Source organism: Hemitrygon akajei, unplaced genomic scaffold, assembly GCF_048418815.1.
Source record: "Hemitrygon akajei unplaced genomic scaffold, sHemAka1.3 Scf000046, whole genome shotgun sequence".
Taxonomy (NCBI): domain Eukaryota; kingdom Metazoa; phylum Chordata; class Chondrichthyes; order Myliobatiformes; family Dasyatidae; genus Hemitrygon; species Hemitrygon akajei.
This window is the reverse complement of record NW_027331932.1, coordinates 4,275,227-4,339,580: the sequence shown is the minus strand read 5'-3', so window position 1 is coordinate 4,339,580 and position 64,354 is coordinate 4,275,227. Positions and strand designations below refer to the sequence as shown.

The window sequence follows — 64,354 nt, the reverse complement described above, 5'->3', positions numbered from 1 at the left end:
TTGCATTTAAACCCAAAACATCATCTGCCACATCAAATACAGCTATAAGCGAGCAAGGTCTCAGTGTCACCCCAAAACCTCACTGATAATTTTAAAATCCAGTGCCCAGTAGCCATCAAGCCGTGGGCAAGACCAAAATGCATGAACTAAACCAGCCGGAGAGAAGGAACATAGAACATAGAATATTACAGCACATTACAAACCTTTAGGCCCAAAATGTTGTGTCGACCCTCAAGCCCATCCTCCCATATCTACCCACACCTTAAATTCTTCCATATACCTGCCTTGTATCTGCCTCTACCACTGACTCAGGCAGTGCATTCCACCCATCAACCACTCTCTGTGTGAAGAACCTTCCTCTAATATCCCCCTTGAACTTCCCTCCCCTTATCTTAAAATCATGTCCTCTTGTACTGAGCAGTGGTGCCCTGGGAAGGAGGCGTTGGCTGTCCACTCTGTCTATTCCTCTTAATATTTTGTACACCTCTATCATGTCTCCTTTCATCCTCCTTCTCCCAAAGAGTAAAGCCCCAGTTCCCTTAATCTCTGATTATAATCCATACACTTTAAACCAGGCAGCATCCTGGTAAATCTCCTCTGTACAATTTCCAATACTTCCACATCCTTCCTATACTGAGGCGAACAGAACTGGACACAGTACTCCACGTGTGGTCTAACCTGAGTTTTATACAGCTGCACCATTACATCTTGTCTCTTAAACTCTATCCCTCGACTTATGAAAGCCGACACTCCATAAGCTTTCTTAACCACCCTATCTACCTATCTACCCTATTCAGTGCTTTTGCCCAATATTCTTCGGCCAGATCCACACCAAGGTCATCCTCCCAGCTGGTCGTAGTTTTTTTTTTAGATCTTGAACTCCCAAAGACATCAGCTGAGAGTATAGTACAGAGATCAGCCCTTTATTATTAAAGCTAAGAGTGAGTTTGTCCCACAACATAGTAGGTGGTAGATCAGGAAAAGAGGGATATTTTTCCTTGACAAAGTGGAGAATCTGCAGGTATTGAAAAAAATTATTATACGGAAGGCCAGATTTACTGCACAGGTTATCAAAGCTATTAAATATATTTTCAGTGCACAAATCCTTAATGCGCATAAGACCGTTCAAACCCCATTGTCTAAAAACTGAATCGACCGTGGAGGGAAGAAATAGATGGTTTCTATGAATGGGACCCAAAACTGAACTGATGTGAACGTACAGTTGCAGCGAAATTGATTAAACATTTTGAGGGTGGAGAGCACGACAGGGTTAGATGTGAACTGAGAGGATTTCAATGGCAATATTCTATGACCCCTCTCCTAACACCTTGAAATAATGTAGTTGACTTAAGTGTAATAGAAAGATGCTGAACTGCAATTGCAAAAAGATTCTATAATTCTTAAGTGGGTGAGTGAGCGGCTCGACGTCCTGGTCCATATATGTACGAATGAAATCGGTATGTATGGGGAGGTGGTTCTGCAGAGTGAGGTCAGGGATTTAGCTATTAAATTAAAGGACAGGACCACCACCCGTCCCAGTGTGCCCAGACACAGGAAGACCATACAGTTTACCACGTGGCTCAAGCTACGGTGCAGGTGGGAGGGATTCAGAATTCATTGTGTTTATTCCAAGGAAGGTGGGATCTGTACAGAAGACGGTTTACACATAAACTGTAGGGGAATTGATATCCTAGCGAGAAGGTTTTGAGTACTGTGCATGAGAGTTTTTAGGAGAGTTGTTGAACTCAATTTGCAGGGGGTTGGGATTCAGAGTTCGAGAGCAGATAAGGGAGTCGATAAGGAGACAGATATTGTTAAGAACTCAGAAAAATTCAAGAATCAATTCGTTGTATATGATGCGACTGATGCCCTGAGCTCCGTATATTTCAATGCAGGAAGCTTCTAAGAAGCGCAGTTGAGCTCAGGGCATGAATCCACACAGTGAATGTGATATTGCAGCCATTATTTGAAATTGGGTGCAGGGGGAGCAAGCAGGACAGCACGATTTTTCGGGTTTCCCTGTTTTTAGACGTGAGAGAATGGAAGAATTACAGGAGGAGGGGTGACATTACAGGGCTGAGCAAATGTCACCGCAGAGCACAGTCAGAACAGACAAGACAAATGGTCTAAGTGAATCTTTGTAGGTGCAAATATGGAAACATAGAAACGTAGAAAACCTACGGCACAATACAGGCCTTTCCACGCACAAAGTTGTGCCCAATATGTCCTTCCTTAGAAATAACTAGGCTTACCCATAGGACTCCATTTTTCAAAGCTCCTTGTACTTAAAAGGACCTCCTAAAAGAGCCTATTGTATCCGCCTCCACCACCGCTGCCGGCAGCCCATTCCACGCACTCACCACTTTCTGAGAACAGAAAAAAAAAATCTTGCCCCTGACATCTTCTCTGTACCTAGTCCCCTGCACCTTAAACCTGTGTCCTCTTGTGGACACCATTTCAGCCCTGGGAAAAAGCCGCTGACTATCCAAACGATCAATGTCTCTCATCATCTTATACACCTCTGTCAGGTCACCTCTCATCCTCCTTCGCTCCGAGGAGAAAAGGCCGTGTTCATTCAACCTATTATCATAAGGCATGCATCCCAGTCGAGGAAATATCCCTGTAAATCTTCTCTGCGCCCTTTCTATGGCTTCTACATCCTTTCCGTAGTGAGACCACCAGAACTGAGCACAGTATTCCAAGTGGGTCTGGTCAGGAGCCTATTTACATGCAACATTACCTCTCGGTTCTAAATTCAATTCCACGATTGATGAAGGCAAATACACCGGACGCCTTCTTAACCACAGAGTCAACCTGCGCAGCTGCTTTGAGGGTCCTGTGGAGTCGGACCCCAAGATCTCTCTGATCCATCACTGCCAAGATTCTTACATTTAATACTATATTCTGCCATATTATTGACCTACCAAACTGAGAAGTTTCACACGTATCCTGGTTGAACTCCATCTGCTACTTCTCAGACCAGTTTTGCATCCAATCAACGTCCCGCTGTAACGTCTGATAACCCTTTATACTATCCACAACAACTCCAACCTTTGTGTCATCATCGCACTTACTAACTCATCCCTCCACTTCCTCATCCAGGTCATTTTGTTTTTAAAAACACGAACAGTAAGGGTCCGGGAATAGATCCCTGAGGCACCCCACTGGTCACCGTCCTCCCTGCAGAATATGACCCGTCCACACCCACACTTTGCCTCCTGTGGGCAAGACAGTTCTGGCTTCACAAGGCAATGTCGCCTTGTATCCCATGCCTCTTTACTTCCTCAATAAGCCACCCACGGGGTACCTTATAAAATGAATTGCTGAAATCCGTATACACTACATCTACTGCTCTTCCTTCATCAACGTGTTCTGCCACATCCTCGAAAAATTCAATCAGGCTGGTACGGCACAACTTCCCCTTGAAAAAACCAATCTGACTATTCCAAAACATATCATACCTCTCAAAAAGTTCATACATACTTCCTCTCAGGATCTTCTCCATCAACATACCAACCAGTGAGGTAAGACTTCACTGGTCTATAAATTCCTGGGCTATCTCTACTCCCTTTCTTGAATAAATGAACAACATCCGCAACCCTCCAATCCTCCAGAAACTCTCCCGTCCCCACTGATGACTCAAAGATCATCGGCAGAGGCTCAGTCATCTTCTTCCTCGCCTCTCATGGTAGCCTGGTGTACATTGCATCCGGTCCCAGCGACTTATTCAACTTGATCTTTTCAAAAGCTCCATGACATCCTCTTTCTTAATATCTACATGTTCTATCTTTTCAGTCTGCTGCAAATTATCACTACTATCACTAAGATCTTTTTCCATAGTGAATACTGAAGCAAAGTATTCATTAAATAACTCTGCTATTTCATCCGGTTCGAGATACACTTTTCTACTGTCACACTTGATTGGTCCAATTTTTTCACGTATTATCCTCGTGCTCTTCACATACTTGGAGAATGCCTTGTGGTATTCCTTAATCCTTCTGGCTCTCCAAATATCCTTCTTAAGATCCTTCCTGCTAGCCTTATAATCTTTTAGCGATTACCCAGCCTTCCGAAACTTTTATAAATTTCTCTTTTCTTCTTGACAGAGCTTTGCCTCTCGCTGATCTCTTACGAACGAGGCGAGCTGACTTGTGGAATAATATCAGGAGACGAACAGGACCCGGAGCCAATATCGACTAAAAGTCATTGAGTTGCATTCGACCGTTGAATCGAGGACAATCGAGAATTCCCTTCGGGACCTCTGCCAGAACACCTGTCTCAAGTATGCCTACACCCTCAACAAGAATCTCTCTATCCACGAAAGCAAATTCTTCTGCCAACTGTTGACCAGCAGGACAGGTTAGGTAAAACCCCGATTCCCGCTCCTAATCTTAAGGACAGCGGAAGACAGAGAGTGAGTGAGAGAGAGAGAGAGAGAGAGAGAGAGAGAGAGAGAGAGAGAGAGAGAGAGAGAGAGAGAGAGAGAGAGAGAGAGAGAGAGAGAGAGAGAGAGAGAGATACCGACAGACAGACAGACAGAGAGATAGAAAGCGAAAGACTCGGTGTCTGACCCCAGGAGTGGCGTATAATGGGATATTGAGGAGGAAGATTCACTCTGTGTCTGACACCCCGGAGTGTGAGAAGTGACGGAGTGGAGGGAACTTCACTGTGTGTCTGAACCCAGGAATGTGTGATGGGGCGGTGTACAGGGAGAATTTGCTCTGTGGCTGACTCCAGGTGTGTTTGATGGGACGAAGCCGAGGGAGCTGCACTTTGTGTCGGACCCCGGCATTGTATGATGGGATGGTGTGAACCGAGTTCCACACTGTGTCTGACCCCGGGAGAGTTTGTTTGGACTTTCCAGGGGTTATTGTTCTGTCGCTCTGTCTCAGTCTACGCCCACACACACGCTGTCTGTCCACCCCCAACTCTCTACGCCTCCATCTCCCTCACCCTCTCTCTCATTCTACGCGGACTTTCATCTCTTTTGCTCTACCGCCTCTATTTCACACAGTATCTCTAGCCCCTCTCACATCCTGTACGTTCCCTACGCCCCTCTCCTTCTGTGAGATACACTCCAGCCGCTAAACGATCCCCATCTAAGTCGCCCCCCGCTCCCTTATTCCTCAATCTCTGAGTCACAGGCAATTGTGGGGAGTATAAGGGAGAGATCACGTCCAGTATTACACCTCGCCCCTTCCACTGGATATCTATCAGCAGGATATGAGCTTATCCACATCTCTGCATGCACAGGCCGGTCGTGTGGTTCCACACCACTTGCTTCAGTATCTGCAGTCTTAACACCCTTTCTCTCGCCTCTTCTCCCTTCCCCTTCCTTCCTCCTCACGCAGCACATTACCCAGTCACACACACACACACACACACACACACACACACACACACACACACACACACACACACACACACAAACACACACAGACACAGACACACAGACACACACACACACACACACACACACAAACACACACAGACACAGACACACACACACACACACACACACACACACACACACACACACACACACACACACACACACACACACACACACACACCATCTCTGAGAGGCACACTCAATTCGAGACACAAAAGCCGAATGACTGGGTATTGATGAGAGGGTTGGACGGAGGAGGGATAGCGTTGCACAGTTTTTCTGAATCCATTAGAGTGTGCTGCGATGGTGCCGGAACAACTTTACATGTGACCCCATGTCTGCGTGGACACCACTCCATGTAGGGCCCACTATATCACCACCCATATATACTATTTCGGCCTCGAAATCCATACCACACACCTCTACACACATACACAACCACACACTTCGGATACTGGTGTGTGTGTGTGTGTGTGTGTGTGTGTGTGTGTGTGTGTGTGTGTGTGTGTGTGTGTGTGTGTGTGTGTGTGTGTGTGTGTGTGTGTGTGTGTGTGTGTGTGTGGTGGTAGTTGATGACAGCAGTTTGGTGGCTCTGTGACTCTCTTTAATGTTCTGTGACTCAGAAGGGAATGTGAGGGAGAGCAGAGGCGAGCTGCCGTGACAGGGGATTCGTTAATATGGATAACACAAGGAGGCTCTGTGGAGAGAGCGAGAGTCCTGGATGGCATGTTGCTGGGACCCATGTTGTCTGTTGCGCAGATTTCATAGAAACTTAGAAAACCTACAGCACAATACAGGCTCTTCGGCCGGCAATGTTGTGCCGAACAAGTTCCTCATTTTGAAATGAATTGGCTTACATAAAGCCCTTCACTAAGCACCATGTACATATTCAAAAGTCTCTTAAAATACCCGATCGTATCCGCCTCCACCAGCATTGCCGGCAGCCATTTCCACGCAATCCCCACTCTCTGAGTAAATTTCTTACCCCTGACATCTCCTCTGTATCTACCCTGCAGCTCCTTAAACCTGTGTCCTCTTGCGGCAACCATTTCAGCCCTGGGAAAAAGCCTCTGACTATCCACACGACCAGTATCTCTCATCACCTTTTCTATCAATGTCAGGTCACCGCACATTCTCCGTCGCGCCAAGGAGAAAAGGCTGAGTTTACTCAACTTCTTATGACAAGGCTCGTTCCCCAATCTGCGAAACATCCCTGTAAATCTTTGTATACTTTCTATGGTTTCCTCATCATTCCCGCAGTGAGGCGACCGGAACTGAGCACAGTACTCTAAGTGGGATCTGGTCAGGGGCATATACAGCTGCCACATTACCTCTCGGCTCTAATTTGAATCCCACGATTGATGAACACCAATACACCGGACGTCTTTTTAACCAAAGAGTCAACATGCGCAGCTGCTTTGAGCGTACTCTGGACTCGGACTCCAAGGTCTCACTGATCCTCCACAGTGCTAAGATTCTTACCATTAATACTATATTTTTCCATATTACTGACCTACCAAACGGAACTACTTCACGCATATTTGGGTTGAACTTCTTCTGCTACTTCTCAGACCAGTTTTTCATCCAATTAATGTCCCGCAGTAAACTCTGACAGCCCTCTACACTACCCACAACAACTCCAACCTTTGTGTCATCATCACGCTTACTAATCCATCCCTCCACTTCCTCATCCAGGTCAATTTATAAAAAAATCACGAACAGTAAGGGTCCCAGAACAGATCCCTGAGGCACTCCAATTGTCATCGAACCTCATGCAGAATATGACACGTCCACACCCACTCTTTGCCTTCTGTGGGCAAGCAAGTTCTGGATCCACAAGGCAATGTCGCCTTGTATCCCATGCCTCTTTACTTCCTCAATAAGCCATGCATGGGGGACCTTATCAAAGGCATTACTGAAATCAATGTACACTACATCTACTACTCTTCCTTCATCAATGTGTTCATTCACATCCTCAAAAAAATCAATCAGTCTCGTACGGAACAATTTGCCGATGACAAAGCTATTTTGACTGTTCCTAATCATATCATACCTCTCAAAACATTCATAAATACAGCTTCCCAGTATCTTCTCCATCAACTTACCAACCGGTGATGTAAGACTCACTGGTCTATAATTTCCTGAGCTAACTCTACTCCATTTCTTGAATAAAGGAACAACATCCGCAACCCTCCAATCCTCCAGGAACTCTCCCATCCCCACTGATGATTCAAAGATCATCGGCAGAGGCTCAGTAATCTCCTCCCTCTCCTCTCATTGTAGCCGGGGGTACATCCCATCAGGTCCCAGCGACTTTTCCAACTTGATCTTTTCAAAAGCTCCAGCAAATCCTCTTTCTTAATATCTACATGCTCTATCTTTTCAGTCTGCTGCAAATTATCACTATCACTAAGATGCTTTTCCATAGGGAAACCTCAAGCAAAGTATTCATTAAGTAACTCTGCTATTTCATCCGGTTCCAGACACAGTTTACACTGACTCACTTGATACGCCCTATTCTTTCACGTCTTATCCTCCTGCTCCTCCTGTACTTGTAGAATGCCTTGGTGTTTTCCTTACTCCTGCCCGCCAAGGCTGCAGATGGCCCCTTCTGGCCCCTCCTAATTACCCTCTTAAGATCCTTCCTGCTAGCCTTATAATCTTTTAGCGATTACCCAGCCTTCCGAAACTTTTGTAAATTTCTCTTTTCTTCTTGACAGAGTTTTGCCTCTCGCTGATCTCTTACGAACGAGGCGAGCTGACTTGTGGAATAATATCAGGAGACGAACAGGACCCGGAGCCAATATCGACTAAAAGTCACTGAGTTGCATTCGACCGTTGAATCGAGGACAATCGAGAATTCCCTTCGGGACCTCTGCCAGAACACCTGTCTCAAGTATGCCTACACCCTCAACAAGAATCTCTCTATCCACGAAAGCAAATTCTTCTGCCAACTGTTGACCAGCAGGACAGGTTAGGTAAAACCCCGATTCCCGCTCCTAATCTTAAGGACAGCGGAAGACAGAGAGTGAGTGAGAGAGAGAGAGAGAGAGAGAGAGAGAGAGAGAGAGAGAGAGAGAGAGAGAGAGAGAGAGAGAGAGAGAGAGAGAGAGAGAGAGAGAGATACCGACAGACAGACAGACAGAGAGATAGAAAGCGAAAGACTCGGTGTCTGACCCCAGGAGTGGCGTATAATGGGATATTGAGGAGGAAGATTCACTCTGTGTCTGACACCCCGGAGTGTGAGAAGTGACGGTGTGGAGGGAACTTCACTGTGTGTCTGAACCCAGGAATGTGTGATGGGGCGGTGTACAGGGAGAATTTGCTCTGTGGCTGACTCCAGGTGTGTTTGATGGGACGGAGCCGTGGGAGCTGCACTTTGTGTCGGACCCCGGCATTGTATGATGGGATGGTGTGAACCGAGTTCCACACTGTGTCTGACCCCGGGAGAGTTTGTTTGGACTTTCCAGGGGTTATTGTTCTGTCGCTCTGTCTCAGTCTACGCCCACACACACGCTGTCTGTCCACCCCCAACTCTCTACGCCTCCATCTCCCTCACCCTCTCTCTCATTCTACGCGGACTTTCATCTCTTTTGCTCTACCGCCTCTATTTCACACAGTATCTCTAGCCCCTCTCACATCCTGTACGTTCCCTACGCCCCTCTCCTTCTGTGAGATACACTCCAGCCGCTAAACGATCCCCATCTAAGTCGCCCCCCGCTCCCTTATTCCTCAATCTCTGAGTCACAGGCAATTGTGGGGAGTATAAGGGAGAGATCACGTCCAGTATTACACCTCGCCCCTTCCACTGGATATCTATCAGCAGGATATGAGCTTATCCACATCTCTGCATGCACAGGCCGGTCGTGTGGTTCCACACCACTTGCTTCAGTATCTGCAGTCTTAACACCCTTTCTCTCGCCTCTTCTCCCTTCCCCTTCCTTCCTCCTCACGCAGCACATTACCCAGTCACACACACACACACACACACACACACACACACACACACACACACACACAAACACACACAGACACAGACACACAGACACACACACACACACACACACACACACACACACACAAACACACACAGACACAGACACACACACACACACACACACACACACACACACACACACACACACACACACACCATCTCTGAGAGGCACACTCAATTCGAGACACAAAAGCCGAATGACTGGGTATTGATGAGAGGGTTGGACGGAGGAGGGATAGCGTTGCACAGTTTTTCTGAATCCATTAGAGTGTGCTGCGATGGTGCCGGAACAACTTTACATGTGACCCCATGTCTGCGTGGACACCACTCCATGTAGGGCCCACTATATCACCACCCATATATACTATTTCGGCCTCGAAATCCATACCACACACCTCTACACACATACACAACCACACACTTCGGATACTGGTGTGTGTGTGTGTGTGTGTGTGTGTGTGTGTGTGTGTGTGTGTGTGTGTGTGTGTGTGTGTGTGTGTGTGTGTGTGTGTGTGTGTGTGTGTGTGGTGGTAGTTGATGACAGCAGTTTGGTGGCTCTGTGACTCTCTTTAATGTTCTGTGACTCAGAAGGGAATGTGAGGGAGAGCAGAGGCGAGCTGCCGTGACAGGGGATTCGTTAATATGGATAACACAAGGAGGCTCTGTGGAGAGAGCGAGAGTCCTGGATGGCATGTTGCTGGGACCCATGTTGTCTGTTGCGCAGATTTCATAGAAACTTAGAAAACCTACAGCACAATACAGGCTCTTCGGCCGGCAATGTTGTGCCGAACAAGTTCCTCATTTTGAAATGAATTGGCTTACATAAAGCCCTTCACTAAGCACCATGTACATATTCAAAAGTCTCTTAAAATACCCGATCGTATCCGCCTCCACCAGCATTGCCGGCAGCCATTTCCACGCAATCCCCACTCTCTGAGTAAATTTCTTACCCCTGACATCTCCTCTGTATCTACCCTGCAGCTCCTTAAACCTGTGTCCTCTTGCGGCAACCATTTCAGCCCTGGGAAAAAGCCTCTGACTATCCACACGACCAGTATCTCTCATCACCTTTTCTATCAATGTCAGGTCACCGCACATTCTCCGTCGCGCCAAGGAGAAAAGGCTGAGTTTACTCAACTTCTTATGACAAGGCTCGTTCCCCAATCTGCGAAACATCCCTGTAAATCTTTGTATACTTTCTATGGTTTCCTCATCATTCCCGCAGTGAGGCGACCGGAACTGAGCACAGTACTCTAAGTGGGATCTGGTCAGGGGCATATACAGCTGCCACATTACCTCTCGGCTCTAATTTGAATCCCACGATTGATGAACACCAATACACCGGACGTCTTTTTAACCAAAGAGTCAACATGCGCAGCTGCTTTGAGCGTACTCTGGACTCGGACTCCAAGGTCTCACTGATCCTCCACAGTGCTAAGATTCTTACCATTAATACTATATTTTTCCATATTACTGACCTACCAAACGGAACTACTTCACGCATATTTGGGTTGAACTTCTTCTGCTACTTCTCAGACCAGTTTTTCATCCAATTAATGTCCCGCAGTAAACTCTGACAGCCCTCTACACTACCCACAACAACTCCAACCTTTGTGTCATCATCACGCTTACTAATCCACCCCTCCACTTCCTCATCCAGGTCAATTTATAAAAAAATCACGAACAGTAAGGGTCCCAGAACAGATCCCTGAGGCACTCCAATTGTCACCGAACCTCATGCAGAATATGACACGTCCACACCCACTCTTTGCCTTCTGTGGGCAAGCAAGTTCTGGATCCACAAGGCAATGTCGCCTTGTATCCCATGCCTCTTTACTTCCTCAATAAGCCATGCATGGGGGACCTTATCAAAGGCATTACTGAAATCAATGTACACTACATCTACTACTCTTCCTTCATCAATGTGTTCATTCACATCCTCAAAAAAATCAATCAGTCTCGTACGGAACAATTTGCCGATGACAAAGCTATTTTGACTGTTCCTAATCATATCATACCTCTCAAAACATTCATAAATACAGCTTCCCAGTATCTTCTCCATCAACTTACCAACCGGTGATGTAAAACTCACTGGTCTATAATTTCCTGAGCTAACTCTACTCCATTTCTTGAATAAAGGAACAACATCCGCAACCCTCCAATCCTCCAGGAACTCTCCCATCCCCACTGATGATTCAAAGATCATCGGCAGAGGCTCAGTAATCTCCTCCCTCTCCTCTCATTGTAGCCGGGGGTACATCCCATCAGGTCCCAGCGACTTTTCCAACTTGATCTTTTCAAAAGCTGCAGCAAATCCTCTTTCTTAATATCTACATGCTCTATCTTTTCAGTCTGCTGCAAATTATCACTATCACTAAGATGCTTTTCCATAGGGAAACCTCAAGCAAAGTATTCATTAAGTAACTCTGCTATTTCATCCGGTTCCAGACACAGTTTACACTGTCTCACTTGATACGCCCTATTCTTTCACGTCTTATCCTCCTGCTCCTCCTGTACTTGTAGAATGCCTTGGTGTTTTCCTTACTCCTGCCCGCCAAGGCTGCAGATGGCCCCTTCTGGCCCCTCCTAATTACCCTCTTAAGATCCTTCCTGCTAGCCTTATAATCTTTTAGCGATTACCCAGCCTTCCGAAACTTTTGCAAATTTCTCTTTTCTTCTTGACAGAGTTTTGCCTCTCGCTGATCTCTTACGAACGAGGAGAGCTGACTTGTGGAATAATATCAGGAGACGAACAGGACCCGGAGCCAATATCGACTAAAAGTCATTGAGTTGCATTCGACCGTTGAATCGAGGACAATCGAGAATTCCCTTCGGGACCTCTGCCAGAACACCTGTCTCAAGTATGCCTACACCCTCAACAAAGAATCTCTCTATCCACGAAAGCAAATTCTTCTGCCAACTGTTGACCAGCAGGACAGGTTAGGTAAAACCCCGATTCCCGCTCCTAATCTTAAGGACAGCGGAAGACAGAGAGTGAGTGAGAGAGAGAGAGAGAGAGAGAGAGAGAGAGAGAGAGAGAGAGAGAGAGAGAGAGAGAGAGAGAGAGAGAGAGAGAGAGAGAGAGAGAGAGAGAGAGATACCGACAGACAGACAGACAGAGAGATAGAAAGCGAAAGACTCGGTGTCTGACCCCAGGAGTGGCGTATAATGGGATATTGAGGAGGAAGATTCACTCTGTGTCTGACACCCCGGAGTGTGAGAAGTGACGGTGTGGAGGGAACTTCACTGTGTGTCTGAACCCAGGAATGTGTGATGGGGCGGTGTACAGGGAGAATTTGCTCTGTGGCTGACTCCAGGTGTGTTTGATGGGACGGAGCCGTGGGAGCTGCACTTTGTGTCGGACCCCGGCATTGTATGATGGGATGGTGTGAACCGAGTTCCACACTGTGTCTGACCCCGGGAGAGTTTGTTTGGACTTTCCAGGGGTTATTGTTCTGTCGCTCTGTCTCAGTCTACGCCCACACACACGCTGTCTGTCCACCCCCAACTCTCTACGCCTCCATCTCCCTCACCCTCTCTCTCATTCTACGCGGACTTTCATCTCTTTTGCTCTACCGCCTCTATTTCACACAGTATCTCTAGCCCCTCTCACATCCTGTACGTTCCCTACGCCCCTCTCCTTCTGTGAGATACACTCCAGCCGCTAAACGATCCCCATCTAAGTCGCCCCCCGCTCCCTTATTCCTCAATCTCTGAGTCACAGGCAATTGTGGGGAGTATAAGGGAGAGATCACGTCCAGTATTACACCTCGCCCCTTCCACTGGATATCTATCAGCAGGATATGAGCTTATCCACATCTCTGCATGCACAGGCCGGTCGTGTGGTTCCACACCACTTGCTTCAGTATCTGCAGTCTTAACACCCTTTCTCTCGCCTCTTCTCCCTTCCCCTTCCTTCCTCCTCACGCAGCACATTACCCAGTCACACACACACACACACACACACACACACACACACACACACACACACACACACACAGACACACACACACACACAAACACACACAGACACAGACACACAGACACACACACACACACACACACACACACACACACACACACAAACACACACAGACACAGACACACACACACACACACACACACACACACAAACACACACACACACACACACACACACACACACACACACACACACACCATCTCCGAGAGGCACACTCAATTCGAGACACAAAAGCCGAATGACTGGGTATTGATGAGAGGGTTGGACGGAGGAGGGATAGCGTTGCACAGTTTTTCTGAATCCATTAGAGTGTGCTGCGATGGTGCCGGAACAACTTTACATGTGACCCCATGTCTGCGTGGACACCACTCCATGTAGGGCCCACTATATCACCACCCATATATACTATTTCGGCCTCGAAATCCATACCACACACCTCTACACACATACACAACCACACACTTCGGATACTGGTGTGTGTGTGTGTGTGTGTGTGTGTGTGTGTGTGTGTGTGTGTGTGTGTGTGTGTGTGTGGTGGTAGTTGATGACAGCAGTTTGGTGGCTCTGTGACTCTCTTTAATGTTCTGTGACTCAGAAGGGAATGTGAGGGAGAGCAGAGGCGAGCTGCCGTGACAGGGGATTCGTTAATATGGATAACACAAGGAGGCTCTGTGGAGAGAGCGAGAGTCCTGGATGGCATGTTGCTGGGACCCATGTTGTCTGTTGCGCAGATTTCATAGAAACTTAGAAAACCTACAGCACAATACAGGCTCTTCGGCCGGCAATGTTGTGCCGAACAAGTTCCTCATTTTGAAATGAATTGGCTTACATAAAGCCCTTCACTAAGCACCATGTACATATTCAAAAGTCTCTTAAAATACTTTATAAAATACTTAAATACTTAAAAGACTGTAGACCCCATAGGCGTTCTTATCTACCCTATCTATCTGTGAGGCATCTTTCATGGAACTGTAGACATGTACCCCAGATCACTCTACTCCTCCCCAGTACCATGTATCCTGCCATTTACTTTGTACTCTGCTTTGGAGTTTGTCCTTCCAAAGTATACCACCTCACACTTCTCAGAGGTGAACGTATCTGCCACTTTTCACTGGGAAATGAATAATCAAGCGTATACGTCCAATCAGCAGGACAGACAGGTGGGCAGAGGGGATGGTTGGCTCTGCTGGTGAGGAATGAAATTCAGTCCCTTGCGAGGTGTGACATAGAATCAGGAGATGTAGAGTCAGTATGGATAGAACTGAGAAATAGTAAGGGAGAGCAATTTGTCATCACCTTTGTTCGTGATGTTTCTTGCATTGTCGTACACGCACTTTAGCCCTTCTACCTAACTGGCTTTACATTCTTTATTCTGTTTCTCTTTCCTCCAGTGCTAGATCTGGCTTTACTCCATGCACTGTACTTGCAGCTCTCGTATGACATTTATCCTTCTCTTCCTCACTATCTGCTCTGACACTCTGGTTCCCCTCCCCCTGCAAATGTAGTCTAAACACCCCGGTGCAGCACTAGGAAACATTCCCGCAAGGATGTTAGTCCCCCACCAGTTCAGGTGCAAACCGTCCGGACGGTACAAGCCCCACCTTCCCGGGAACAAAGCCCAATTGTCCAGAAACATGAAGCTATCCTTCTTGCACGAACTCCTTAGCCACATATTTAGCTGCATTATCTTCTTATTCCTGGCCTCACTAGATCCTGACACTGCAATCCTGGATGTCCTGTCCTTCAACTTTGCACCTGACTCCCTAAACACACTTTGCAGGACCCCCTCCTGCTTCCTATCCACGTCATTTGCCCCAAAATGGACTACGACTCCGGCTGCTCACCCTCCCTCTTGAGAATACTGAGAACTCGATCCGAGATATCGCGGACCCTGACACCAGGGAGGCAACAGACCATCCGAGATTCTTGATCTCTTCCACAGATTCTCCTATCTCTCCCCCAACCATCGAATCCCCTATTACTACTGTTCTCCTCTTTTCGTTCCATCCCCTCTGAGCTGAGGATCCAGTCTCACTGCCAGAGACGTGACCACTACAAATTGTCCCTGGTATTTCGTCCCCACCAACAGTATCCAAAACGGTATACTTATTATTGGTGGGAACGGCCGCAGTGGTGCTCTGCTCATTCTGTCTATTCCCCTTCCCTCCGCTCACAGTCGCCCAACTACCTGCCTGCTGAAATTTCGGGGTGAATGTCTCCCTGTAACTCCTGTTTATTTCTCCCTCCACCTCCCGAATGATCTGAAGTTAATCCAGCTATAGCTCCAGTTCCCTAACACGGTTTGTCATGAGCTCTATCTGGAAGCACCTTTTGCAGGTGTGGTCATCAAGCACATTTGTGCTCGCCCGGACTTCCCACATACTGCTAACGGAGCACTCGACTGCCCGAACTGCTGCTTCCATTACCTACTCCTAAACTAATTAGATTAATTGATGGAGATTACCCGGCCTTACCTCACTGGGAGCAAGCTAGTCCTCAGCATCTGCTCGCCGAAGCCTCTGGAGCCAAAGCCTTCCTACTCTGTCTCCCTCCACTACGTCGCCCGCTCCGTTAATCTGCTCGCTTTATAAACTCTCCCGCTGCCCCACGGGCTGTATTTCACGCGCTTGCGCATTCGTGCCCCGTTCAAACTGCCGAAGAAATCCTTTGGAGATATGATGTGGTGGGCATTACAGAGACTTGGATGGCTCAGAGACAGGAATGGATACTTCAAGTGCCGACTTTTAGATGTTTCAGAAAGGACAGGGAGGGGGGCAAAAGAGGTGTGGGCGTGGCACTGTTGATCAGAGATAGTGACACAGCTGCAGGAAAGGTGGACGCCATGGAGGAGTTATCTACGGAGACTCTTAGAGTGAAGATTGGGAACAGGAAGGGGTCAATAACTTTACTGGGTGTTTTTTTTGTATATAAGCCGCCCAATAGTAGCCGGAATATGGAGGAGCAGATAGGGGAACAAATCTTGGACAGTTATGATAATAACAGTGTAGTCGCGATGGGAGATATTAATTTCCCAAATATCGATTGGCATCTCCCTAGAGCAAGAGGTTTAGATGGCTTGAGTCTGTTAGTTGTGTCCGGAAAAGTTTCTTGACACAATTTGAAGATAAGCCTGCAGGACGAGAAGCTTCTTGGTTTATTATTGGAAAATTAACCTGGTCAGGTGTTAGATCTCAGTGAGATATCACTATGGAAAAGGATCTTGGTGATCGTTGTGATGACTTGCAGCAGACTGAAAATCTTGAGCACGTAGATATTAAAAAAGAGGATGTGCTGGAGATTTTCGAAATCATAATTTGAATAAGTCGCCGGGACCGGATGAGATGTACCCAAGGCTACTCTGGGAAGTAAGGGAGGAGGTTGCTGAGACTTTGGCGATGATCTTTGCATCCTCAGTTGGGACGGGCGAGGTTCCGGAGGATTGGTGGGTTGCCGATATTGTTCCTTTATTCCGGAAAGCGAGTAGATGCAGCCCAGGAAATTATAGACCAGTGAGTCTTAACACAGTGGTTGGTAAGTTGATGGAGAAGATCGTAAAATGCAGGATTTATGCACATTTGGGGAGATATAATACGTTTAGCAATAGACAGCATAACTTTGTCAAGGGCAGGACGTGCCTTACGAGCCTGATTGAATTTGTTGAGGATGTGACAATGCACGTTGATGAAGGAAGAGCAGTAGATTCAGTGTTAAAGGATTTCGGCAAGGCATTTGATAAGGTATCCCAAGCAAGGCTTATTAAGAATGAAAGGATACATGGGATCCAAGGGGACATTGCTTTCTGGATCCTGAACTGGCTTGCCTACAGAAGGCAAAGAGTTGTTACAGAAGGGTCATATTCTGCATGGAGTTCGGATAGAGCGGATAGCTGTCAGCGGTTACAGCGGGATACCGATTGGATTTTGAGGAAATTACAACTAGGCTAGAAAAGGGAGATGTAGTAGATGTTGTATACTTGGATTTTCAGAAGGCCTTTGGCAAGGTGCCACACATGAGGCTGCTAAACAAGATAGGTGTCCATGGAATTACGAGAAAGTTACATACGTGGATAGAGCATTGGCTGATTAGCAGGAAACATAGAATGTGAATAAAGGGATCCCATTCTGGTCTGCTGCCGGTTACCGTTGGCGTTCCACAGGGCTCTGTGTGGTGGCCGCTTCTTTTAATATTGTATATCAACCATTTGGATTACGGAATAGAAGGCTCTGTGGCAATGTTTGCTGATGATGCAAAATGGGTGGAGGGGCAGGTAGTGCTGAGGAAACACTGAGTCTGCAGAGAGACTTGCTTAGATTGGGAGAATGGGAAAAGCAGAGGCAAATTAAATACAATGTTGGAAAGTGCATGTTCATGCACTTTGGTAGAAGAAAGCTTGCAGAGAGATTTAGGCCAGTTAGAAGAGTGGGCTGAACGATGGCAGATGAAGGTTAATGCTGATAAATGTGAGTTGCTATATTTTTGGTAGGAATAATCCAAATAGGGCAATCATGGGAAATTGTAGGGCATTGAAGAATGCAGTAGAACAGAGTGATCTAGGAATAATGGTGCACAGTTCCCTGAAGGTAGAATCTCATGTGGATAGGGTGGTGAAGACAGCTTTTGGTATGCTGGCCCTTATAAATCAGAGCATTGAGTATAGGAGTTGGGATGTAATGTTAAAATTGTACAAGGCATTGGAAAGGCCGAATTTGGTGTATTGTGTATAGTTCTGGTCACCGAATTATAGGAAAGATATCAACAAAATGGAGAGAGTACAAAGAAGATTTACTAGAATGTTTCCTGGGTTTCAGCACCTAAGTTACAGGGAAATGCTGAAAAAGTTAGGTCTTTATTCTTTGGAGCGTAGAGGATTGGGGTGGGACTTGATAGAGATATTTAAAATTATGAGAGGGATAGATCAAGCTGACGTGGATAGGCTTTTTCCATTGAGAGTTGGGGAGATTCAAACAAGAGGACATGATTTGAGAGTTTGTGGGCAAAAAGTTTAAAGTTTACACGAGGATGAATATCTTTACTCAGAGAGTGGTCACTGTGTGGAATGAGCTTACAGTAGAAGTGTTACTGGTAATACTAGGTTCGGTATTATCATTTAAAGTAAAATTGAATAAGTATATGGACAGGAAAGGAATGGAGGGTTATGGGCTGATCGCGGGCCAGTGGGACCAGGTGAGTGTAAGCGACGGCACGGACTAGTAGGGCTGAGTTGGCCTGTTTCTGTTCTATAATTTGTATATGGTTATCTGGTTAAATAAACAGGCAGAATATTATTTAAATAAGGGACTAATTCAAAATTCTGAGATGCAACGGGACTTGGGGGTCCACATGAAGGATACCCTTAATGTTAACCTCCAGGTTGAGTTGGTGGTGAAGAAGGCGAATGCAATGCTGGCATTTATTTCTCGAGGAAGAGTATAGGAGCACGGATGTGATGTTGAGGCTCTATAAGGCACTGGTAAGATCTCACTTGGAGCACTGTATGCAGTTTTGGGATCCATATTTAAAAAAAGTTTGAGCTGACATTGGAGTGGTTTCAGAGAAGCTTCACTACATTGATTCCGGGAATGAGAGGGTTAAAACATGAGGAACGTTTGACCGCACTTGGACTGTACACTTTGGAGTTTAAAAGAATTAGGGAAGGGACTGACAGAAACATTTCTAATGTTAAAAGGCATGGACAGAGTGGTTGTGACAAAGTTGTTTCCCATGTTGGGGGAGTCCAGTACGAGAAGGCATGACTTAAGGATTGAAGGGCGCCCATTCAGAACAGAGATGCGAAGATTTTTTTTATTATTATCCAGAGGGTGGTGAATCTGTGGAATTAGTTGCCACGGGCGGCAGTGGAGTTCAAGTAATTGGGTGTATTTAAGGCAGAGATTGATAGTTGGCTAAGTTGCCAGGGCATCAAAGGATAAGGTGAGAAGGCGGGGGAGTGGGACTAAATGGGAGAATGGATCAGCTCATGATAAAATGGCGGAGCAGACTCGATGGGCCGAATGGCCGACTTCCGCTCGTTTGTCTTATGGTCTTATGGATGTAAAACTGGGCTGAGAAGTGGCAGATTGCGTTCAACCCAGGTCAGTGGGAGGTGGTTCGTTTGCGTAGGTTTAATATAATGGCTGAATATATTACTAATGGTAAACCTTGCAGTGTGGACGATCAGAGGGATCTTGGAGTCCGAGTCCATCAGACACTCAGAGCGGCTGCGCAGTTTGACTCTGTGTTTAAGAACACGATGCATTGGCAATCAACAACCGTGGAATTGAGTTCAACAGCGAGAGGTAATGTTACAGCCCTATAGCACACCGGTAAGACCACCCCCCCCCCCCAGCTTGGAGAACTGTGCTCAGTTCTGGTCAACACACTACAAGGATAATGTGGAACCTATAGGAATGGCACACAGGTGCTTTACAAAGATTTTGCCCGGATTGGGGATCATGCCGTCTAGTAATAGTTTCAGTGAAATCGCAGTTATCTCCTTGGAGTGTCGGAGGATGTGAGGTGACCTGACAGAGGTGTATAAATGATGAGAGGCATTGATCGTGTGGATAGTTAGAGACACCGCCACCAACATTACTCTCTTCGACAATGTTATTAACAGCTCCTTGTACATTCTCATAAAAACCGCCATATAGCTGAACGCAATCAAACTGCTCAGAGAGGTGTTCGCGGGTTGCACATCATCCTCCAGTGTAGTCTGCAAACTGGACCTTGTTAAAAGCCTTGTTAAATTCCATGAAAGGTACATCTGCTATCCGTGCGTGATCTACCTTCCCCGGTCAAATCAGTCCGACAACTCTCCCTGCGTCTCACGCCATCTGATACCTCCCTCCCCTTCTATGTTCCATGCTCCCAATCTCCGCTTCTCTTTCCCTCTCTCATCACTAGAGTTCATCTCCGTCTCTCCCAACCTTCCATCTCCCAGGGCGCCCACCATCAGGGATTTTCTTAATGCACATGTCTATGTTTATTACACATCCCAATACAAGAAATAGCTCCTACACAATCAAATCAGCCGGTCATCTCTCCCTGTTTCCCACATCATTACTCCCGAAGAATTTACCCTGCTTTACCGAATTGGACTGTAAAAGAATCCATCCCGGGGTCAAACAGAAATAAAGACACAGACATCGGTGTACCTTGAATAGGTGATCCCATTGCCTTACGACTCCGCCAATGTCAAGTTATCTCTTAAATTTATACTGTGAATTTTGGGCAATAACCAACAGCCAAATATACTCAGTGAGCGATTTCAAGAAGTTTTTGTCCTCTGGTCTTCGACTCCCCGACCATAGAAACTATCCTCTCCACATCACCTCGATCAAGGCATTTACATATAGTCAATAGATTTCAATGGGGTCACCTTTCTTCCTTCTAAATTCCAGAGAGTGCAGACCGAGAGCTATCAAGCACTTCTCATATGAGGCCCTTCAATCTTGGAATCATTTTTGTGAACCTCGTTTGAACCCTCTTCACTTTGAGCACAATCTTTCTAAGATAAGAGGCCCAAAACTGTTCATAATACTCCACGTGAGGCCTCACCAGTGCTTTATAAAGTCTCAGCATCACACCTTTCCTTTTATATTCGAGTCGAAATGCTGACATGCATTTGCCCTCCTCATCACAGATTCAACCTGAGAAGGTTACATCATCGGCACAACACTGTGGGCTGAGGGGCCGGGAATGTACTGCATGTTCAACCTTCAAATTAACCTTCAGGAAATCCCGCACAGGGACCTTTATGTCCCCTTGAATTTGTTGTTTTTTTTTTTTGTTTTCTCTCCATTTATAAAATATTTAACCCTTTTAATTTCTCCTAAAGCATGACCATGCATCTTTCAACACAGCAGTACATCTGCCATTACTTTGCCCTGTTTAAACCCTTCTGTAGCCTGTCTACTTCCTCAAAACTACCTGCCCCTCTACTTACCCTCATACCGTCTGCAAACTGTGGAGCCGCGTTCATGGAGCCACAAACAATAGCTCCAAACAAGATCCCTCTGCTCATCGACACGGTCTTCTCTTTAATAGTGTGCTATATCTTTCTATTTGTCTGGGTTGAACTCACCTGCCATTTCTCCAACCACATCTGCAAGGGATTTCAGCAGAGCAGCAATTGCTTTCGTTTCTTGGAAATGATGAGGAAGGTGCAGGACATGTGTATTCCAAAAATGAAGAAGTTCTCAGTACTCAAGAAGAAGTCAACTTTGGCCGAAAAGGGAACTCAAAACTCTTGTAAAAGCTAAAGAAAGGGCTTACAAGAAAATAGAAAATAGTGGGAATGCAATCATCGGTTCGGCTCGCGGCTTCATCCGGGTGATGGTAGCCCCCGGACCGAGAAACTTTCGAAATCTCGTTTGGATGGATGCTGTACGATGTTTAAAAACTGTACACAATATGCGTGCAAACGATTGAGCTTTAAATTTGTATTTTGACTATATGGTTAGTAAAGCAACATAAGAAAATAAGAAAGGGGCACGTTCTCATGAAACAGTCTAATAGTCCAACGGTGGAGCTCACAGTGTCGTCCATTTGTGACCTTCGACCTCTCCCGAGCGTAGGTGACCCTCGGATCCACTCTCCTCAGACCGCTCCGTCCAGCGGTCATAGAAACATAGAAACACAGAATGCCGAGATCACAATACAGACCATTCGGCCAACAATATGTGTGGACATGTCCTTAGCTCCGAACCATCCAGCCCTTTTACAAAATGGACTTCGAAATTACATGGGTTTACCAATAGCTCTCTATTTTCCTGAGCTCCATGTACCTGTCCTGGAGACTGTTAAAAGTGTCTGTCCTGTCGGGCTCCACCACCGTGTCCGGCAGCGCATTACGCGAACTCACCATTCTCTCCGAACAAAAATAAAAATACCCCTGACATCCCCTCTGTACCTACTTCTAAGCAGCTTAAAACTGTGCCCACTCGTGCCAGCCATTTCACCGCAGGGAAAGGAAGGCCTCTGACTATCCACACGATCAATGCCTCTCATCATCTTATATACATTATCAGGTCCTCTCTCATTCTCCGTCGCTCCACGGACAAAACGGCCGAGTTTACTCAACCTATTCTCATAGGGCAGGCTCTGCAATCCAGGCAACGTCCTTGTAAATCCCCTCTGTACCCTCTACACGTCTTTCCTGTAGAGAGGCGGCCAGAACTGAGCACATTATTTCAGGTGGGGTCTGAACAGGGTCATTTACAGCTGCAGCGTTACCCCTCGGCTCCTAAACTCAATCTCACGCTTGATGAAGACCAATGCCTCATATGCTACCTTAACCACAGAGACAACAGCGCCGCAGCGTCTCGGACCCCAAGATTCCTCTGATCCCCACATTGTCAAGGACATTACCATTAATACTATATTCTGTCTTCTTATTTTAACCTGCCAATATGAACAACCTCACACTTACCTGGGTTGAACTCCATCTGCCACTTCTCAGCCCACTTTTCCATCCTATGAATGTCCTGCAGTAAACTCTGACAGACGTCTAAATAGGGGGTATTTACAACAGCCCCAACCATTCTATCATCCGCATATTAAGCAACCACTCTTCCACATTCTCATCCAGGTCATTTATAAAATCAGGAAGAGTAGGGCTCCCAGAACAGCTCCCTGAGGAACTCCACTGTTCACCGGCCTCCATGCAGAATATGACCCGTCCACAAACTCTCTTTGCCTTCTGTGGGCAAGCCAGTTCTGGATCCACAAAGCAATGCCCCCTCGGGACCCATGCCTCCTTACCTTCTCAATAAGCCTTCCATGGGTAATTTATCAAATTCTCGGTGGAATTAATATACACTACATCGACTGCGCTACCTTCATTTTTTTTCAGTCACATCCCGATAAATATTCAATCAGTCTCGGAAGGACTTTCAGAAATCCTTATGACTTACTGATCAGGTTAATCATATTATGCCTCTACAAATGTTCACAAATCCAGCCTCTCAGGATCTTTTCCATCTACTTACCAACCACTGAAGTACGATTCATTGGTCTGTAAGTTCCTGGGCTATCTCTCCTCCCTTTCAAAAATAAAGGAACAACATCCGCAATACTCCAATCCTCCGGAATCTCTCCGGTCCCCATTGATGGTACAAATATCATCGCCAGAGGCTCAGCAATCTCCTCGCTCGGATCGCAGAGTAGCCTGGTCGTCCTTTCCCGGTGACCCATGCAACCTGATGCTTTCTAAAAGCGACGGCATATCGTCTTTATTAATATCTACATGGTCATGCTTTTCACTCCGCTCTATGTCACCCTGACAATCGGCAGAATCCTTTACCCTAGTGAATACTGAAGCAAAATATTCATTATGTAGCTCTGCTATCTCCTCCGGTTCCAAACACATTCTTCCACTTTCACACTTGATTCGTCCTAATCTCTCAAGAGTTGTCCACTTGTTCTTCACATACTTATATAATGTCCTGCGATTTACATTAATCCTATCCTCCAAAGCATTCTTATAGTCCCTTCTGGCTCTCCTAATTTCTTTCTTAAGCTCCTTCCTGCCAGCTGTATAATCTTTTAGAACTTTGTCATCAAGTAGTGTTTGGAACCTCTCGTAAAGCCTTCTTTTCTTCTTCAATAGATGTATAGTAGCCTTTGTACACCACGGTTCCTGTACCATTCCAACCTTTCCCTTTCTCATTGGAACGCACCTATGCAGAACTCTACGCAAATACGCCCTGAACATTTGTCACCTTACTTTCGTACAGTGCTGATGGAGTACGATGGAGTTTAATACAGACACGTGTGAGGTATTGCACTTTGGAAGGAAAAACGAGCTGGAACACACAAAGTAAATGGTAGGGCACTGAGGAGTGCAGTAGAACAGAGGGATCCAGGAATGCAGATACAAAATCCCCTAAACGTGGTATCACATGTCGATAGGTTAGTAAAGAGAGCAGTTGGTACATTGGCCTTTATAAATCCAACTATTGAGTATATGAGTTGTAATGTTATGCTGAGGTTGCATAAGGCATTAGTGAGGCCGAATTTGGAGTATTGCGTGCAGTTTTGGTCACCGAATTACAGGGAGGATATTAATAATGTTGAAAGAGTGCAGAGAAGATTTACAAGGATGTTGCCGGCACTTGAGAAACTAAGTTACAGAGAAAGCTTGGATAATTGAGGACTTCATACCCTGTAGCGCAGAAGAATTAGAGGAGGTTTGATAGAGGTGTATAAAATTATGATGGGTATAGATAGAGTGAATGCAAGCAGGCTTTTTCCACTGAGTCTAGGGGTGAAGAAAAACAGAGGACATGGGTTAAGGGTGAAGGGGGAAAGTTTAAAGGGAACATTAAAGGGCGGGGCTTCTTCACACAGAGAGTAACGGGAGTGTGGAATGAGTTGCCAGATGAAGTGGTAAATGCGGGCTCACCGTTAAAATTTAATTAAAAACTTGGACAGCTACATGGATGGGAGGTGTATGGAGGGATACAGCCCAGTTGCTGATCAGTGGGAATAGGCAGAAAAAAATGGTTTGGCACAGCGAAGAAGGGCCAGAAGGCATGCTTCTATGCTGTAATGTTCCGTGGTTCTATGATTCTATTAGTCCCCCTCCAGTTCAGGTGCAACCCGTGGCGTCTGAACAGGTCCCACCTCTCCCTGGAACCATGCCCAATTATCCAGAAACATGAAGCCCCCCCTCCTGCACCAACTCCTCAGCCACGTATTTAGCTGCATTAACTTCCTATTTATAGCCGCACTAGCACGTGGCACGGTTCGCAATACTGAGATTGCCACCCTAGAGGTCCTGTCCTTCACCTTTGCACCAAACTACTTAAACTCTCTTTGCAGAATATCGTCCTCCTTCCTATTCACTTCATTGGTCCCTACACGGTCCACGAGATCTGGCTGCTCACCCTCCCTCCTGAGAACACTGGGAATACTAAGGTGTTAGAGGTTTATGCATTCGTCTCAAGGTAGTTATGAAAAAGGAGAGGTCCGGTCCTCGGGTTTGGATTCTAAATTGGAACAAGACCAATTTTACCTTGGATCGGAATGGATCTGAACGTGTGGATTTGGACAAGTTTTTTTCTCTGTAAATGGTGAACTTGGTAATTTAGATCCCTAGCGCAGTTTCATCTCAGTGTTCAAGTGAATGGCCTATGCTCTGAATAGTGGGAAGTGTTGAAGCAGAGAGGGACTTTGGTGTACAAGTCTGGGGTACACACACGGTGAATGGTGAGGAGTGCCAAGACTCTGACACACGCCCCACTCGACACCGACACAGCCTCGCCGTGAAACCGACACGTCCTTCTTTGTGACACCGATAGTCCGACACACTCTGCCTCATGATACTGACATACTCCTTTCGGTCTCCATTACCCGTACCCCTCCCGTCTCCTCACTAACTAACCTCGAGCGTATTCCCACTCCCATATCCTTCCTCGTATAATCTATAACCAGCAGGGGTGGATTAGATCAGGGAAAATGACGATTAACAAAGTCACGAAACGATTTTTGTTTCCACAGACGACATGGGAAGTGAACGACCCGCACGGAGAGACCGATCAGACTCAAGCATCTGGCTAATCTGCGTTTTAATGGCGGTCCTCATTATCACGGGTATCTGTTGGAGGATTCATGGTGAGTTTCACACCTGTTGCAACGACCAAACCGCAGAGAATAAAAATGGCCACTGTAACAGTGACACATTACCAACATTACCCCGAATCACCCTTCAATGTGATACCAAGACACCCCTTACTGTGGTACTGACGGGCCACTTATAATGACTACGACACATCACTAACTGTGACCCCGCCACAACCCCCACCAACACATCGCTGAAAGTGATACCGACACACAACTGCCAACCATAGAACATTACAGCACAGAAGCAGGCTTTTTGGTTCTTCTTGGCTGTGCTGACCCATCTTTACTGCCTAGTTACACTGACCTGCAGCTAGACCATATCGCTGCATGCACCTCTCATCCATGTACCAGTCCAAGTTTTTCTTAAATGATAAAAGTAAGCCTGCATTCACCAATTCAAATGGCATCTCATTCCACACTCCCATTACTCTCGGTGTGAAGAAGCCCCCACTAATGTGCCCTTTAAACTTTTCGCCCTTCACCCTTAACCCATGTCCTTCGTTTCTTTTTTTTCCCCTAAACTCAGTTGAAAAAGCCTGCTTGCATTCACTCTACCTATACACACCATAATGTTATACACCTCTATCAAATCACCCCTCATTCTTCAACGCTGCAAGGAATACAGTCCTAACCTATTCAACCTTCCTCTGTAACTCAGTTTCTCAAGTCTCGGCAACATCCTTGTACACCTTCTCTGCACTCTTTCAACCTTATTAATACCCTTCCTCTAAGTAGGTGACCAAAACTAAACGGAACACTCAAATTCGGCCTCATCAATGTCTTATAAAACCTCGTCCTAACATTCCAGCTCTTATACTCAATAATTTGATTTATAAAGGCCAGTGCCGAAAGCTTTCTTTACGAACCTATTTACCTGTGACGCCACTCGTAGAAAATTATGTATCTGTATTCACAGATCCCTCTGATCTACTGCACTCTTCAGTGTCCTACCATTTACCTTTTATGTTCTACCTTGGTTTTTCCTTCCAAAGTGCAATACCTCACACTTTTCTGCATTAAACTCCATCTTCCATTTGTCATCCCACTTTTCCAGCAGGTCCAATTCCCTCTGAAAGCTTTCAAAATCTTCCTCACTGTCCACTACACCTCCAATCTTTGTATTATTTGCTGATCCAATTCATCACATTATCATCCAGATCATTGAGAAAGATGACAAATAACAATGGACACAGCACTGATTCCTGTGGCACACCACTAATCATAGGCCTCCACTCAGAGAAGCAATCCTCCACTACCACTCTCTGATTTCTTCCATTGAGCCAATGTCTAATCCAATTTACTACCTCACCATGTATACCTAGCGATTGAATCTTCCTAACTATCCTCCCTTGCGGGACCTTGTCAAAGGCCTTACTGAAGTCCATGTAGTCAACATCTGCTGCTTTCCCTTCATCTACTTTCCTGTTAACCTCTTCGAAAAACTGTAATAGATTGGGTAAACATGACCTACCACGCACAAAGCCATGTTGACTCTGCCTAATAAGTTCCTGTCTGTAGATTTTATGTCTTAGTACACCTTCCAATAATTTACCTACTACTGACGTCAAACATACCGGCCTATAATTTCCCGGATTGCATTTACAAATTTTTTAAACAACGGAACAACATGAGCTACCCTCCAATCCTCCGGCACCTCACCCGTGTATACTAACATTTTAAATATATCTGCCAGGACCCCAGAAATTTCAACACTACGCTCCTTGAAGGTCCAAGGGAATACTCTGTCTGCTCATGGGAATTTATCTACTCTGATTTGCTTCAAGAGAGCAAGCCCATACTCCTCTTTAACTGTTGAGGTTCCGTGACCTCACTACTTGTTTGCCTTATTTCCAGAGTCTCCTTGTAATTCCTAAGTAAATACAGATGATAAAAAAAACAATTAAAATCTCTCCATTTCTTTTGGCTCCATACATAGCCGAATGCTCTGTTCTTCAAGAGGACCAATTTTATTCTTCTCAAGCACCTTATTTGCTCCTTGTTGCCTATAACTTTCATACATCCCTCTCTTCTTCTTTATCAGATTTCCATTCCAGGCTTTTTCGATCCTTTCTCATTTCTTCAAATTTCCCCTTTTTCCAGTTTAGTACCTCAACCCGAGGACCTGATCTATCTTTATCCATGGCCAAGTTGAAACTAATGGTGTTATGATCACTAGACCCAAAGTGTTCCCCTACACACACTCCCGTCTCTTGTTCTAACTTGTTTCCTATTAGGAGATCTACTATTGCATCCTATCGAGTTGGTAACTCTATATATTGATTTATAAAACTTTCCTGATCACATTTTACAAACTCTGACCCGTCAGTATGGGATCACCAACAATATGTGGAAAATTAAAATCTCTTACTATCACAACTTCATGTTTCCTGAAGTTGTCTGCTATCTCTCTGCAGTTTTGCAGCTCCAATTCTCGCTGACGATTGCCTGTTCTGAAATACAATCCCATTAATATGGTCATACCATTCCTATTTCTCAGTTCCAGCCAGATGACATCGGTAGACAAGCCCTCTAATCCATCCTGCCTGAGCACTACTGTAAAATTTTCCTTGACTAGCAATTCCAACACACTCCCTTCAACCCTTTATCTCTACTACCTCTGAAAATGCGTATCCCTGGAACATGAAGCTGCTAGTCCTGCCCCTCCTATAGACAAGTTTCACTAATGGCTATAAAGTCATAATTCCATGTGTTAATCCACGCCCTCAGCTCGTCTGCCTTCCTCAAAATACTCCTCGCTTTTAAATAGGCAAACCGCAGAAGATTATTACCACCACGCACGGCTCTTCTATTTCTGACTTTGCATGAACTTTTAACATCATGTATTTTCACCCCCCGCTCCACTCTCTGCTCTGGCACTCTGGTTCCCATTCCCTTGCAAATCTAATTTAAACCATCCGCAAACCTCCCTGCAAGGATATGGGTCCCCCTTTAGTTCAGGTGTAACCCTTCTCTATTGTACATGTCCTACCTACTCAGACGAGATACCAAAGATCAAAAGATCTGAAACCGTACCCCCTACACCAGTTCCTCAACCACGTGTTCATCCTCCAGACCATCTTACACTTACCCTCACTGGCACGTGGCACAGGAAGCAATCTTGAGATCACTACCCTCGAGGTCCTGCTTTCTAACTTCCTACCGAACTCTCCATACTCACTCTTCAGGACCTCCTCACTCTTTCTTCCAATGTCATTTGTACCGACGAGAGCCATGACATCTGGCTGCTCACCCTCCCAATTCAGAATGCTGTGCACAAGATCAGAGACATCCCTGACCCTGGCACCCGGGAGGCAACAAACCATCCGGGAGTCTCTGTCACGACTGCAGAACCTCCTGTCTGTACCTCTAACTATCGAGTCTCCTATGACTACCGCTCTCCTCATCTGCCCCGCTCCCTTCTGCACTGCAGAACCAGACTCAGTGCCAGAGATCCGGTAGCCGCAGCTTGTCCCGGGTAAGCCATCCCTCCCAACAGCATCCAAATCGGTATACATGTTGTTGAGGGGAATGGCCACAGGTGATCCCAACTCTGTCTGCCCTTTCCCCCTTCCTCGCCTGACGATAACCCAATTACCGGTGCCCTGCTTCTTTGCCGTAACTACCTCCCTGAAACTACTATCTATAAACTCCTCATTCTCGGGAATGATCCGGAGGTCATCCAGCTCCTGCTCCGGTTCCGTAACGAGGTTTGTTAGGAGCTGCAACCGGAAGCACTTCCTGCAGGTGTTGTTGTCGGGGACACCGGAGTTCTCCCTCACTTCCCCCATCCTGCAGAAGAGTATTCCTTCATCCTGCCTGACATTCTCTCTACTCTAAACTAACGAAACAAAACTTACCGGAACCTACATTTGATAAGGTTCCACGCGGTAGGCTTATTCAGAAAGACAGAAGGCATGGGATCCAGGGAAGTTCGGCCAGTTGGATTCAGAATTGGCTTGCCTGCAGTAAACAGAGTGTCGTGGCAGAGGGAGTACATTCGGATTGCAGGGCTGTGACTAGTGGCGTCCCACAAGGATCGGTTCCGGCACCCCTACTTTTCCTGAATTTTGTTAACGACCTGTATGTGGGGGTAGAAGTCTGCGTTGGGATGTTTTCAAGCAACACGAAGTTTGTGTGGTGTAGTGGATCACGTGGAGGATTCTCAATGATTGCAGGGAGACATTGATAAGATGCAGAAGTGGGCTGAGAAGTGGCAGATGTACAACCCGGAGAAGTGTGAGGTGGTACACTTTGCAAGGACAAGCTCAAAGGAAGAGTACACTGTAAAAGGCAGGATACCTGTTACTGAGGAGGAGCAGAGAGATCTGGGGGTATATTTCCACAGATCCATGAACGTTTCCTCACAGGTAGATTGGGTAGTTAAGAAAGCATATGGAGAGTTAGCTTTCATAAGTCGAGGGATGGAGTTTAAGAGTCACGAGGTAATCATGTAGCTCTATAAATCTCTGGTTAGTCCATACTTGGAGTACTGTGTCCTTTCTGGTCGCCTCACAATAGGAAGGATGTGCATAGGTAACTGTACAGAGGAGATTTACCAGGATGCTGCCTGGTTTTGAGAGTATGCATTATGATCAGAGATGAAGGGAGCTAGGGCTTTACTCTTTGGAGAGGAGGAGGATGAGAGGAGACAAGATAGAGGTATACAAGATATTAAGAGGAATAGATAGAGTGGACAGCCAGCGCCTCTTCCCCAGGGCACCACTGCTCAGCACAAAAGGACATGGCTTTAAGGTAAGGGGAGGGAAGTTCAAAGGGGATATTAGAGGAAGGTTTTTTACTCACAGCGTTTTTGGTGCCGGGAATGCACTAGCTGAGCCTGTGGTGGTGGGAAATACACTAGTGAAATTTAAGAGAATACTAGACAGGTATATGGGGGAATTTGAAATGGGCGGTTATATCCGATGTAGGGTTTAAGGGTCGGCACAGCATTGTGGGCCGAAGGGCATTGACGTGCTGAACTATTCCGTGTTCTATGTTCTGTAAAACAGACACACACCTAACCGTGATAAAAACACGGACCCTACCGTAACAAAATCAAGAGTTGTCCTGACACCGACACGCCATTCACCATAACATCTGCAATCCTGTCACTTCAGCACGTTCACGATCTTCAACGAGACACATTTACACTGCGAACCGCGAAAAGGACACACACATGGCAATCACACTGACCGCAACGTACCCCTCACTAACATCGACATGCCCCTGACCGTGTTATTGATAAACTCCTCAAGGCGATCTGAAACATACTCTTCAGAATGACACCGTCACGCTCTTCACCGGGACACTGAGGTGCCGTATACCGGGACAACTTCACGCTCCTCAGCGTGAACCGCTCTGCACCGCATCATCTCAAAGACTCACACGTCTCTGTAACACCCTTTAGCAAGACAGTATCACCCTCAAAATAACACCGATGCACCGCTCACGGAGGAAATTACCCGCACCTCACCCTGACATAGGAAAACTCCTGAACGTGATACCGACTCCTAAATTCACACTGACTCCAACATAGTACTCTCCGTGACACCGTCACACAGCTCAGCGTGACCCTCTCACACACACCGTGGCCACGACATGTCTCTCACCGTGACAGAGACAAAACCAGACAAGAACAGACACATATACTCAAGCACCGTGACACCACTGGACATTGATATACCCCTCAGCGTGACACAGACACGCCTCTCAATGAGGCGCCGACGCCTCTCTCTCTGCCACCAGCACATCCTTCACTGTGACACCCTTCACCGTGACACAGACACAACACTCTCTGTGACCCGTTCGGTAGCGTGCCGCTGACTCACGTGTTACTGTAAACGCTAAGCATCCTTCACCATCTCTCTCAGTATCACAGATTTGTCCGTCTCTTAAACGAACGAACAGCGATCTCCGTCACCAGTTCACTGAGATGGAAACGAAGTACAGATCTGTCAACGAAACCAAGGCTCACATCTGTGAATTGTTGACCAGCAGAAGAGGTGAGGCATCATCCCCCTCTTTCACCCGCTCCTCATCACAGGGCAGGCATGGAGAGAGGAAGCGTCACTCTGTGCTTGACATCGGAGTGTGTGAAGAGATGGTATGGAGGGTGATTCACTCTGTGTTTGACCCGGTGAGTGTGTGATTGGGCTGTGTGAAGCCAGTTTCATTCTATCACTGAATCCAGGAGAGTCTGACGAGACGTTGTGGAGGTGGATTCACTCTGTGTCTGACCGCGGGATTGTGAGACGTAGCATTGTAGCATCATTCTTTGTCTCACTTCAGGAATATAGGATGGGACAGTATGGATCCAGCTTCACTCTGTGCCAAACCGCGGGATTGTGTGTTGGGACATTGCCTAGAGCGGTTCACCCCATGTCTGACCCCCGAAGTGTGCTATGGCACCATGGAGACAGAGTTCAGTTTGAATCCATGAGTGTGCGACGGGACAGTACTACGGGGGCCTCACTCTCTGTCTGATTCCGACAGTGTGTGCTTCTGTCTGTGTCCGAATCCCAGAGTGAGGAATGGGACGGAACAGATGGAGCATCACTCTGTGTCTGAATCCGGAAGTGTGCGATGGGAAAGTGTGGAGGGAGATTCACTGTGTCTCTGGCCCCGGGAGTGTGCGATGAGACGGTGTGGAGGGAGCATGACTCTGTGCCTGATTATCGGTGTGCGTCATGGGATGCTAGAGAGAGAGCATCTGTGTATGACTCCGGGACTGTGTGAGTGGACAGTGCAGAGGGACGTTCATTCTATGTGAGACCGGGTTGTGTGATTGGATGTAGTGGAGCGAGTCTGAACCCGTCAGTGTCCCTTGGGAGAGCGTTGTCGGAACCTCACTTTGTGTGTGAGCACAGCTGAGCGTGATCGGACGGTTGAGAGAGAGCTTCACTCTGTGACTAGCCAGGAAGCTTGTGAAATAAGGAGAGCGTAAGGAGGGAGATTTAGACTATGTTAGGCTCGAGAACGTGTGATGAGAAGGTGTGGAGGGAGATTCACACTGTGTCTGACCCCGTGAATGTGTGATGGGACGGTGTGAAGGGAGATTTACGCTGGGTCTGATGGAACGGCACGGAGGCAGCTTCTGTCTGTGACAGACCCCGGGAGTGTGTGATGGGATGGTGCAGAGACTGTTTCATTTCCGATCAGAACACGGGAGCGTGCATCGGGATGGTGCAGAGAGTGTTTCATTTCCTATCACACCACGGGAGTGTGCATCGGGGTGGTGCAGAGAGTGTCTCATTTCCTATCAGACCACGGGAGTGTGCATCGGGATGGTGCAGAGAGTGTCTCATTTTTTATCTGACCACGGGAGTGTGCATCAGGATGCTGCAGAGAGTATTCCATTTCCTATCACACCACGGGAGTGTGTATGGGGATGGGGCAAAGAGTATTTCATTTCCTATCTGACCACGGGAGAGTGCATCGGGATGAAGCAGTGAGTATTTCATTTACTATCTGACCACGGGAGTATGCATCGGGATGGGGCAGAGAGTATTTCATTTCCTATCTGACCACGGGTGTGTGCATCGGGATGGTGCAGAGAGTGTCTCATTTCCTATCTGACCACAGGAGTGTGCATCGGGATGGTGCAGAGAGTGTTTCATTTTCTATCTGACCACGAGAGTGTGTATCGGGATGGTGCAGAGAGTATTTCATTTCCTATCACACCACGGGAGTCTGCATCGGGATGGTGCAGAGAGTGTTTCATTTCCTACCTGACCACGGGAGTGTGCATCGGGATGGTGCAGAGAGTGTTTAATTTCCTATCTGACCACGGGAGTGTGTATCGGGATGAAGCAGTGAGTATTTCATTTCCTATCTGACCACGGGAGTATGCATCGGGATGGGGCAGAGAGTATTTCATTTCCTATCTGACACACGGGAGTCTGCATCGGGATGGGGCAGAGAGTATTTCATTTCCTATCTGACCACGGGTGTCTGCATCGGGATGGTGCAGAGAGTGTCTCATTTCCTATCTGACCACGGGAGTGTGTATCGGGATGGTGCAGAGAGTATTTCATTTCCTATCACACCACGGGAGTCTGCATCGGGATGGGGCAGAGAGTATTTAATTTCCTATCTGACAACGGGAGTGTGCATCGGGATGCTGCAGAGAGTATTTCATTTCCTATCACACTACGGGGTCTGCATCAGGATGGGGCAAAGAGTAATTCATTTCCTATCTGACCACGGGCGAGTGCATCGGGATGAAGCAGTGAGTATTTCATTTCCTATCTGACCACGGGAGTATGCATCGGGATGGGGCAGAGAGTATTTCATTTCTTATCTGACCACGGGTGTGTGCATCGGGATGGTGCAGAGAGTATTTCATTTCCTATCACACCACGGGAGTCTGCATCGGGATGGGGCAGAGAGTATTTCATTTCCTATCACACCACGGGAGTCTGCATCGGGATGGGGCAGAGAGTATTTCATTTCCTATCTGACCACGGGAGTGTGGATCGGGATGGTGCAGAGAGTGTCTCATTTCTCATCTGACCACGGGAGTGTGCATTGGGATGCTGCAGAGAGTGTTTCATTTCCGTTTGACAACGGGAGTGTGCATGGGGATGGTGCAGAGTGTGTATCATCTCCTACCTGACCACGGGAGTGTGCATCGGGATGGTGCACAGAGTGTTTCATTTCCTACCTGACCACGGGAGTGTGCATCGGGATGGTGCAGAGAGTGTTTAATTTCCTATCTGACCACGGGAGTGTGTATCGGGATGAAGCAGTGAGTATTTCATTTCCTATCTGACCACGGGAGTATGCATCGGGATGGGGCAGAGAGTATTTCATTTCCTATCTGACACACGGGAGTCTGCATCGGGATGGGGCAGAGAGTATTTCATTTCCTATCTGACCACGGGTGTCTGCATCGGGATGGTGCAGAGAGTGTCTCATTTCCTATCTGACCACGGGAGTGTGTATCGGGATGGTGCAGAGAGTATTTCATTTCCTATCACACCACGGGAGTCTGCATCGGGATGGGGCAGAGAGTATTTCATTTCCTATCTGACCACGGGAGTGTGGATCGGGATGGTGCAGAGAGTATTTCATTTCCTATCACACCACGGGAGTCTGCATCGGGATGGGGCAGAGAGTATTTCATTTCCTATCTGACCACGGGAGTGTGCATCGGGATGCTGCAGAGAGTGTTTCATTTCCGTCTGACCACGGAGGTGTGCATGTGGATGGTGCAGAGTATGTATCATCTCCTACCTGACCACGGGAGTGTGCATGGGGATGGTGCAGAGAGTGTATCATCTCCTACCTGACCACGGGAGTGTGCATTGTGATGCTGCAGAGAGTGTTTCATTCCCGTCTGACCACGGGAGTGTGCATATGGATGGTGCAGAGTATGTATCATCTCCTACCTGACCACGGGAGTGTGCATCGGGATGGTGCAGAGAGTATTTCATTTCCTATCTGACCACGGGAGAGTGCATCGGGATGAAGCAGTGAGTATTTCATTTCCTATCTGACCACGGGTGTGTGCATCGGGATGGTGCAGAGAGTATTTCATTTCCTATCTGACCACGGGAGTGTGCATCGGGATGGTGCAGAGAGTATTTCATTTCCTGTCACACCACGGGAGTCTGCATCGGGATGGGGCAGAGAGTATTTCATTTCCTATCTGACCACGGGAGTGTGGATCAGGATGGTGCAGAGAGTTTCTCATTTGCTATCTGACCACGGGAGTGTGCATCGGGATGATGCAGAGAGTGTTTCATTTCCGTCGGACCAGGGGAGTGTGTATCGGGATGGTGCAGAGAGTGTTTCATTTCCGTCTGACCACGGGAGTGTATATCGCGATGCTGCAGAGAGCATTTCATTTCCTATCTGACCACGGGAGTCTGCATCGGGATGGGGCAGAGAGTATTTCATTTCCTATCTGACCACTGGAGTGTGCATCGGGATGGTGCAGAGAGTGTTTCATTTCCTATCTGACCACGGGAGTGTGCATCGGGATGCTGCAGAGAGTGTTTCATTTCCTATCTGACCACGGGAGTGTGTATCGGGATGCTGCAGAGAGCATTTCATTTCCTATCTGACCACGGGAGTGTGCATCGGGATGGTGCAGAGAGTATTTCAATTCCTATCTGACCATGGGGAGGATGTGTTGGGGAAGTGTGGAGGGAGGCTCCCTCTGTGTTTACCGGCAGGATTGCGTGAAGGAAGAGCATGAAGTGAGCTTCATTCCATGTTTGACCCAAGGAGTGCTTGACAGTCTGGTGGAGTGAAATATTCAGTCTGAGCCTGACACCGATCGTGTGTGATGGGACAGTGTGGAAGGAGAATAAGTCTGTGTCTGACACTGGGAGAGTAAAATGAGTCCGTGAGACAAGAGTCTCATTCTTCGTCTGCCCCAATCGTGTGTGATGTGACGTTGTGGATGTAACGCAGATTTGTAGTCTGACCCGTCAGGAATGTGGGTGATTGAATGGCCTGCAGGGACCTTCACTCTATAACTGACTCCGGGTGCCTGTGGTGGGACAGTGATGAGGTAGTTTCATTGCTAATCTGATCTCGGGAGTGTGCGATGGGACGGTGCGGACAGAGATTCACCCTGTGTCTGAACCTGGGATTGTGCGATGGGACGGTGCGGAGAGAGATTTATTCTGTGTCTGAACCTGGGATTGTGTGATGGGACGGTGCGGAGAAAGATTCATTCTGTGTCTGACCCCGGGAGTGTGGGATGGGACGGTGCGGAGAGAGATTCACCCTGTGTCTGAACCTGGGAGTGTCTGAGGGGTCGGTGTGGAAGAAGATTCGTAAGGGCGTGTGATTTGACAGTGAGCAGCGTGCAGTCTGAACCCATGAGTGTGTGTTGGGGCCGTGGAGGAGAGAACAATCTGTGTCTGACCCCGGGAATGAGCATGATGTAATAGTATAAGGGAGTTCCACTCTATGTTTACTCCTGGATTCTGTAATGGGGCAATGCTAAAGGAGAGTCCCTCAGTGTCTGGCAAGTGGTTGCGTGATTGGAAATTGCGGAGGGAGCTAATTCATGTCTCACCCCGGGAATGTGTGACGGGACGGTATGGATTGAAATTCTATTTGTGTCTGTCCCTCAGGATCTCTGTGATAGTATGGCGAAAAGGAGCTTTTAACTGACTCCTGAAGTTAGTGATGGGGCGGAGTTGAGGAAGCTACACCTGGTGACGGGTCCCGCGAATGTGTAATTGGGTGCCGTGGCGAGAGTTTCAATTTGAGTCTGACAGCAGGAGAGTGTGACGGGACGGTGTGAACGAGCTTCAGTTTGATTCTGACGACGGGAATGCGTGAGAGAACGGTGTGAGGGTAGTTTGTGTTTGACCCCGGGAACATATAATGGGGCAGTTTCGAGGGACTCTCACTCTGTGTCTGACCCAGGGAGTGTGTGATGGGACGGTGTGGAGGGAGATTCACTCTGTTTCTGACCCCGGGAGTGTGTGATGGGTCGGTGCGGAGGGCGATTCCTTCTGTGTCTGCCCCCGGGAGTGTGTGATGGGTCGGTGTGGAGGGAGATTCACTCTGTTTCTGACCCCGGGAGTGTGTGATGGGTCGGTGTGGAGGAAGATTCACTCTGTTTCTGACCACGGGAGTGTGTGATGGGACGGTGTGGAGTGAGCTTTACTTTGTGTCTGACCCCGGGAGTGTGTGATGGGACGGTGTGGAGGGAGATTCACTCTGTGTCTGACCCCGGGAGTGTGTGATATGACGGTGTGGAGGGAGATTCACTCTGTGTCTGATCCCGGGATTGTGTGATGGGACGGTGTGGAGGGAGATTCACTCTGTGTCTGATCCCGGGATTGTGTGATGGGACGGTGTGGAGGGAGATTCACTTTGTGTCTGACCCCGGGAGTGTGTGATGTGACGGTGTGGATGGAGATTCACTTTGTGTCTGACCCCGGGAGTGTGTGATGGGGCGGTGCGGAGTGAGCTTTACTTTGTGTCTGACCCCGGGAGTGTGCGTTGGGTCGGTGTCTGTCTCCCGGCGGATTTACGGCGACTTGTTTGGAAATTCCAGAGCCAGTTTGTCAAGGGACCGGTGAGGAGTGGGTTTCATTCTGTACTTGACCAGGTGTGTGTGATGGGTCGGTGAGGATGGATCCTCTTTCGCTGTCTGTCACGCAATGGATGTAATGGACGGTACGTAGTAAGATTCACTGTTCTTTTTTCCCAATTTCCAGCGCAAGCGTTTTCCCAGAACTGGATCAGAAATGAAGGCCCGTGTTATTTTATATCCACGGTTAGCACTTCCTACGATGAAGCGAAGCAGAATTGTTCGAAATCTGGTTCTAAACTTCTTGAAATAAATTCAGCAGAAGAAGAGGTACGTGTCAGATCGACGGAAGATATATCCACACCAGAGGGAAGCTCCCTCTACCCCGTTTGATCTCTTACTTCCGGGGTCAGACACAGAGTGAATCTCCTTCACACCATTCCATCACACATGTCCGGGGTCGGACACATAGTGAGGCTCACTCCACACCGTCACATCATACAGTCCCGGGGTCAGACACAGAGTGAAGCTTCCTCCTTCTCGTCCCAGCACAGATTCCTGCTGTCAGAAACGGATCGAATCTCCTTCGCACCATTCCATCACACATGTCCGGGGTCAAACATATAGTGAGGCCCCCTCCACACCGTCACATCATACAGTCCCGGGGTCAGACACATAGTGAGGCTCCTTCCACACCGTGCCATTCACATTCTCGCGTGGTGAGACACAGTATTAAGCTCGTTCAACACCATCCCTTCACACTCTCCCGGGTTCATTCATAAAGGGACGCAACGTAAATAACTTTGGAATTCAATCATTGATGATAGCAATTTAATTTCACAGAATTTTGTTGCCAAAGCTATCCGCGACGAACGCATTTCACACTGGATTGGAGAATGCAAAGACGGGTGAGATTTGGGATTGTGCAATTTTCTGAGAAGAAAGTGGGTCGTCGGATTGATACAGGCTGCCAGAAGCGAGTGGGCAGTGGATTTATTTTGGGGACTGGCACAGGCTGCGGGAGGTTGTGAGTAGTGAGATTAGTTTGTGGTCAGACACGGTTTGCTAAAGAGAGTGGACATTGGTATGAGTTTGCGGACTGACAAGGGCTGTGGGGAGAGAGTGGGCAATCGGGGCATTTTGGAGAGAGAAAGTTCTGCGGTGAGTGAATGGGCATTTGGATTTGTTTGAGGATCGACGAGGGCTGTTGGTACAGAGTCTGCAGTAAAATTAACAGAACCATATAACTACATAATAATTACAGCGCGGAAACAGGCCATCTCGGCCCTTCTAGTCCGTGACGAACGCTTACTCTCACCTAGTCCCATCTCAGTGCACTCAGCCCATAACCCTCCATTCCTTTCCTATCCATATGCCTATCCATTTGTTTAAATGACAAAATGGAACCCAAATCATACCTCCGTCACCTGACATATCTCATTCCCTAACAATAGATCCAGCACTGCCCTTTCTCTGGTTGGTACCTCTATGCATTGCTGCAAAAAACTAGACTGCATAGATTCTACAAACACCAAACCATCCAGCACTTTTACAGAATTGGCTTCCCAGTCCATGTGTGGAAGATTAAAATCTCCCACAATCACAACCTTGTGCTTACTACAAATATCTGCTATCTCCTTAGAAATTTGCTCCTCCAATTCTCGCTCCCCATTAGGTGGTCTAGAATTGTTACTACACCTTTCACATTCCTCAATTCGCACGAAATTGCCTCCCTAGACGAGCCCTCTAATCTATCCTGTATTACCACCGCTGTAATATTTTCTCTGACAAATAATGCAAGACACCCCCTCTTGCCCCTCCGATTCTATCAGACCTGATAGAAAATTATGGAGTTAGTTCTCGTGCGTTCAGAGGTGAGATTGCGCAGTCGAGGAAGATGTCCCATTGCATCTCTTCATCATAGGAATCAACGAATACTTAGTTGCCAATCACACCCCTCCTGCAACCATGATTCACTAATTGCTAAAACATCATATTTCCAGGTATCAATCCATGCTCTCTCATCCACATTTCTTACAATGCTCCTAGCATTAAAATAGATACATTGAAAAAACTCTCCACCTCTTCCTCTATGTTTATCCCTAACGGTACAAACAACTTTATTATCTTTTTCTTCCTTCTCTCCTACATCTTCGGTCTGAGCGCTCCTCTTCTCCATCACCTGCTTATCCTCCCTCTGACACTGTCTACTAGCTTTTTTTTTCTATTTGTGAAATAACCTGCTCTCTCCCAGTTTCTTCAGATTGATTCACACCCCAACCGTTCTATTTTAAAGTCTCCCCCGTAGCCTTAGCAAATCTCCCCGCCTGGATATTTGTCCCCTTAGGATTCAAGAGTAACCCATACTTTTTGTACGGGTCACACTTGCCCTAATGGAGATCCCAGAAACTTGAATCACTACCCCCGCTTCAATCCCTCAGCCACGCAGTTATCCTCCATCTCATTCCATTCCTACTGTCACTGTCGCGAGGCACAGGCAGTAATCCCGAGATTACTACCATTGCGGTCCTTCTTCACAACTTACTTCCTAACTCCCTATATTCTCCTTTCAGGAACACTTCCCTTTCCCTACCTATGTCATTGGTACCGATATGTACCACGACCTTTGGCTGCTTTCCCTCCCACTTCAGGATATCTTGGACGCGATCAGTAACATCCCGGACCCTGGCACCAGGGAGGCAAACTACCATCCGGGTCTCCTGACTGGGCCCACAGAATCGCCTGTCTGACCCCCTAACTATCGAGTCCCCTATTACCACTACCTTCCTCTTCCTTTCCCTACGCTTCTGAGCTACAGGCCGGACTCTATGCCAGTGGCACGGCACCTGTCGTTTCTCCCAGGTAAGTTGTCCCCACCCCCCCCCCAACAGTACTCAATCAGAAGTACTTATTTTCAAGGGGTACAGCCACTGGTGTACTCTCTACTACCTGACTCTTCCCCTTCCCTCTCCTAACCTTGACGCACCTTCGGCCTCCTGTGGCCCTGGTGTGCCCACCTGCCGGTAACTCATCTCTATCATCTCCTCACTCTTCCTGACCAGACGAAGGTAATCGAGCTGCAGCTTCTGTTCCCTAACACGGTCCCTTAGGAGCTACAACTCGGCGCACCCGACGCAGATGCGGACGTCCGGCAGGCTACGAGTCTCCAGGACCTCCCAATCAGACACCGAGGACAACAAACTGCCCTCACACTCATAATTCCCCCTTTCCTCAAATAAAAGGAAAAATTAAAACAAAACCTACCTTGCCTCGCCCGTTTCCACCTAAGCCTGGTACGCCAAATCCCTTAAGAGCCCTTTACTCTGCTCCCGGCTCACTCCGCTGTCCGCTGTATAAGGCTGTGTTCCTTTTAAATCTTCCCCGCTTCGCTGCCCAACGTCACAGGCCTGCGCAGTCCCGCCTCTCTTAACTGCAGTGAGAAGAAGAAAAAAATCCTTTCTGATCCTCAGACTTCCTTCTCCAAATGTGGGAACTGACATGGGCTGTGGGAAGAGAGTGGGATGTGGCTGTCTTTCGGTGGTTGACACAGGTCTTTATGGGAAGGCTAAGCATTGGGATTATTTTGGGGACCAGCACGTGTCCGTGGGGAGAGAGTGGAACTATAGAGCTCTTTTGGGAACTGACCCAGGTTGCGGGAGAGAGTGAGGCAGTGGGAACACTTTGGGGCCTGGCACCTGTCTGTGAGCGGAGAATGAGGGAGGGGTGTACTGTGGGGACAGACACAGATCTGTGGGGAGAGCATGGTTCAGTGGGAGTACTCTGGGGACTGAGACACGTCCGTGGGGAGAGCATGAGAAACGGGAGGTGTCTTGGTGACTGACACAGGTCTCTGAGAAGAGGGTTGAGCAGTGGGATTATTTGGGGGTCCGGCACGGGGCTGTGGGGAGAGAGTCAGGCGGTGAGTGTAGTTTGGACTGACACTGATCTGTGGGATGGGATTGGTGAGTGTGAGCACTTAGGCAGAGCACACAGGCCCGTGGGGAGACAGTAAAGAAGTGGGAGCATTTTGAGGACTGACATGGGGCCTTGGAAGACACTGGCGCTGTGGGAATAATTTGGGGACTGACACGGGCCTGTGAGGAGAATGTTGGGTCCTGTTATAATTCTGGTCTCTGACACCGATCTGCTGTTAGAGGGGGCAAGGGATTACTTTGGTGACTGACACTGGGCTGCAGAGAGAGTGGGTCAGTGGGATATTCTGGAGACTGACACAGGGCTGTGCTGGGACAGTGGGGTTGTGGGAGATGTTGGGGTGCCACAGGTCAATGACGAGGGAGGATATCAATGGTTTGGGGGACTGATTGCTGGAGGTGTGTTGACATTGTTTACCACTCTTTGACAGGAAAGTGGCTTCGAATGTCATGTTCCGGCTGAACGGTGGAGACCCCGAGTGTGGTGTTTGTACATGGCAGAGTGAGAGTAAACCTTGCGATGAGGTTCGCACGCGCTTCATCTGTGAGAAGTCTGCACCTTCGTGCCCAGTTATTTCTGAAAAGATCCAGGATCTCTGTCATCAACCACTGGGACCGACTTGAATACAATGATAAAACCCTCTTTCTCCTCCATTTCTCTTAACCACTCACATTAACCCCTCCGCGCCGCTGCCAGTCACCCTTACCCTATTCTCCTCTTTCCTTCAATCACAGTCTTACTCACCATCTTACCATCTCTGTACACTCGTCCCTCTAATGACTCTCCCTTATCCTTCTCCACTCCCTCCTCCTCTGTTTCATCCCCGTTTTCCTCAGCCTGGTTTCTTGCCTCCCTCGCCCCCAATTCCCCCTTCTGTTCCCGGTCTCTCCCTCGATTAGCTTTCACTTCCACTAGCTCATTCTTTCCAACAACCTGGATCAGTTCCCAAAAGAGCTCCATAGCTCCACTCTCTCCCCTCGATTAGAGATTCTGTCTCTACCCACTCTCCTCATCCTACTGTGTCGCTTTTATCAAACCCAACTCGCTCCCCGCTTCTGTCTTTAGCTACTCTCACCTCAATCATGTGCGTTAATGTTCTCGTTACCCCAGTCATGGGGAAATAGAGTGCACGCATTCGCCTGATCTGTGTCCCTCGTGGTTTTCTACACCTCTGTAAGGTCACCGAAAAAAGTCTCAGAATTTCCAACCTCGCTCCATAACTCAGTCCCTCCTGTCCCGGCAGCATCCTCGGAAATCTCCCTCTGCAATCTTTCCAGTTCGTTGAGATTTTTCTTAGAGCAAGGCAAGCAGAACTGAACTCCATACTCCAAGTGCGGCCTGACCGACGTCATCTGCAACTGCAACGTGACCTCCGACCCCCGTACTCAGTGTCCTGACTGATGAAGGCCAGCGTGTCAAATGTCCTGTCCACCTGTATCGCATCTTTTCCACCGGATTCACGGTCTGTTTTATTATCTGTGACTTAGACCACCTGAGATTTCTTCTTTTGAAGGATCAGTTGGGCGCAAGTATGTAAGATTAATGTCAAATGCACAAAAGCTAATAAATGCCCCAAAAATGTGGAAGTGGTGCTGATGCGTTCAAGAATATGCTGGCGGAGGGGAAGAAGGTGTTACTGGTTCATTGTGTTTTCAGTCTCCTGTTCGTCGTCAGCCCTCCTTCCCAGCCGACCATCCTCGTCACCGTCATTCACGATTTTCCACAGCCCTCCCCGTTTCCGCCACCGCCATCTTCTTCTACACTGTGTCCATCACCCCTGCGTCCCCTACACTCCGTGCCGACTCCGTTACCTTCTCCTTCCCCAACTCCTCTCCCCGTCTCCCTAACCCCTTCCATCCCCTGCAGGTCCTCCACGGTTCCATTGACCCTCTCCCACATGTACACGTCTCCCTCTCTCTCTGTTTATATGGAATTATGGGGAGGAGGGGGAGAGGTGACGTCTGTTGTTACACAACCCAGTCCCCTTCCACCGGATATCGCTCTGTGTGAACAGGCCGATCGTTTGTTTCGACAACATTTCATCCCAGTGACTGCTACCTCACCACCATGTCCATTTCCGCACCAATTCTCTCCTGTTCCCTGCACATCCTCTGAACACCAACACACGCACGTTCTCCGAGCCGACACACAATTCAAGACTACTGGAACATCGGAGTTCTGGGTATTGTTGAAAGGGAAAGAGCTTCTGAACATGGGAGTTTCTGAAGGGACCCGGGGGAGTAAGCTTCAGTTTGTGTATGAACCCGGGTGTGTGCGATAGGACGGTCCACAGAAAGCGTCACCCGATGTCTAACTTCAGGAGTGTGCGATGGGACGGTGTGGAGGATGATTCACTCTGTGTCTGACCCCAGGAGTGTGTGATGCGACGGTGTGGAGGGTGATTCACTCTGTGTCTGACGCTGGGAATGTGTGCTGCGTTTTTGTCAAGGGAACATCACTCAGTGTCGAATACCGGGAATGTGTGATGTGACGGTGTGTAATGCCTTCACTCTGTGACTGACCCCGTGAATATGTGATGGGACGGTGTGGAGGGAGGCTCAGTACTTGTCTGACCCCGGGAGTGTGTGTTATGACGGTGTAGAGGAAAATGCACTCCATGTCTGACCCCGGAAGTGCATGATGAGACGGTGTGGAGCGAGACTCAGTCTCTGACTGAACGTATCAGTGTTGGATGGGACGATATGGAGGGATTTCCATTCAGTGTTTGTATCTGAGTGTGTGTGTGTGTGTGTGTGTGTGTGTGTGTGTGTGTGTGTGTGTGTGTGTGTGTGTGTGTGTGTGTGTGTGTGTGTGTGTGTGTGAGATGAGGTAAAGTAATAGGGAAAGAGTTCCGGGAAATTGGATTTGAGTGGAAGTAAGAGGGCTTATCTTTTTGAATCTGCATGGAGAATAAGTTTTGGGTGAGAGAAGGCACAACATTATTGGTTGTTTTTTTTTTAGTTGAATTATCGTTTTTTTTTCTTTATAATCGCACAGTCATGACAGTAACAATGCTTGACAGGAGAGTTGAATGCTCCTCTTGTAAGATGTGGGAAGGCATGGAGACCTCCAGAGTCTGTGCCAACTTCACCTGCAAGGAGGTCATCACGCACGCACGCACGCACGTATATAAATAAGCAGCTTGAAGTCCTAGGCACTTTAAATGTCACCAAAATCCAAAAACTATGACAAATGATCTTGTCTACTGCCGAACGAACACTGGGGGCAGCACCGAGTCATGCCTGGAGGCCGTGCCATTTCGGCCCACATTGTGCTACTCCTTCATCTTCCCCGCCATCTTGCAATTCTCTCAGTTTACACCTGATCTGGAGTGAAACTAATATCCCAGCAGGAAAGTTTGCCATTAAAAAAAGTGTCTTTGTGGTGTTTAAGCTAGAATTGCAGGGGGATAATAACCAGAATGTTTGAACAAATAGTTGAATCATTGTGGGACAGATGTTGTAAAGACCTCAAATAAAGTCAGCAAGCAAAATATTAAGCCCGCTGGGACTCAAGTTCTGAGCTGCGTCCATTTCAAAGCAGTAAGTATTGTAGAAAAGGCAGATGAGTTCAGAATAGGGGCCCACTACTGAAAGCATGATAGATTAGTCATTAGTAAGAGTTGGTTGTTGGAGGGGCAGGTTTGTAAGCTCAACCTTCCAGTTTACCGCTGTTTTAGTCGTGCTGATGTATATATAATTTAGGCTGAGGCAAGGTTTTAAAGATGGAAATTAGGAATGAGAAAGGTACGAACTCGTTCATGGGGCTACATTATCGACCACCGAACAGTCTGGGGATTTAGAGGTATAAACCTGTGGAGAGTTTGGAGTCTGTTGTAAGAGACATCAGGTTGTGACATCGGGTGAGTTTAACATTCCTGGTATTGACTGTGAGCCTCACACTGTGAAAGGGCGACTGGGATAGTTTTCTTAATCAGTTAAGAAAGGTTCATTAATCAGTAGATTAATGTCCCAATGAGACAGTGCGATACCTGATCTCATCCTATCGAATAGGACACGCCAGGGGACGGAAGTTTGTGTAGGGGAACACTTTACATCTAGTGATGGTAACGCCATTAGATACAAGGCAATTATGGAAAAGGATAGGTGTAACCACGAGTTAAGTTTCTCTTTGAAGTGTATAACAATATGAGACGCAAATAGCCCAGAGAGCTTGTATCTGTTACCCTTGGGGGGGGGAGGGGGTAATGACTAACACCAGAGTACCTGCATTAAGGTGAGAGGGGGGACGTTCAAAGGAAATGGGTTTGGCAAGTTTTTGTTGTCACAGAGAAGGAAGGTGTGGAGGGAGCTTCACTCTGTGTCTGACCTTTGGATTGTGTGATGTGACGGTGTGGAAGGAGATTCTCTCTGTGACTGACCACGGTAGTGTGTGATGGGACAGTATGGAGCGAGCTTCAGTTCTTGTCTGATAACGGAAGTGCGTAATGGGATTGTGTGGAAGGAGCATCACTCAGTGTCTGACCCACTGAATATGTGATGGGACGGTGTGGAGAGATATTCACTCAGTGTATGAATGTGTGTGTGTGTGTGTGTGTGTGTGTGTGTGTGTGTGTGTGTGTGTGTGTGTGTGTGTGTGTGTGTGTGTGTGTGTGTGTGTGTGTGTGTGTGTGTGTGTGTGTGAGAGAGAGAGAGAGTGAGAGAGAGCTGAGCCAGACTAGAGGAAATGAGTGGAGGGAAATTGGATTTGAGTTGAAGTCAGCGGGTTTATCTCTTTGAATCTTCAAGGATGGGGGTCTTGGATGAGAGAGGGCACAAAACTGTTGTTTGATTTATTTTCAGTTTAGTTATCGTTTCCTTCTTTATAATCGCAGTGAGAGCAGCAGCAATACCTGGCGGGAGTGTTGCATGCTCCGGTTGCGGGATGTAGGAGGGCATGGAGACCTCTGGAGTCGCTGACAACTTCACCTGTAAGAAGGTCATCCAGCTGCACCTTCTATCACTCTGCGTTACAGAGTTGGAACTGAAACTGGATGAACTCGGGATCATTCGGGAAGCTGAGCGGGTAATGCTGCTGCCTGGCCTGCTGCGTTACACCATCATTTTGTGTTTGTTGTTTCAATTTCCAGATTTCCTCGTGTTTGCCACTTCCAATTTTCTCCTGTTCTCTGTACACCCTCTGACCAGAAACACACGCACATTCTCCGAGCCGGCACACCATTCAGTACTTCAGGAACGACGGAGTTCTGGGAATTGGTGATAGGGAAGGAGCTTCTGAACATGGGAATTTCTGAAGGGACCCGGGGGAGTAAGCTTCAGATTGTGTCTGAACCAGTGTGTGCGCGATAGGACTGTACGGAGAATGCGTCACCCAGTGTCATACATCAGGAGTGTGCGATGCGACTGTGTGGAGAGATTTTCACTTTGTGCCTCACCCCGGGAGTGTGTGATGGGATGGTGTGCTGAGATATTCACTCAGTGCTTGAATGTGTGTGTGTGTGTGTGTGTGTGTGTGTGTGTGTGTGTGTGTGTGTGTGTGTGTGTGTGTGTGTGTGTGTGTGTGTGTGTGTGTGTGTGTGTGTGTGTGTGTGTGTGTGTGTGACGAGCCAGAAACCCAAAAAGAGTGGCGGGAAATTGGATTTGAGTGGAAGTCAGAGGGTTTACCTCTTTGCATCTTGGGTGACTGAAGGTAGAAAAAAAAACTGTTGTTTGATTTGTTTTCAGTTTAATTATTGTTTCCTTCTTTAGAATCGCACAGTCATGACAGTAACAATGCCTGGCAGGAGAATTGAATGCTCCTCTTCCGAGATTAAAGAAATCCATCTAGCTGCACCTTCTATCACTCGGCGTTACAGAGTGGGAACTGGAAAAGGAGGAACTCGGGAACATTCGGAAAGCTGACGGGTGATAGGGAGGACATATAAAGAAGTATTAACACTCAAGGTGTAGGATGCAGGAAACCGGGTAACAAACAAGAGGGTGAAAGGGATTAAAAGACAAAGCCGGTGCAGAGACACCTTGTGGCCAACCCGGTCAATAACAGATACACCACTTTGGTTAATTCTGGATGGGAGGAGAGGGGTGCGAATGACCAAGCAGGGGAAAGTCTCACCCGTTAGTTCTCTGGCACTGAACGTGGTTCTGAGGCTCAGAAAGGAGGGGGTGAAACGTGTTGAGCTGTATCGATAGTTTTGTCTTTGTTAGGGGAAGGGAAATGAAGGTTATGTTAGACGAGAAGAAGATTTCTTGATGGTATGCGGTCAATATACTCACCAGATTATAGGTAGGAAAAGGGATCCGGTTCACCAAACTTATGTGTGTGCAGGTGTGGCCAAAATTAGAAAGAACATTCACTTTAAAATGTGGCTAAAGAGTTAGGTTTGGAACGAGCTCTTCAGATATGTGAGTCACCGGGCTCCCTTCCTCGGAAGGTGCGGCCTCTACAGACGAGACGAATTCATTTCATTTCAATTCAATTCAATTTAATTTTAATTGCAATTCCATCACACATGACCGCCAGGGCCAAGCTGCTAAACACAAAACCAACTGTCACACGAGGCACAAAGCACACATAATATGTATGAAATAGAAAGTTTGCAAACATATGTACGATATCAGTGAAATACTTTCATGCTTTATGTAGACGCACACACAAGCAAGCGCGCGCGAATATATTCATACATAAGCAGCTTGAGGTCCTAGGCACTATAAAAGACACCGAAATCTACAAGCTACAACAGCTGAGCTTGTCTTCTGCCGAGCGAACACTGGGGGCAGCACGGAGTCCTGCCTGGAGGCCGCGCCACACCGTCCCTCGTTGTGCAGCTTCTTCATTTTCTCCGCCATATGGAAACTCTCTCAGTTTACACCTGAACCGGAGCTGAATTAATGTACCAGTGGGAAGGTTTACCATTAAAAGACGGGTCGTTGTGCTGTTTAAGCCAGAGTTGCAGGGGGATGATAACCCAATGATTAAACAGATTGTAGACTAATTGTTGGGACAGATGTTGTTAAGAATTCAGATAAAGTCAGCAAGCAAAATGTTGAGCCCGTTGGGCCTCATGTTCTCAGCTGCGTCCATTTACAAGCAGTAAGTATTGTACGAAAGGCAGATGAGCTCAGGCCAGGGGCCAAAAATTGGAAGCACCGTAGTTTTGCCGATAGTAAGACTTGGTTGTAGGAGACGCAGGTTTGCTTGCTCAACCTTCCAGTGTGCCGCTGCTTTAGTCTTGCGAAAGCACATATAATCGACCACCGAACAGTCCTGTGCAGTTAGAGGAACAAATCTGTTGGGAGCTTGTAGTCTGTTGTAAGAGACATCAGGTTGTGACATCGGGTGAGTTTAACATTCTTGGTATTGATCTTGAGCCTCATACTGTGAAAGGACCGCTGGGATAGATTTCTTAATCAGTTAAGACAGTTTCCTTAATCGGTAGATAGAAAGTCCCAATGAGAGAGTGCAATACTTGATCTCATCCTGTCGAACAGGACAAGTCAGGGGACAGAAGTTTGTGTCGGTGATCACTTTGACTCTAGTGATGGTAATGCCATTAGATACAATGTAATTATGGAAAAGGTAAGGTGCAATCTCGAGTTAATCTTCTTTTTGAGGTTTATAACAATACGAGACGCAAAGAGACCAGACATCTTGTATCTTTTACCCCCAGATTGGAAATGTCTAATATGAGATGACCTGCATTAAGGTGAGAGAGCTTCTGTTCAAGGGAGATGATTTTGGCAAGTTTTATGTCACAGACATTGGCGGGTGATTGGAACGTGCTGGCAAGGCTGATGGTGGAGGAAATCCATAGAGGCGTTTAAGTGGCTCGTTAACACGTACGTGGATGTGCAGGGAATGTAGGGAGACGGACGTTGTGTCGGCAGAAGGAATTCAGAATTCTACAGGTACCGGCCCACATTACCTCCGACAGAGCCGCAGTTCACCTCCAGCCTGTGGTCGGCTGTTGGGAATGTAGCTACACCACACAACTGCCTACCACCCACAGTCGAACGGAGTAGTGGGAACCTTCCACCGTCACTTGAAGTCAGCACTCATGGCCCGCCTGAGAGGACCTAACTGGGTGGACGAGAATCCCTGGGTCCTTCTTGGAATTCGCACAGTGTGCAAAGAGGATCTGCACACCTCGCCGGCCGAGTTTGTGAACGGCGCACCCCTGGTCGTGGACTCGCAGATGTGGGACAGATGTCGCTCCCAACACCTCTCCACTAAATGTTCTGGCATTCTGCTTCCCATCCGCCTGCAACCCTAGTTTCACACCCCCCTTCCCTGTCTGCAAAATATGAAGAACTAATGAGGAATCTGTTAAAACGCAGATTAGCCATCTGCTTGAGTCTGAACAGGCTCTCCCTGTGGGCCGTTCACTGCCCATGTCGTCTGTGGAAATATCGTTCCTTGTCTTTGTCAATCCATCGTCATATTCCCTGATCTTCCTCACACCTGCTCTTCCCGCCCTCTGAGTTCAGATCTCTCTCTCTACCCCTCCCGCAGAGCAGTGAAATCAGACAACAGAACAAAGGAGAACCTTCTGCCCGCAATCTTGTGCTAAACCAATTGAATAAATCCTTTCTGCCTACACAATCACCATCTCCCTCCATTCCCTGTACATCCACGCGCAGTGTCAAAGAAGCACTTAAACACCTCTATCGATCTGTCTCACTCACCAACCCTGGCAAAACATTCCAGTCACACACGCTATTTGTGCAAGCAAGACCTTGCCCATCACAGCTCCTATAAGCATACACCCTCTCACTTTAAACTCTGCGGTATTTGACATTTCCATCCTAGGGGGGAAATGTACCGGTTCTCTCGTCTATCTGTCTCTCGAAATTATATAGACCTTTATCTACTCTCCTCTCAGACTACGCCGCTCCAGAAAAAAATGTATACCGGCTGTCTGGTCTACCTGTGTCTCTCGTAATTACATAGAAATTACCCCCAAAACATGGTCATTTATTTCTTATTCCCAATTTCTACCCATAAGGGCCTGATTATGACGAGTTGTCATGTCTGTCCTGACTGAGCACTGCGGTGACAGTTTCTCTGCCCTGTAATGTCACCCCTCCTCCTTTAATTCCTATCACTTTTTGACGTCATAAACTTAAATTGAATTGAATTGAAATGAAATGACATCATCTCGCCTGTAGAGGTCGCAGCTTCCTTGGATGCGAGCCCAATGATCCACATATCTGAAGCCCTCGTTCCGACCCTAACGCTTAATCCACCTGTTAAATTGTATGTTCTTTCTAATTTTTTGACTACGCCAGCACATACAGAACGGCCTCTTTCTTCCTTCCTACAATACAGGTACATTTAACGGCCGCATACCATTGAGGAAACCACGTTCTCGTCCGCAGAGACATTTCTCTGTTACCCTAACAAAGTCAACCCTAGCGCTAGTCTGGTCTCACTGGGACGGGTAGTGGACCGGGGCATCAAATTCACAGGCAAATCCCTGACATCACTTTGCAGAACCAACTCCCTACTCATACCGATGCCATTGGTCCAAAAAAAAATATTTTTGAAGTTTGATGCCTTTTCTCGCTGAAATCTCTCCTAACTGAAGCATCTAAGTGATAAAGCCTTTAATAACCAGTCAGATACTGCCTCTTCAACAATGGCCGCTCCGCTTGCCGCTGCCTTGTGTTTGTTTCCACTTGCTGATGTATCCCGTTCCGTGATTGGTCGCTGCTCAAACCCCATCACTTCGGTAAAGTACCGTTTTCCATGCAGACCGCAGAATGCGTGAGTTCCCATTTTCTCGTTCCCTGCCGCTGTCTGGAGGCTGATTAAATGCCGAATCATGGCCTCACACTCTACCGGAGTCGAAAAAGGGCGAAACTCCCTGCATCCCCCTATCGCCCCTCTCACAATACCCAGCATTTCGGCATTCAGTCGTCCCGAATTGAGTGTGTCCCTCGGGGATTGTGTATGCGTGTGACCCGATGGTTTTCTGAGGGAAGAGGGAGGGAGGCAGTAGAGTGGAGCCCACAGACAGAGTGTTAAGATTGCAAACTTTAGAGCAAGTGGTGTCGGTCCACACGACCGGCCTGTGCCCTTAGAACCGAGAGACGGATAACCGGCGGAATGGGGCAGGTGAGACTGCCGGGGAAGGGCAGTTGCGCAGGGCAGGCCGTGTCTCACGGTGATCGGAGGTGTTTATGAGGGGAAGAGATGGGGTGGACTGTGACAGTATTAAGAAGCGGGGCGTGTTGGTATAATGGTGTCACGATGAAAGACGTGTCGCTGTCACTGTGGGGTGTGTGGCAGTGTCATCGCACGCGTTTTTCAGTGTCCCATTGAGGGCGCTGGGACCCTGTCCCATTCACAGTGTGTGTTCCCCAGCCTTATACACAGAACTCCCTCTCACCTTCAACACTTCCTGCTATTCACCTTATAGTCCGCTCCCTTCGACACTGAGATAAAACAGCGCTTGGGTTCGACATTACCAAATGCACATTTGCCAGACCGCAGCTTGTCCAAATCCACACATTCCAGTCCTTTCTGATCCCAACAAATTTGGCCTTGATCCAGCTGAGAGTCTAATCCCGAGTACTGGCCCCATGCATTTCCATAATTACCTTGAGAGAAATGGCGTTATGATCAGTAGATACAAAACGTGCCCCCCGCACAAACCTCTGACACCTGCCTCCTCCCATTCCGAAGTAGGAGATCATGTATTAATTTTTCTCTCGTTGGACTTCTATGTGCTCATTATGGAATCTGCCCTGAATATTTTTCACAAACTCCACCCAACTGGTCTTTTTGCAGTATGGGACTCAGTCAATACGTGGGAAGCTGAAATCACCTGCTTCACAATCTTAATGTTTCCTGTAACAGTCTGCGATCTCTCTCCTGAATTGTTCCTTCTAATCGAGCGGACTGCTGTCTGGTCTCTCATGCAGCCCCATGAACATGCTCATACATTTCTGATTCCTCATCTCCACCCATTGTGCTGTCCCGTTTTTCCCTCTTGCCTCCAATCCTCAATAATGGCTACAATGTAATAATTCAAAGTGTTGATTCGTGCCCTGAGCTCACCTCCCTTTCTTTAACTTCCAGCATTGAAATATACGCAGCTCGGGACACTAGTGGCATCATGCTCAAACTTCTGATTCCTGCCTCTGTCTGAGCTCTTTACAACATCTGACTCCAGACCAACTCGCTGCCTGCTCTCAAGCTTTAAACCCCAACCCCTGCAACTCGGGTTCAACAACTCTGCACCAAACTCTCTTGCACAGTCCCGGCAAATAATCCCGCTCAAATATTAGTTCCCCTCCAGCTTAGGTGGAGACTGCCTTCCATCGCTCTGTACATTTCCTAACTTCCTTGGAAAAAAACACAAGGTTCCCAAATTCTGAAGCCCACCTAAAAACACCAACTCCTGAGCCACGCGCTAAACAGCATGATATCCCAAAGTCTGGCCTCAATGGGACGGGTGGTGGGCCTGTCCTTCAATGTAAAAACTAAAACCCTGACCTCACTTTGCAGAACCTCCTCCCTATACATTGTCGTTGGTACCAATATGGACCAGGTTCTCTGGCTGCTCACACACCCTCTTAAAGGCTATAGAGAAGGAAGGGTGTGCTGAGGGAAGAGAAAGGCAGCGGAGGAGAGTGGAGGCCACAGAAAGGGTTCTCAGATTGCAGACTCTGGAGAAGAAGGTGTGAGTCACCATTTTCTTGCTCACTGTCTCTGATTGGACTCTGTTTAAACGCCAAATTCTCTGACCTATGTCTATGAGTCAGAGACAGCGCGACGCTCCCTCCATGCAATCCCACTACACACACTTGGAATCATGCCCTGTGTGACAACAACGATCCATCACACATTCTCCGGGTGAGACACAGGGGGAAGCTCCAACCAAAACGTCGCTTCACATTCTCGGTTTCAGACAGAGAGTGAAGCTTCTCCCCATCGTCCCACCACACCCACACGGGGACAGATTCAAGGTGAATCTCCCTCCACGCCGTCCAATCACACACTCCCGGGGTCAAACACAGAGTGAAGCTCCCTCTACCCTGTTCCATTTCACACTTCCTGGGTCAGGCACATAACGAATTTCCCTCCACCGTCACGAAACGCAGTCGCTTGGCCAGATAACCATTTACACATTTAAGGTGAGCGTGTGTTTGACAGAGTCGTGGAGGGGTTTTGCTGTGGGAGGGCGTTATGACAAGACCATGAGGTTTCCTTGTTGCAGAGCAGGTTCTGTCAGTGTGTTCGTGTCACGACGAGGTCTGTGTCGGTTTCACTTAAACACTGTAACAGGTCTTTCAGTAACACTGTGAAGATGGTGTCAGTGTGTGACTTGTTCACAGCCTAGGCCGTCCGTGAATTGGTTGTTCCTTCTGTTTGTCGATAAATCTTCAAATTCCGTGTTCTACGCATCCCGCCTCGCTTCCCATCCGATGAATAGAAATCACTCCCTTCTCTTTCCACAGAGCAGAACAGACGCTTCAGTTCAAAGGTTATTGTGTACCAATTAAACTGAATTCCTTCTGCCGACACCATGTCCTTCTTCCACCATTCCCGGCACACCCACGTGTGTTTTAACGAGTCAGTTAAACGCCTCTATGGATCTCCCTCCACCGCCAGCGCTGACAGCGGGTTCCATCATCCGCCAATCTGTGTGACAACCAAAACCTGCGACACTCATCTCCCTTGAACTTACACCCTCTCACCTTAATGCGGACCCACCGGTATCGGATATTTCAACCCTGCGAGGAAAAAATGCACACTATCTGTTCTATATACGTCTCGTAATGCCATAAACCTCGATATGAAAGTAAACCCGCGCTCACAGCAATCCTTTCTGAGTTACCTCTTGTCTAATGGCATTACCATATCTAGATGCAAAGTGGTCCCCTGTACAAACTTCTGTCCGCTGCCTTGTCCCATTCCGTAGCTGGAGATCAACTATTACCCACTCTCGGTGGTAGGAAGCTTTCCTGAAAGCATTTGACATATTATCCTTAGATCCTTTCACAGTGTGAGGCTCACGGTCAATACCAAGAATGTTAAACTCACCCAATGTCACAACCTGATGTCTCTTACAACAGACTCCGAAATCTCCACAGGATTGTTCCTCTAAATCCCCAGACTGTTCGGTGGTCGATAATGTCGCCCCGTGAAGGAGTTCATGCCCTCTCATTCCTCACTTCCACCTTTAAAGCCTCGCCTCTGTCTGAATTATATATACATACCTTCCCTATTCCTCAGTTGCACATTCAAAGCCTCACCTCGAAGAGTTCTTCAGTCTCTCCTAACTGAGCACCGCCGCGATGTTTATCCTAACCATTAAAGCCGCCACCCAGCCTAAATCATATATACATTAGCATGACTGAAACAGCGGTAAACTGGTGGGTTGAACTAACAGATCTGCATCTGCAGATGCACTCGTGTTTCCTTTTTAATGATACAACTTTCAAACTGGGATATTAGTTCCACTGCAATTCAGGAGTAAACTGAGAGAGTTGCTCGCTGGCTGAGGAAATGAAGGATCTGCACTACCCCGGGGCGGTGTGGCGCGGACTCCAGCTATTGAGTTTGTGCTGCCCCCTCGTGTTCGCTCGGCAGAAGACAAGCTCTGTTGTGGTAGATTTCGGTGGCATTGAGTGCACAGGGTTTCAAGCAGCTTATCTGTGTGTGTGTGTGTGTGTGTGTGTGTGTGTGCGTGCGTGCGTGCGTGCGTGCGTGCGTGAGTGCGTGAGTGCGTGTGTGCGTGTGTGTGTGTGTGTGTGTGTGTGTGTGTGTGTGTGTGTGTGTGTGTGTGTGTGTGTGTGTGTGTGTGTGTGTCGATGTCTGTGAGTGCGTGTGATCCAATGGTGTGTTGAGGGAAGTGGAAGGAAGAGGAGGAGAGTGGAGGCTAGAGAAAAGATGGTGCGATTGTAGCAATTGGAGAAAGTGTTGTTTGTGCACACGATCAACCTGTATATTCAGAGCTGTGGACAGGCTCAGAACCGAGAGAACGATAACCTGTGGCGGGAAGCAGGTGTAAACTCCACCCCATTCCCGGCAGAATTCCCTGTGAACACCAGGATGGAGATCTGTGGATGGGGTGAAGCGACTGAGATGTGGTATGTTGTCGGGGATGGAGATGTTCACGGAAACAGGGAGGGTCGTGGGGAAGGGAATGGGTCACGGGGTAGCTTATATGGGAGGGTGTGACAGACGGGAGGCGGCTGTGGAGGTTCTATGTGACAGGCAGGGAGGATTTTAGGAGAGTGAGGGTTTGAGGGAAACGCGGAGGGTTTTGAAGATGAAGTGGGTTATGGTGTCAGGGAGGAAGGTGTCCGTTATACACTGCAGGGTTTTGAACACAATACTCTAAGTGCGGTCTCACCAGAGATTTGTAGAGTTGCAACATGACCTGTATAATCTTGAACTCATTCCCCCTGTTAATGAAGCTTGCCATCCATAGGACTTCTTAACTACCCTATCAACCTGTGCAGCGACCATAAGGGATGTATGGCTTTGAACAGCAAAGAGCCTTTGTTCATCAACACTCTATGTAACTGACCATTAACCATGTACTCAGTAGTCTGGTTTGTCCTTCCAAAATGCATCACGTCACACTTGTCCGGATTGAACTCCATCTGCCATTTTTCTGCCCAGCTCTGCGGCCTGTCTATATCCTCCTGTAACCTACGGTGTACTTTGACCTGGTACTGATCTGCGGGGTGAGAGTGGGAGGTCAGAGTACTTTGGGATATAAAGCAGGCCTGTGGGGAGAGAGTGAAGCAGTGGGAGCATTTTGGAGACTGATATGTGTCCTTGCGGAGAGAGTGGCGCTAGGGGTGTATTTTGGGGCCTGTGGGGAGACGCTGGGGTACTGGGATTATTCTGGTGTCTGTCACCGGTCTGTGGAGAGAGGGTAAGACATGATATTACTTTGGGAATTTACACAGGGCTGCAGGGAGAGAGTGGGTCAGTGGGAGTATTTTGGAGACTGACACAGGGCTGTGGTGGGAAAGTGGGGTTGTGGGAGATGTTGGCGTGACACAGGTCAACGGCGAGGGAGGGCATCAGTGATTTTGGAGATTTTGGGTTATTCCGCAGTTCAATGGTGAGGGAGCGTGTCACATATTTTAGGGAAAGTTCCTTTTGAAATTGTTTAACCCTCCTTGACAGGAAAGTGGCCACGAAAGTTGTGTACCATATGAACGCTGGAAGGTTCAAATGCAGCGAATGTAAATGGTACAGTCCGCGTTACCCTTGCGATCGTCACCGCTTCATCTGTGAGACGTCTGCACCTTTGTGCCCAGACATTTCTGAAATGATCCAGGATGTTTGTCAACGGCCAGTGGGTTAGACTTGAATCAAATGCAACACACTCTTTCTGCCCAGTGCTCTTACCGACTACCCCATTCGCTCTGCGCCTCACCCTAACCCTATTCTCCTCTTTCCTTCTATCGCATTCTTACTCGCCATCACTCCCTCCCCTACCCTCGTCCCACATAACTCTCTCTCTCTCATGCCTCTTCACTGCCGCCTCCTCTAGTTCATCCGCAGTTTCCTTCCCCCCCCCCCCACCCCGCTTTCTTGTCTCCCTTTTCTCCAACTCTTCGCCGTCTATTTCGGTCTCTCCCTCGCTTCTCTACTCCGTCTCTACCCACGGGTAAGTAACAAATGATAAACACCTCTTTCTCCCCCATTCCTCTTAATCACTCACACTATCCCTTCCGCGCCACTGCCCCTCACCTTACCCTACTCTCTTTCCATCGCAATCTTACTCACCATCTTGCCCTCTGTTTACACTCGTCCGTATAAATCCTGTCTCTCATCCCTCTCCGCTCCCGCCTCCTCTGTATCATCCACATTTTCCATACCTCGCTTTCTTGCCTCCCTCGCCTCTAATTCCAACTTCTGTTTCCGGTCTCTCCCAAGATTAGCTACTCCGTCTCTACTCACTCTCCCCATCCCACTGTCTCTCTTTAATCTAACCCAACTCGCCCCTTGCATCTGTCGTTAGCTACTCTCACCTCAATCATGTGCGTTAATGTTCTCGATACCCCAGTCCCGGGGAAATAGAGTGCACGTCTTCGCCTGATCTGTGTCCCTCGTGGTTTTCTATAACTCTGTCAGGTCACCGAAAATGTCTCAGAATTCCCAACCCCGCTCCATAACTCAGTCCCTCCTGTCCCGGCAGCATCCTCGGAAATCTCCCTCTGCAATCTTTCCAGTTCGTTGAGATTTCTCTTAGAGCAAGGCAAGCAGAACTGAACTCCATACTGCAAGTGCGGCCTGACCGACGTCATCTGTAATTGCAACGTGACCTCCGACCCCCGTACTCAGTGTCCTGACTGATGAAGGCCAGCGTGTCCAATGTCCTGTCCACCTGTATCGCATCTTTTCTACCGGATTCACGGTCTGTTTTATTATCTGTGACTCTGACCACCTGAGATTTGTTCTTTTGAAGGATCAGCAGGCCGCAAATATGTAAAATTACTGTCAAATGCAAAAAGCTAATAAATGCCGCAGAAATGTGGAGGTGGTGCTGATGCGTTCACGAAAATGCTGGCGGAGGGGAGGAAAGTGTTCCTGGTTCATTGAGATTTCAGTCTCCTGCTCGTCATCAACCCTCCTTCCCAGACGACCATCCTCGTCACCGTTATCCACGACTTCCCCTACAGCCCTCCCCGTTTCCAACACCGCCAGCTTCTTCCACACACCCTTTCTCCATCACCCCTCCGTCCCCTACACTCCGTGCCGTCTCCGTTATCTCCTGCTTCCCCAACTCCTCTCCCCGTCTCCCTGACCCGCTCTATCCCCTGCAGGTCCTCCACGGTTCCATTAACACTCTCCCTCCTCCACACGTCTCCCTCTCACTGATTATATGGAATTATGGGGAGGAGGGGGAGAGGTGACGTCTGGTGTTACACCACCCAGCTCCCCTTCCACCGGATCTCTCGGTTCTGAGCCTCTGCACTGTTCTGTGTGAACAGGCCGATCGTTTGGTTCGACAACACTTCATCTCAGTGACTGATATTTGAACACCACGTCCGTTCCCCCACCAAAACCACCCCCACTTCCATATCTCTCCTGTTCCCTGCACATCCTCTGAACAGAAACGCACGCATATTCTCACAGCCGGAACACAATTCAAGACTTCAGGAACGGCGAAGTTTTGGGGATTTGTGATAGGGAAGGAGCTTCGCAATATCGGAGTTTCTGAAGGGATCCAGGGGGAGTGAGCTTCAATTTGTGTCTGAACCCGGGTGTGTCCGATAGGACGTTTCGGAGAATGCGTCACCAGAGTTTAACTTCAGGAGAGTGTGATGCGACTGCGTGGATGGAGCTTCACTGTGTCTGAACACAAGAGCGTGTGATGGGATAATGTGGAGGGAGCTTTACTCAGTGTCTGAACCCGGAAGTGTGTGTTATGACAGTATGGAGGGAGATGCACTCTGTGTCCGACCCAGGGCGTGTATAATAAGGTGTGTGTGTGTGTGTGTGTGTGTGTGTGTGTGTGTGTGTGTGTGTGTGTGTGTGTGTGTGTGTGTGTGTGTGTGTGTGTGTGTGTGTGTGTGTGTGAGAGAGAGAGAGAGAGAGAGAGAGAGAGAGAGAGAGAGAGAGAGAGAGAGAGAGATGAGCCAGATAAGAGGGAAAAACAGGCGGGAATTGGATTTGAGTGAAGTCAGAGGGTTTATCTCATTGAATCTTCAAGGAGGAGATTCTTGGGTGAGAGAAGACACAGAACTGTTGGTTGATATGTTTTCAGTTTAATTATTGCTTCTTTCTTTAAAATCGAAAATTCAGAGCAGTAGCAATGTCTGGCAGGAGAGTTGAAGGCAGGGAGACCTCAAAGGTTTCTGACAACTTCACCAGTAAGAAGGTCATCCAGCTGCAGCTTCTGTCACTCTGCGTTACGGAGTTGAAACTGGATCCGGATGAACTCGGAAATCATTCGGGAAACCGAGGGGGTGATAAGGAGGACATATAGAGATGTATTTACCGCCAATGTGTAGGACACAGGAAACTGGGTGACAGACAGGAAGGTGAAATGGGTTAAACAGCCAGAGCTAGTGCAGAGATCCCTTGTGGCCAAGCTGCTCGATAACAGGTAGACCACTTTGGATACTTCTGGATGGGAGGAGAGTGGTGCAAATGACCAAGCAGGGGAAAGTCTCACCGGTCAGGTCTCTGGCACTGACTGTGGTTCTGTAGCTCAGAAGGGAAGAGAATGAAATATGACGAGCTGTATCGATAGGGTTGTCTTTGTTAAGGGAACGGAAAGAGGTACTGTGGACGAGAACGAGATTCCTCGATGGTATTCGGTCGTTATCGTCACCACTATATCAGTAGGAAAAGGCAGCAAGTTCTCCAAAATTAAGTATGTGCAGGTGTGGACAAAATTAGAAAGAACATTCAGTTTAAAATGCGGTTATAGAGGTAGGGTTGGAACGAGGTCTTCAGACATCTGTATCTCTGGGCTCCTTTCCTCCGAATGTGCGCCCTCTACAGGCGAGACGGATTCATTTCATTACAATTCAATTCACTTTAAGTTCAAATGCAATTCCATCACACATGACCGCTAGAACTGCCAAACACAGTACCTACTGTCACACGAGGTGCAATGCACGCTTAACACGCATAAAATTGAAAGACATACAGCATATGTAGGATATCAATAAAATACTTTTGTGCATTATGTGCGTGCACACACACACACACACACACACACACACACACACACACACACACACACACACACACACACACACACACACACAACCGGACACACACACACACACACACACACACACACACACACACACACACACACACACACACACACACACACACACACAAACACGCACATATAAGCAGCTTAAGGTCCTGGGCACTTTAAAAGCCACTGAAATATGCAAACTACAACAACTGAGCTTTTCTTCTGCCGAGCGAACACTGGGGGGCAGCACAGAGTCCTGACTGGAGGCCGCACCACCCCGCCCCACGTTGTGCAGCTCCTTCATTTTCTCTGCCATCGAGCAATTCTCTCAGTTTACACCTGAACCGGAGTGGAACTAATATCCTAGCGGGATATTAGTTGTCACAGAGACTGGCGGGTGATTGGAACGTGCTGGCAGCGCTGGTGGTGGAGGGAAATCCATGACGGCACTTAACTGGCTCTTTAACAGGCACCTGGGTGTGCAGGGAATGAAGGGAGACGGATGTTGTGTCGATAGAAGGAATTCAGTTTAATTGGTATATCACAACTCTTGGACCGAAGGGTCTGCTCTGTTGTGTGATTTACGTTCTCTGCTCTGTAGAAAGAGCAGAGTGATTTTGAGCTCATCGGGTGGGGAGATCAGGGATTTGGGGAGAACAAGGAACGCGACGATTTATTGACAAACAGAGGGAACGAACAATTCACAGACGGCACAGGCTGTGAAAAAGACACACACCAGCACCATCTTCAAAGGGACACTGAAAAACCCCTTAACCCACGTCGTGATACGAAGACGCCCCTCATCGTGACACCCACACACTGACAGACCCTGCACTGCAACAAGGAAACTTCCTCGATGTGTGCACAAAAACCTCCCTGCACAAAACCCCTCATCGATTCCTCACTGTGTTCATAACACCATCCCTCCACAAAACCCCTCCCCGTATCCGTAAAACACTCCCTCTCCTACACTACTCCTTGCCCACGTCAGATAATCCCTCCACAACATCACTCCAGTCTCCGTCACCCGTCCATTCCTTACGAGCTACCCCGTCTCCGTGACACAGTCCCTACCCTGCACACATTCTCCGTCTGGGTCATCCCCAACATTCACTACGCCGCTCTCCGTCCACGTGACCCACCCATCACTTAAACCCTAACCCATCTTCGTAAACCTCTCCTTCTCCTGCACTACTCCCTGTCTCTGTCACACACTGCTCACACAACATCGATTCACTTTCATTCAGCCCCCTTCCCTTACAGGCTACCACGTCCCCGTGACCCATTCCCTGCCCTGCACACGTCCCGTCTCGCTAATCGCCGACCTTCCTGGCTCCGTTACCTCCTCAATCCCCGAAAATTATCCCACATGCATCGTCCCTGCAATCTTCTCCCTCTCTGTGTTCACAGTCAATTGTGGGAGTATGAGGGAGAGGTGACGTCTGGTGTCACACCACCACACCCCCACACCCTACACCCGATATCGATCTTCCCAACATTCATTTTCAGCACCGCCATCTTCTTTTACAAACCGTCTCCATCAACCCTCCGTTCACTGCACTCATTGCCGTCTCCGTTATCTCCTCCTTTCCCCATCTCCTCCTCCCGTCTCCCTGACCCGCTCCATCCGCTACACTCTCCACAGTTCCATCAACCCTCTCGATCTTCTACATTCCTCGGTTCATCTGGAATTCTGGGGAGGAAGGGAGAGAGGTAACGTCTGGTGTTACAATAACCAACCCCCTCCTCCGGATGTCGAACTCTGGGTTCTGATCCTGTTCACTGTTCTGTGTGGACAGGCCAGTCTTGCGGTTCCACACCACTTTCTCCCAGTGACCACTATCTCAAAGCCACGTCCCTACTCCCTCCCCGTCAACCTCTTCCACTTCTCTGCTCTTCACTGTTCACCATCTGAACAGAAAAACAGCGCAGTCTCCGAGACAGACACACAATGAAGGACTACTAGAACGGAGGAGAGCTGGGGGTGGGCAGAGAAAACCAGCTTTTGAACCCCGGAGTGTGTGAAAGGATCAGGGGGAGGGAGCTTCAATCTGTGCTTGACCCCCGGTCTGGGTGATGGGGCGGTGTGGGGTAAATTTCATTCATTGTTTGAATCTGTATCCGTGTGATGAACCGGAGCAGAGTGGGCTTACCTCGGAGTAAAGGGGTGGGCAATCGCAGCAGCCATTGTTAGAGTAATCTGAGTGAAAAATAGAGGGCTATCAATTTGATGCGATAAGGAGGAGAGTCTGGGGTCAGAGCAAGCCCAAAAAGAAACTGTTGGTAGATTTGTTCTCAGTTTATTTATTGTTTCGTTTATAATTGCAGTTAGAAGGAGCAGTAAGCATGCCTGACAGAAGAGTTGACTGCTTGCCTTGCGGGTTGTGGGTAGGCATGGAGACCTCCAGCGTCCCTGACAACTTCACCCGTAAGAAGGTCATCCAGCTGCAACTTCTAACACTCTGCGTTACAGACTTGGAAATGGAACTGGATGAACTCGGGATCATTCGGGAAGCTGAGGGTGTGATAGGGAGGACATATAGTGAAGTATTTACACCCAAGGTGTAGGATACAGGAAACTGGGTGACAGAAAGGTAGGTGAAAGGGGTTAAACAGCCAGAGACAGTGCTGAGACCCCTTGTGGCCAACCCGCTCAATTACAGATAACGCACTTGGATACTTCTGGATGGGAGGAGAGTGGTGCAAATGACCAGTCAGGGTAAAGTCTCACCGGTCAGATCTCTGGCAGTGACTATGGTTCTGTGGCAAGGCGGGGAATAAGGGGTGAAACCTGGCGAGTTGTATCGATAGGGTTCTCTTTGATAGGAGAACGGAAAAGAGGTATTGTGGACGAGAACGAGATACCTCGATGACATGAGGTCGTTATCTTCACCAGTGTATAGGTGGAAAAGGGAGTCTGTTCTCCACACTTATGTATGTGCTGGTGTGGACAAAATTCGAAAGAACATTCAGTTTAAATGTGGCTGAAGAGTTAGCGTTGAAGCTCACATAATATGTATGAAATGTAAAGATAGCAAGCATATGTAGGATATCAGCAAGTACATTCACGCATTATGTATACACACACACACAACACACACACACACACACACACACACACACACACACACACACACACACACACACACACACATTTATGCAGCTTGAGGCTGTGATGCTCTGTGTAACAACGTTGGAACTGGAACTGGATGACTCGAGATCATTCGGGAAGCTGAGGGGGTGAGAGGAAAGACATATAGAGATGTATTTACACCCACGGTGTAGTGTACAGGAAACTGGGTGACAGAGAGGAAGGTGAAAGGGGGTAAACAGCCAGAAGCAGTGCAGAGACCCCTTGTGGCCGACCCACTCAATTACAGATAATGCACTTGGGTACTTCTGGATGGGAGGAGAGAGGTGCAAATGACCAAGCAGGGGAAAGTCTCACCGGTCAGGTCTCTGGCACTGACTATCGTTCTGTGGCTCTGAAAGGAATGGGGTGAGATGTGGTGAGCTTTATCGATAGAGTGTTCTTTTTTAGAGGAACAGAAAAGTGGTACTGTGGACGAGAAGGAGATTTCTCGATGGTATGTGGTACCCAGATTTACAACGCTGTGACCCGGATTGGGGAGAATGCCTTATGAGATTGAAATGAACGCGACCTTTTCTCCTTGGAGCGACGGAGGATGAGTGGTGAACTGATAGAGGTGTGCAAGATAATGAAGGCCATTGATCGTGTGGATAGACAGAGGTTTTATCCGAGGGCTGAAATG

At 47.9% G+C, this 64,354-nt stretch overlaps 1 protein-coding gene and 1 long non-coding RNA gene across 3 annotated transcripts; both read left to right on the top strand.

Annotated features, from left to right (window-relative positions):
* The first annotated feature begins 4,110 nt into the window (after positions 1-4,110).
* LOC140720754 (uncharacterized) lies at positions 4,111-12,255 on the top strand. The gene is made up of 3 exons (XR_012097251.1): positions 4,111-4,359; positions 8,113-8,365; positions 12,075-12,255. It is a non-coding gene; the product is annotated as an uncharacterized lncRNA (long non-coding RNA).
* A 19,642-nt stretch (positions 12,256-31,897) lies between these two features.
* LOC140720755 (C-type lectin domain family 9 member A-like) lies at positions 31,898-46,898 on the top strand. 2 transcript variants are annotated; one of them, XM_073035581.1, is made up of 5 exons: positions 31,898-31,997; positions 38,184-38,326; positions 38,840-38,904; positions 42,360-42,414; positions 46,764-46,898. In XM_073035581.1, the coding sequence occupies exons 1-5, from the start codon at positions 31,928-31,930 to the stop codon at positions 46,764-46,766; spliced, it is 336 nt and encodes a 111-aa protein (XP_072891682.1). In that variant the 5' UTR covers positions 31,898-31,927; the 3' UTR covers positions 46,767-46,898. The 2 variants fall into 2 exon arrangements, with proteins under 2 accessions (XP_072891682.1, XP_072891681.1); XM_073035580.1 differs by lacking the exon at positions 46,764-46,898 and having other exon boundaries at positions 42,360-42,777.
* Positions 46,899-64,354: the final 17,456 nt, after the last annotated feature.

What these genes read in the sequence shown, in the direction of transcription:
- LOC140720755 (XM_073035580.1), top strand. Translation starts at nt 31,928, where the DNA reads ATGGAAACGAAGTACAGATCTGTCAACGAAACCAAGGCTCACATCTGT. An exon ending in ATTGTTGACCAGCAGAAGAG is followed by an intron (nt 31,998 to 38,183) that starts GTGAGGCATCAT and finishes CCCAATTTCCAG; the next exon opens with CGCAAGCGTTTTCCCAGAAC. An exon ending in ATTGGAGAATGCAAAGACGG is followed by an intron (nt 38,905 to 42,359) that starts GTGAGATTTGGG and finishes ACTCTTTGACAG; the next exon opens with GAAAGTGGCTTCGAATGTCA.